This window comes from Cupressus sempervirens, chromosome 7, assembly GCF_028749045.1.
Source record: "Cupressus sempervirens isolate cs-2001-9-10 chromosome 7, ASM2874904v1, whole genome shotgun sequence".
NCBI lineage: Eukaryota > Viridiplantae > Streptophyta > Pinopsida > Cupressales > Cupressaceae > Cupressus > Cupressus sempervirens.
In genome coordinates this window covers 341,238,655-341,310,743 of record NC_143124.1, presented here as the reverse complement: position 1 = coordinate 341,310,743, position 72,089 = coordinate 341,238,655, and the positions used below count along the sequence as shown (strand labels likewise).

Genomic DNA, 72,089 nt, shown 5'->3' with positions numbered 1-72,089 from the left:
TTATTATAGCCATTGGAGCATATTTTTCATCATAGTCTATTCCATTTTTTTGTGAGTAACCTTTACATATTTTAAGAATTTGGTCTAGCTCTAATACCATGTAAGAATTTTCCTAAGGAAATAATTCAATGCCAAGATCAAGAAGCTCAATAGATAGCACAAGAGAGACAAATAGTGATCAAATGAGAATCTTAATAATGATCAAAATGATAATGGATATTAGATGATCTTGGATATTAGATAATTGGACGAATAAATTATAGAAGTGCCTTGTATATAAAGCCAACTGATATGTCTAGGATTTAGCAAAGAGATAAGCATACCAACTAAGCACATGTCCACCAAGAGTTGATTATCCTCTATCGTGCATGAATGTACATGCAATAATGAGAGGATAAGAATGCAAAGGTGTATCTCATAAAGAGATGAGTAGACAACATATGCTCAATTGGAGTGCAAACTATTTTGTTGTCTACATGAAAACTCATATCAATATGCGTTATCCTAAGTAAACTTAAGTAAGGTGTCAATAGTAAATACTTATTTACAGCAACACCAGCCCTTAAGTGCAACTTAGGGAAATTTACTTAAGCTTACAAAAGATAGATAATAATGCAAGATGGGCTTGGCTACTAGGCCATGTTAGGTACCCATGTATAATATACAAGTGCAAATGATATGCAATTCAATCTCTCATTAATTGGAGGAAGAGAAAAAACCACATGGGAGATACCCTCCCCCAAAAAGATAGAAGAAAAGTAAAGTAAGATGCATGCATGGATGGGGTAATCAAGATCCCCTCAATGTGACATACATCATGCATATACAATAGTGAATCCCCCATAAGAAGGAAATAAGGAGAAATAAAAGTCCCCCATAGCGAATGATCTCCTACAAGAATGATGAGTGCTTGAATCCAAAAGAGAATCCAATGCCTACAAACAACATTTCTACCCTTAGGAAGAAGATACACGAAATATAAATGCAATAAGGCTTCCCATTATGGATAGGAAGATGGAAGGAGAATCGATATGAATTATGTTGTGTCTAAAGTCTGAAGATGTGCCACCATATCCTTGAATACTAAAGATGTCACGAATCAATTGAGATCTAGTCTAATAGAAGAAGGCGATAGACAAGGAACCAATGGTAAATGCTTCATATAGGAATATGGACCAAACTCCAAATACCAAGAGTAAATGCTTCATATAATAATGTGGATCAAACTCCAAAGACCAAGATGCCTTCTCAACAAAGAATCCCTCCTTCAATGTAGAATCTAGACACATAAAATATGCTCCTGTATCAATGTAGAAGTTGTACCATGAAAACTAAATGATATTTCTCCCTTAAGGAAGAAATGGTGGTATGGGTGTACAAAATAATCCTCCCCAATCAATAGGAAGAAATCTCATATAGCAATTTGGGTTAGGAAAATGCATAGGAAACTACAACACATGAGTATGATCAACCATGCAATCTGATATCTCAAGTGAATTTTGAGATTCATGTAAAAAAATGTCCAAGGACCAAAATGTCTTCTCTAAAGTGAAAAGGACCTCCTACAAATGTTGTAAGAAAGTATCCACAATCCTATAAAACTCAAAAGAAAGATCAAGTAGAGAATCATGAGGGTTAGAGTATTCCCTCACAACAACTAAAGAAGGATCATCATTGATAAAGAGAAGATGTATATCATCAATAGTGTCTCTCATATCCTCAATGTAGGACTCAAAAAACAAGGCTACAGTGTCTATCAAGAAGTCATCCCAAGGAACTAAGTTTGGAAGATAATGAATATCTTGCTGCAATGAATCATGTGAATCCATAACTGTGTGAATACAAGCATCATCATGAGAAATAGTAGATGCAATATCAATAGGAGAATTAGTAGTTACGATTACAAGTAAAATATCTTTTCAGAATGGAGGAACATGTGGATCTCCATATATCTCCCAAAGATAGATCCAAATATCATAAAAATTAGTTGACTTCATGTCACAAGTGAATCCGTAACCTCCATATCCATATGTAGTAAGAGTACATAACAAATGATTATAACAGTGTCACCATTGTATGACATATGGCAATACATTATTCTCACTAAGATAAGTGAGAACTAATTCACTCCATTTCATATAGTTTTGTGTTGACAAGGTAATTAAATCTTCCTCATCCATGTTGTACTAATCAATGCAACCCCCCCAAAATAGATTTTTGGAACTTTATACTAATTGTGTGTATAATTGCTACTTGTCAAAATGAACCAATGTGGAATTTTGATTTGATGTTTACAACTGAAAATATAAAGCTATATATTACTCAAAAAGATAATACACGAGACCTCTCAAGTACCTAATTAATTACAAATGCCAAAATATTCCAAAAATGACCAAATTATGAAAGTACTATGTCCACTCAAAAATACTCCAAACTGATATAAAGTATGGAAAGTAGACAAAAAATTATGCACTTTCAAAAAAAATAGCACCTAAATCTGTGTCCATATGAGCCCAAACAAAGCCTCTGAAGTTGTAAAAATTAGGATTTACAAATTTTAGAAAAAAATAGGGATATTGATTACAAACAACCTAAACCAATGTGTAGATCATGAAATTCTACCCCAAAACAAAAAAAAAAAGAAAATTCAAAAAAAGGAGTCTATATGAAGGAGATATCATTGTTTGAAAATTACCTCTATAATTATTTTTCCTGAATTGCTATCATCGCACTTCCAAAAATCAAATGACTCTATATTTCATCTTAGATGTCTGATTTTGATGAACAAAACTTGATTTGAGGGTTTTTTGAACTTCTAAATATGATACCAATATCTAATTTGTAATAGCAAGCTCCAATCTTGACTTGCAAAAAAAAATCTCTCCAATGGCTATGTAATGAAACTCCTATGGCTCTTATACCATGTAAGAATTTGGTATAGCTCTGATAGAATGTAAGAATTTTCCTAAGGAAATAATTCAATTCAAAGATCAAGAAGCTCAGTAGATAGTACAAGAGAGACAAAAAATGATCAAATGAGAACCTCAACAATAATCAAAATGATAATGGATATCAAATAATTGGATGAATACATTATAGAAGTTCCTTGTATATAAAGGCAACTGATATGACTAGGAGTTAGTGAAGAGATAAGTGTACCCACTAAGCACATGTTCAACAAGAGTGGATTATCCTCCATTGTCCATGAATGTATGTGCAACAATGAGAGGATAAAAATACAAAGGTGTATCTCATAAAGAGATGTAGTAGACAACATGTACTCAATTGGAGTGCAAACTACTATGTTGTCTACATGACAACTCATATGAATATGGAAACTCCAAGGTGTCTATATGAAAACTCATATGAATATGCACTATCCTATCTAAACTTATGTAAAGTGTAAATAGTAAATACTTCTAAATACACCAACACATACCAATATTACCTTGTTCCTTACAACTTTTCCTTGTTCATTCATCTTGTTCCTAAATACCCATTTAGTTCTTATCACATTCTTATATGCTAGTCTAGGAACCAATTCCCATGTCTCATTTTTTACTTTTTGATCCAATTCCTCTTCCATAGCTTGTTTATAGTAATCATCTTTACATGCTTCACATGCATTCTTAGGTTCAACTTGACATATCAAACATAGTTATTCATTGACTCTACTTCTTGTCATCATACCTTTGTCTCTATTTTTTCTGATCTATTCAAATCGGTGATTCTTTATCATATTCTTTCCCAAAGTAGGATTTGTTATCTCAATTCTTGGCTCTACTAGAGGTTCTGAGCTTTGTTCCTTCCTTGGCTCTCCTCTAGTTTACAAATCATTGTTAGTCTCAAGAAATACTTCATCATTCATTATCTTAGTAATAACATCATCTTCTAAATTTTATAATCAACTATTCTCCCTTATATCCTAAATTTCTCATAAATTCTCACATTTACGCTTCCCATAATAGTCTTACTTCTTAGATTATAACATATATAACCCTTGATTTTCAATGAATAACCAAGAAACATACCTTCATCACTTCTAGCATCAAACTTACCAATATCATCATCTCTTTTGATATAGCACTTACTACCAAATTTTTTGAAATACTTAACTATAAGTGAGCAACCAAACCATAGTTCATAACGGGTCTTACTTGTGTCATTCTTGACTTGTACTCTATTCATAGTGTAGACTATTGTATTAATTGCTTTTCTCCAAGACATCTTGGATACATCATTCTCAACTAACATAGCTCTTTCTACTTTTGTAATTGACATGTTCCTTCTCTTTGCAATGTCATTCTATTTTGGAATTCTCGAAGTTGATAACTATCTATTGATTCTATTTTCTTCACAAAACATGTTAAACTCATTTAAAGTAAATTCTCCTCTTGTATCTAATCTTAAACATTTAATATTCATACTAGATTCATTCATAGCTCTATTATTGATTATCTTAAACTTATCAAATGCCTTAGATTTATCTTTAAGAAATGCAACCCACGTCATTCTAGAAAGTCATCAACTAGAATCATAAGGTAACTTTAACCATAGAATCCTTTAGTATTTTTAGGCCCACTAAGATCTGTGTGGACAATGTCCAATTTGAGTGTAGTAAACTTCTTCTAGGGAAAAGAAGTTATGTTATGCTTTGCCAAAACACACTCCTTGTAAATTGTGTTAGTAGGCTTTACAATCTTAGAAAAATCTCTAACTAAAAACATACTACTAGTCTTCATAGTATTGTCAAAGTTTATATGAAAAAATCTCTTATGTCATAAACATTTAACATCTACCTTAGCAACCAAACATGTCATTTTAGTAGGATTCAACTAAAATACATTACCTCTAGATTTAGTTCCTATTCCAATTACCTTTCCATCTTTATCTCTAATCATGCATGATTTATTTTTGAACTACATCTGAGAATTTTTTTCTACTAGTTGTCCAAAACTCAAAACATTGTGTTTTAAACCATCCGCAAAATATACATCTTTAGTTTTAGTTTTACCATCAAGAGTTATAGATCCAATACCTTTAACTTGGCATGTTGCATTGTTTCCAACTCTAACAATGCTTCCATCCTAACTTTTAAAGTGAACAAACTTATTTATATCACTAGCCATATGATATAAACAACCACTGTCAATTATCCAATTAGATTTCTTTCCAACCTGTGACACCAAAAATGCCCTCTCTAGAATTTCTTCTTTAATTACCACAAATCCAATTTCATCATTACTAGCACTTATTTCTTGTGCATTAGAATTATTGTCTTCATTTTCATACAAACACTCTCTATCTTTTCTAGGTTTGTAATTTCCTTTATATTTTTTCTCACTTTTAGGATACTTAGATGCATAATGACCATATTCATCACAAGTCAAACATTTAAATATGTTCTTACCTCTTTTTTCTCTTCCTACTAGAAGGGCTACTCCGTCTTCAATTTTTCTATCTTTCTTAGATCTATTGCTGCTAGAAAAATCTCCTCTAGCACCTGTGCTCCTTGATAAACTAGGTTGCATATTCAAGGCATTGAAAGTTGTCTTTGTTTTGGTAAATTCTTTCGACTATCTAAGTTCATTCTTAGCTACTTCAAGTCTTCCAAGCAATGTCTCTATTTTGAAATCTTTGGTACAAGATATCAACAATTATATCATTTCAAGTACTAACTTAAATGGTAGTGTTAAGTTCTTCAATATCTTCCATATAACCTCGTCATCTTTTTTGGTTCCTCCTTGAGATCTAATATTTATCTATAGTAATCTCTAATATTCTAGCTAAAAATGTTCTTATAGATTCATCTTCCATCACTTTAGCATCTTGAAATGCAAAAATCCAACTTTGTATTCTCAACTTCTTAGAATATGCATCGCCTTCAAAACTATTTTCCAAAGCTTTCCAAATCAAATTGGAAGTAGCAAGTGATTCTACTTGATTGTATTCAATTTTAGTAAGTGTAGTCAATAGTGCTTCTCTAGCTCCCAAGTCACACATAAAATATCTCTTTCATCCTTGTTACGATTTTCTAAATCCTTTTCAGCAATGATTTTTTTCATTGATTTTTTTGATATCTAATATCCCAAACCCATACACAATAGATGTCCCTTCATCTGTTCCTTCCAACTATCATAATTTGTTCCATCAAACTTCAAACTATCTTTCCTAAACATGTCACCATGGATCTCTCAAATTTGTTAAACCTTATCTTTAAGGACTTGATTCTTTGATACCAATTGTTAGAAATAGTAGTATACCAAGATAACTCACAAGGGTGGGGAGGGCGGGGGGGGGGGGGGGGGGGGGGGCGCATGGTGAATCAACTATCAAATAGTTAAAACATTTACCTTTTTTAAACACACTTAACCATTCAAAAAAATTAAATAACAACCATAATAGGATGCATATATATCATTACACCATATATGTTAAGTAGGGAAACCCTTGATCAAAGGGAAAACGTCGGTGGGAATGATGCCCACAAGATGATGTACTTATATAAATATTCCTTCTTAGAGGATCAACCCTATTAGGAGTCTATTACAACATTTATTGCATAAAGTCCCTACTAGGAGATTCCAACCTTGTTAGCAGTTGTAGTACAATGTATGCATCCTATTATGCAATTTCAACTACAAGAAGAGTTCACTACTCAAACATGCAATTTACTTTTATGTTCTTTCCTTTGTTCTTTCAATCAAACAAAACACTATCAAACATTGTAGACTAGGTCACGAACCTTGGATCCAAATATCAAACCTTGAATCAGTTAGCGAAACCTTGGCAATGAAGTTTCCTTCACTTTCACTTTGCTCTACTCAACTTCACATTCTGCTCTCTTTATTTGTAACAAATCCATATATTACCATGCAATACCACACTTCATGATAAAACAAAACATCCTTCCTTTATACCAAGTCCATAAAAAAATTCCCAAAGTCAGCTAATAGACCTTCTTAATTAATCATTATAGAACCACATTAAGAACATGTTACACTTAGCAATAACATCAATCTTCTACCTTGCAACTTTAATAACTTTCTATACATGTGTTGGTAAATAGATTTGTTCTTTTTATTTTCTATGAAAATATGACTCTCAATGCCTAGATTATGAACAATATCTATTTACAATAGTTGAAAATTTATTTTATGGTTACTAGCTTTTCTCTAAATTGGTAGGTACAGCTCCTTATATGAATGATACTCAATGAATTATGTCTGTTCCTACTTATCTAATTTGGGGTATGTTCCTATTATACACTAGATTTAACATTATCAAAGATTTCAAAATTTACAATAGAAAATGAAAAGGTGGTATTCTGAATCACTTGGACTTCTTCACCTTTTAAATTTTTGTCCTATATGTTTTGGCAGCCACTATGATGGGAATCAATTATTCATGATTGGGTACTTGCATGTTGGTGAATCTCAAAAGCCACCTTGAATGTTCTAGAGCTAGTTCTTTTACTTTATTCAGCTGACTTGTCACTTCTTCAGCAGCTACATGCACGCATCTGCCAAGTGTTTTTAGTTTTGTCACTTTGTTTTGACCACTTGAAGCTATCCCAGAAAGATTACTCAAATTTGTAGAGAAATTATTCTTCATCACTTCGTTAATAAAGGATTTCCCTTGCCCACTAGTTTGTGACTCAGTATGCAATCCTTGCATGAGCTCAAATGCTCTATCCTGGGTCTTCTTTGCTTTGTCCCCTATTTCTCTGAGTCCCTTCTTAGCTTCTTGAATCATTTCTAGCTTGAATTGCATACTCTGGAGCCATTCATTCAGGGGTTCATTTCCTTTCTTCAAAATCTTTGCTTCAACTACATCCTTTGCTTTCATCTAAATAACCATCTCCGGGTCAGAAATGCAATCTATACACCTTGCCCTTTCTCCAACCAAGATATTACTGTTAGACATAATATTATCCTTTTTAGTTTCTAGTCAAAGGATAATATTTCCAATTTGATTGATTAGGGAAACTCCATCTACATTGAGTTTCTCGATCCATTCCTTTCCAATATGACCAAAATGCCTATCTTCCTAGAGCTGGGATATGAAAGCTTGTACCTCTTCTGCTGAAGGATTTTCAGTAGCAAGCACATTGGTAATAGTTGCCAATGGAACAACTAATTTCCTGATAAACCTTCTTAACTCTTCTATTTCAGCTTTCATTCTGATCTTTGACAACTTGAGGTTCTCCAGTTCCTCTTCTATTACCTCATTACCTAATTTCCATAGGCCTACTTGTGTATCATGTCTAGCCTCTCCAAGATCAATTAAATGCAGAGTGAAGTCCTCTGGAATCATATCTTCAATTCTCCTTGCCTTGTTTGGTTTTTCTACCTCCATAGTTAAGTGCCATGTTTCTGGATCCTATCCCAATATTGACAAGCTCTTCTACTTTTTACCTTTCACTATGGTAGATCCTAAGCGCACCGCTTGAGATACAACATTTTTTAAGGAAACACTTTCATCTTTTCTTTTCATCTTCTTCTTCAAAGTATCCTCGACCCAAGACTTTGTACTAATCACTTTGGAGGTTGTTCCAAGTGATTCAATGCTAAACATTTTCTTCTTTACTAGAGTTGTTGCCACTGTAGTTGCAGAAAAGAGGTTCTTTGGATCTTGAGAAAGAAGTTGAGATGAACCTAGAGCTTTCTCTTCTTCTTGATTTTCCGTTGCAACTTCATCAGATTCAGTGGATTCACTACTACTACTTTTATCATCTCCAATCTCTACTATTTGAATAGGAGAACCAACAGGCTTTAGAAAAGGAGCACTTATAGATGGAGTAGGGCTAGGATGAGGGGATAAGATAGGGGTGACATGAGGAGATGGAGTTGGAGAAGGCTAAGGAGACAAGGGTAGAGTGGCATGTGGAGATGAGACTAGAGAAGGAGCTCCATCTTCCTGCTCTTCCATTCTTTTTTAACTTCAGCTTGAGCTCTAATGACTAGTAGTGATCCAACTTGATAGGTTGGGGTTATTAGAACATTCTCCTCTAGGGGTTGATCACCTCCTCCTTCAGATTGGGCTAGTCCTTGAGCAGTTGTGGTAGTAGCACTAGGTGTGGCACTTTGAGATGAAGCAGGAGTAGCTGTAGGTGGAGAAGCTTGAGTAGTTTTGCTCTTGCTTTGGCCTTTCTTAGCTGTCCACTCAACCCACTTCCTAGTTCTTTTGATAATTCTTTCCATCATGACATCGAAGTCTTCTTCTATTTCAACATATGGTTCAGAACTAATGGGAGTATTCCTCAACTTAGTCAAATATGTATTACTATACATATTTTGACCATCATCTTCCAGCCCTTCCACATCTAAATTTATACCATATGTCTTTACTTGATCAATTGTAAATCTGGCAAAGGCATGATCTCAACTCTCGAGTTCATTCTTACAATCTGCCCAATAATCCTCCATGGTTGTCACATGTTTGATTATGCTTCCAATTGGAAGCATGTCTCTGGCATATCCATTTGGATCAAACATGGGCCTTACTACTTCATACTCTTCCAATTTGTATTTACTCTTGAATGCTTTGAGTATATTCTTTGCATCCAATCTAGTCTCACAACTATATTCTCCAACTTTAATAGGGAATTCATACCCTTTCTTCTTTAGGCTGGATCTCAACACATTCACTTGGATTGCTTGTCTCACGATCTTTGTGAGAGCGATCATATCATCTAGATACCTAGCAGCTTTAGTGGAAATTCATCAAATGCTACAAGATGCAAATAAGAAAATGATGAGAACTAAATGAAATAATTTCCAAATTGGCTGATGGCTACCATCACTTCTAGGCTGAATCTTTGCTCCGAAGACCCTTGGAGCTCCCTACAAATCCTTATGGTGAATGCATAATTTACCTAGATACATTCTACATAACTATTCTATAATTGCAAGCATGGATAAAACTCATAACTTTTTACATTATCAGGAAATTTCTAAATTCTAGGGCTTCTACTGTGTGTCTGAGCAAATAACTTGCACCAAAATAAAATATTGCTCTACAAAATTATAGGCTTCTATCTCACGTTTGAGTTGATGCAATAGAACCAAAATTTCAACAATTTCTAGTTTGAGGTTTGTACCAAAAAGAGCTTTAGGGAATTTACTCTTAGCTCCCCTTAGCCTTTGAAACCAAGATTGCATGATCTCCTTCTTCCAGACCATCTCCTTTAGAGAGAATTTGGACATAGCTCCTCCCATTATTAAATTAGAGAACTCCTCCCATTCTGGAATCTGCAAGCAATTCACTATTGCTTGGCGATCAATTGAAATCAACACTGTTTAGTTGGGTAATAGAATCTTCTTTGTATCCAGGTTGTAATGATTGATACATTCCAAAATCAACTTTGAGGCTTGTACCGCTATAGGAAACCCAGCTGCTTCAACTAACCTGCTTCCCCATAGTTTCTTCATTATGGGATGAACTGGCTCTACTCTTAATCTACTTTGAAAAAATTGCATATCATAGAAACAGAGTGAAGTATCCATGATAGTCGACCACGCTGACTTAATTCCACCGAATCCATCAAAACACATAAATCTTGTTGCCATCTTGTTTAATGTATGATAATAGAAATTAAAACAATTGCAAATGATATAAGAAGCAAACTCTATAACTTTGAAAATTACTAAAGGCACTATCCAATACAATAGTATAACAGTAAAATGGTAGTTTGAAAATCTATTACATCCCTCTTATAGAATAACCCTAGATTTTCCTGTTGAATTTCATCAACTATGCCACACGAGTGAATTTAAGGGTGAATCCGTTGGATTGATGAATGTAAGGGTTCTAATAGATTTTTCTTTTCATTTTACTATTTTTGTTGGCTCAATGGTAACTTTCATTAATTACTAGTTTACTTTTTCATTTTCACCCATCTTTTAGAAAAAACATGAATGGAGTACTTCCTAGGACAAAATCCACTTAACTCAATTCTACTTGCAAAAACCCTATAAATTCACTAATTTTCTTCTATTTCCTTACCGAAAACAATCTACAATCAATTCACGTACTTACCATGCTTGTAGGAATGATTTTTCCTCAAATGCAGAAAATGGCCCTCAAGGGTATAAAACCCATAGTGGGGAAGCTGATTTTCAATTTTTCGCTTCTGCCTTTCTTTCATTTTCTTTGCTTTAACCACTTTTATATAAAGCCTTCAGAAAACATAAAAGTAGATTCACTGATGAAGAGTGGGACCCACTACATCATTTTACCCTTTTATAAAAGCCTTTGCAAAAAATTGACTTCTGACTTTGGAACCCACCACGGAGAAGCTCTTTTTAGATTTTTCGCCGATCACTATTCTGGTCATTTTTCAGACTTCAAAATGATTCTCGTTGTGAAATCATGACATCATTTGAATGATTCTTCCATAACATGATTCACTTTACTTCAGTAAAGCTTACAAATAGCATTTTCCAGTCTTTGCAAAAATTCACCTTTGAGGTGCGAAAACCCGTCGAGGAGAAGCCAGTACTTGATTTTTTGCCAATTCAATTTTCTCTATCTCCAGATCAAATGAGTTGCAAGAAAATCAAATGATATAGAAAAATTCAAGAATCTCCATTAAGTATGGCTCTAAACTACCCCTAAGACTCATGACAATCATGAAATATCCACCCAGGTTATATGTGACATGGGAGAAGGGAAAAGATGAAAACCCGATGGAGAAACTCAGAATCTAAAGAGGAAAGACCTATTGACTCGACTTTGACAAAACATGACATTAGTTTAATTTCCACTTTGTAAAAATTGTATATGGTGTAAAGTGGGGCAACATCATGCAATTCAAAGATGAGTGTACTTAGCCACTTCATCACCAATATGTCTTCTACACATCCTCCACCTTAATTCTTAGAATAAAAACTCTGCTAAGAGATATAACAAGTTTATCATAACATGCCTCTGTAACTCTATCTCCAAATACACATCACCAAAACATACATAACTTATTCTAGACTTATCATTTCTTCATGTAACATTAAATACATATAATATATACTCAGATATATGTCTTATAACATTAAATAGTTAGTATACTCAACTAGTCATCTGTACCAATGTGATCTTTCCGCTAAACTTTTGTTAGATACCATAGAAAACTACTATGTTGACATCAATAAGAAACTTAGTCATGAATGTAACATTTCATCATTGTAATTATATATCTATAATTCTCCTCAATAGGAATATCATTAGCATTCATCTCTTAACAATGTAGTGTTGACCAAGTTGTATTGTTAACTGAGTCCTTCAGTGTCTATCGAGTTCTCCAGTGTTCACCAAGTTATCTAGTGTTAACTGCATTTGTACCTACTCCCAAATGATCAATATGGACCAAGCACTAGTGTTAATTGAGTGCTAGAGCTTTTCAAGTTGATAATATTATCAAGTTTTAGAATATCCCATGAGTGGTCTTTAGAACCCAAGTATTTGCAATGAGTAGACTTAGTGAAGATTATTGAATTTGGTATTGTAGCCATCTCCAAAAGGTAATTAATTGGATTTCTATTTATGTAATATAACTTTTTTAATTTAAATGAGAATGTATAAAAAGTATAACAATTATGAGTGCAAATTAGAAGACAAAGGATACAAGTACTATAACTAAAATCAGAGTCTTATCTATCACAACAAGGTGGTCATTTTACATTAAAAAAATATTTTCATCAAACTAAGTTGTAGATCAAAGATCTACTACTAGTTCATCCTAACAGGTACATCAATCAAAGGTTCCATATTCACTCCTCACCCTCCCGCCCCCCCCCTCTCAATCACCTAGTCTATACTACATTTCCAACAATTGGTATCAAAGTATTGATTCTCACATCAAAAGTTTAACAACTTGAATAAAGATCAAAGGAAATGGAAGTGTAGGGAGTGGAGAAAGCTATTTAAAATGAGAAGTAGGATCTATAATTGGCCATGGATCAATTCAAGAAAATTTAGGAGCAACTCTCTCAATCCTCGTATGGAAGAAAAGACATAGTAGTACAAATGAATGACAATCTGTACACAGAATAAAGAATTGAAGACATTTTTCAAGATAGAAGTTCAGATGAAGTTGATGCAAAAATCAAAGACCTACTTGAAAATAATCTCACACTAAATTGCAAAAAAAAGAATGGATTTAGAAAGGAAATAAAATGAACTAACTATCCATACTACAAAAACCACTAGTTCAATCCATAGGAGTCTAGAGGAGTACTTTCCAACCATACCATGGTAAGATTGCTTTAAAAATTGCTTGAAACATACTATGCCTCTATACAATATCAATGTCAAACCTTACATTGGGCAATGAATGGCCTTATATAAGCCTCTTGCATGTGTGACACTTGTAAAAACTACCTAGTAATGCCTATGTGCAAAATTGCACAAAAGTTATCAAAGTTGTCGTGAGCAATTTTTTTTTTCCCTTCTCAACTCTTCCTTCAACCTAAAATGTGTCTAGTTTGATCTCTTAGCACTAAATAAGTAATTATTACTCTATTTCATCTATTTGAAGTCATGGTTAGCCCATTCGAGTAGTTTTTCATCCCTATGCAACTTTTTCTCAACTGTGTCCTATTTAAGTTCAAATGGTTAAAACAACTCTTGTCAACTCCTCCTACCCTATTTAGGCTAACCTTATTGACATGCGTAAGTCTTTATTCTTAAATGGTTTGGCTAAGACCATTTACAAGAAATTTTTTTGAATAGGTAGAAACCAAATTCGTGGGTGCTCCTGCACCATTTACATATCAAAGCATGCTTAGTCTAGTACTCAATGTCCTCCATCACTACCTCTAGAGGAATAACCAAAATAGGGTGATCATGGCTTTGTGGGAGACAACCATTGATTTTTTAAAGCCAAGAGCTCTCCTCCATATAAAATGAGTTAGATCCTATTGCATGCATGTTTAGAATATAACCATAGATGTGTAGAAAAGAGCCATGCATGCTCAATATAGAACCATCTATTAGGTACACCACCACAAAAGAAATTCTAGAGCCATGATTATGATTGGACTTCTTATCCATATTTTTTGGTAGATTCACAACTTTCGTGGTAGTATTGGGACCATTAGATTCCATAGTTTTCCCAAATGATTGTGGTTGATCTGTCAACACTCCCTACTTGGCTAAGTCTAGCTCAACACTACCTCATTCTCTAGCTTGTTTCTTCAAGTTATTCGAACATGCAACCATTCTTTCATTCTCTATTCTTGCTGACTCAATATAGAAAATGAAAATGATAGTTGAATCCAATCAAGACGCAAACTACACATAATTGGTATAGAATGGGTCACATATTTCTTCTTATGTATTCTCACATTTTAATATAAATTGGTGGAATCCATTCAATTTAATAAGGAAACTTTTTGAATATTATTCTAAAGGAACAAAAAATGGATACAAAAGTGCTTTACATTAGTACTTAAATTGCAAGAACACTCTAGTTGCTTCATCAAAATTGTTTGATTTTTTTAAAACACTGAGTTGTAAAATGCATCGAGATTAAGATGTATTACAAACTAAATATCTAAATTTATTAATTCAAGGTTTAAAATATGTGGGCTTAGCAAGTGAAAAAAATTGATATTGATTCCTTCTATAAATAACATAATAGGAACTGGGAAGTAATTAATTGGTCTTTCTAGTAGGCATGTAATATTGAAAAGATAATCAATTGAAAATATTGACTTTTATGAAAATTCATTAAGTAATCTATTTAAGAATTAGCTGATGAATTTGAGTTATCTACAAACAATAAAAAAATGTTTTGTATCTATATGACTACATCTTTAAGGATCAATTTACATGTATCTTGTTACCCATGTATTAGCCTTGACACATCTATTTGTCACATGTCAAAATAAAACCATCCCTTTGTAAACAAGTCTCCAACATGAACCTAGAAGTCAAGTTTTTCATTGGATCAAATTCTTCAGACCCCTTTCTTACAAAATATTTCATCACTAGCATGAACATTAGGTTGAAAATTAACTCTGAGCACAATGTCTTTAGAGGTTCATAGTTCATTGGTTCATGGGCACAAAGTTAAATTTTTTAAATCATTAGAAATTGTCACTCATTATTGAAGTTGAACTTTGAACACTTTATGTTCAAGATCAATAGTTCATACAATAGAGTTATATCATTTTATGAGTGTTAGTTCCAGCATTTTAAGCCCCACAAACTTGAACATTAAACTATTACTAAGTAGTTCAGTTGTTCAATAGTTCATTGACCAAGAGGTTCTTCATGGAAGAGAGACATATTAAAGCAAGTGGCAATAGGGAGGATTTTTCTTTTCTTTCTAAAGAACATGAGAAAGATACACATTAATTGATAATTATTCATAATGATGATGATGTACTCTTTGGTATGTGTGAAATTAAAGGAATGATTAATGATGAAAAGTGCCCTAACTTTGCAATTATGCTCTTTACATTCTCACACTTTTACCTCAAGGTTTCATGCCTTTAAAGACTATTTTCTTTTCTTTTTTTCTTAGTTTTTTAAGGTAAAATACATTATTTTATTTTATCTTGAGATATAAGGAGATAGCAGTAGGCCATGTTATCAGCAATTCTTATACAGCCAACATGACGAGTCCTCCATTTTCTTTTTTGTTGGTTATTGTTTCTTAACTATAGATTGATTATTTGTCTAAGTATTTTCTTTTGGTTTTTTCTATTCTTTCTATTAGTCAATCCCAAATCCTTCATGGCTTCCTTTTGCACCAAATTACTTGAGAAAGAAAAACCATTTTCCATAAGTATTTTTTTAACCGAGATTAAAGACACATTACTAGCTAATGAGGACATTGGAAAGTTAGTGGCTAGATTATCCAATACAAAACCTATGTCAATATTTGAAAATGTCTCAAGTAGTGGGTTGTTGCAAGCCTCTAGCTTTCCTTATGTTATTCCTTGCCCATAACTAGTTCTAGCATGTTGCAATAGGTATGATGTTGCTAAAAGGTGTATCCAAACATACAGTGGTGAAGTTTGGGTATATGTGAATATAACTACTATTATGAGTGCATTAAGAATTCCCCTGCATGAGGGTTATGAATATTGGACTATCAATACTTCTTATGCCCAATTCACTACCAATGCAAATGAATACAATAATGTAATTTCCAAGGGTTGGTTACTCAAGCTTGAAAAAGGCAATTCTCATCTTCCACATCCTTTGACCAGAGAGTACATGATCCCAGAAATTAAAGATATCATAAGCATGTTGAACAAAGTGAAAGGAAACTCCCATGCCTTCCATTGGAAAAAATTGATGTACTTTTTCATCCAAACTATTCTAGGAAATGATAATTTTATTGATTGGATTTACATTATGGCAACAAGATTGCAAGAGGAGCTTTCTCAAGTATCTACAACCTTTGGTCTTTTATATGTCATCATATTTGTTTTACATTCTAGCCTGTGGAAGAGAATGGAAAGGCCTACCTCACTAAGTCTGGAACTAGGACATGCCCATTTATGAATACTATAGAAGGATAAAAACCCAAAAGGTTTTAAGAAAGTTCAAGACACCCTATTGGCCAAACTAGTGTTTGAACTCTAGGGGAAGGAAAACATGAGGCTATCAAAACAAGAAACTCAACTGGTCAACATTCATGGTAGTTCCATTATCTAGATTCAAAATTTTACTTACTTAAGGATTGGAGGATATGAAGGGAAACCTTAAAGATTATCCTGACATTATCTTGACTGTTATCAGTTAATTGAAGTATTCAAGCAACCAATAGAGGTTGACAAAAATTGTAAAGCCTAGAAAGGCTTTGGTTATACCCTTCTAGTACAAGTTGGAAATTATAAATAAAGTCTTTTCAATACGCTAAAAGCCTAAAGGTGGACATTCAAACTATGAAGTTATCATTTTATGCCCCTCATTCTAATTTGGATAGCTAGGAATTTTCATCAAAATATTTTGAGATGTGTACATCTTTCTCCCATGTTCCTGAAATTGAGGACTACTAGGAATATTGCCAAGATGATTACAAAGTTATGAAAATATTATGGTCAAGGCTTACTTTGAAGGAAATCAAGGACTTCAATCTAAAACTTGAAATCTTAGGAGTCTTTGAAGAAGTTGATGAAGAGGTAGTTTATTCAGTGTATATTGAGTAAATTGAAGCATACCCCTTGCCTATTGTTGTTTTCTCAAATTCAAAAGGAGATGACTTACATGATATAATCCTGTCTATGATAACCAAAACTAAATAATGGATCACAAAAAAAAGATGACCCTCACTTGGTCCCCTTAATGTTTAAGGCACACCTGCTAGCCCTAGTTCAACTCATCTTATTGAAGATACTAATGAAATTGTTCACTCTCACACTGTATGTTTTCTGATGCAAAACATTGATCCTAAACTAATTGATCAAGGTTTGATTCAAATCCCTCCCTCATTCAAGTCGACCCATTCACGTGATAGGAAGAAGTTGAGTCAGCAAAGCTTTGTCAATGAAACTTGTATGAAGATAGTTGAAATAGATCTAAAGAAGAGTTATGTGGCTGAGAGATCAACTAACAAAATGGATCAAGGAATTAAGAAAGTGGTTGAAGGGGCTAATACTTTGAGTTCAATGGTTCTCAATACTTCTTCTGCATTTCAAACACCTCCTGCAAATGATAGATCTTTGGGTCGTAATTGGTTTTATTTATTAGTAGGGATATAAAGATGTCTAGTTCCTACAACTCTGTTGGTTGAAGACATGACGAGAAAATGCCTAGGAAAAAACCTTAAAACTAAGGAGCCAAAGGTTGCAACTATACTAGACATTGATGAAAATAATGGAAATTGGGTAGCAGATGTTCTAAAGCTAGTAGCTAATAAGAGTTTAGATGAGGTACTTCCTCAAGATTATGTCATGAAAAAGACCACCCTTGCTCATGCATCTAGTTCTATCGATATGAAGATATAGAGCTTTTGCAATTCCAGGATCTCTCATTGTATATGAAAAGACAAAAGGGATAAGCAAGAACTGAAGCAATCCTTGTGCAAAATGGTAAAATAAATTCATGAACTTCAACATCCAAATATAGAAACCCAACCAAACATAATTTCTATAATTGATGTGACTTCTTCCATCAATGAGGGCTTGATTGAAGAGAGAAAAAGGGAAAGGTCAATCACTCATTCCTTTTATGAATGGTTAAACATAGTAAATTCTTAAGAAACTTGTTAGTTCTCTTATTTCACCAACACCAATGCGAAAGAAGAAAATTTGATGATCTATATAGAATATGAGATGAATGGGTGGGAGTTTGAAATTGTAAAATGGGATGAATACATCATTGTCCTTTCAAAACACTAGGACTATGTAGTGAATAGATTTCTAGCTGAAAAACCTTAAGCCAATGCTAGTGCATAGCTTGAGCTAACCTTGAATGGAGGAACATCATGATTGAATAGTCTCTGGATGAATGTGCTAAGTTATAGAAAGAAATGAACCATTTGAAAAAAAATCTTACATGCCAACATCAAATGTATCGATGTGAAGATTAAGGAAAACACTAACTAGAAATGTGAGACTTCTAAAGAAGTTGAGTCAACTTTCCTTTCCAAAATAGGGGCATTGAAAGAGTTGAAAGAAATAACTATCAAGGATCTCACCATTGTAACCAAGGTCAATCCAATGATGATCTTTTGTAATGATCACCTAGAGATGTAGGATAAGAAGTTGGAACATGTCAATAGAATTATGATGATGTGGAAGCTGCGCTCGGAGCAACTCAGAGTTCCTTAGCAAAATGAACTGATTAACTTTCAAGCCATCCACAATGCATGGAACAAAGCTAGCAAAAATTGTTCTATAACCTAGGAACAAAATTTTAACGGTGGAAATCTTGCTGGATATTACTTAGGGATCTAAGTGACATGAGCCATAGGTGTTTTATTTCATTTTAATTAATTTTTTCTTAAGACTAAGTTTACTTAATAGTTGGTAACTCTTTAAGGAGTTAGTTTCGAAAACTAATTTGGAAGCCCTAATATCTATTTAATTTTCTTTTGATTAGATCCCTAAGGTTGACTCTCTGAATGCAAAAGTACTTAAATTAGTTCCTTTTTGATACAATAGTAATCATTTTTTGTGGCTTTTTGATAGTGAACTAATGACAAATAGTGATTAATTGTATGGTTGTTGGAATTGGTTTTTTTTTTCATGTGGAATTCAATCTCACTATGATGGCTTAATTTAATTAATTTGCTAAAGTAGTACATTTATTTCTCTTTATAGTTTAGTAAGTCTAATCAAGAATCAGAATAGTATTTTCATTTATGTCATCTAGCATAAGTTGTGGAATTATTATCCTTTGAATTTTTAACATTCTTTTGCGTTTATAATAAGAGTTTTTACTTCCTAATGTTCTTTATAGTTAAAACAACCATTATTCAGATTTTTTTTTTATAATAAATGCTTTTCATGATGAATCTTTCAAAAAGGGAGTTGTGCATTTAATTAGAGAGAGTCTTTTTCTCTTTTTTCTTTTTTACGTAATAATAAGACTCAATTGTAGCAAGTTCATTTTCCATTTCTTATTAAGAGATAACAACTCTCAAGAGGGGAAAACTATTTGCTAACATATTTGATAGCACCAAATGAAAATATTCCTCCTAGGAGACATTTTTGCTACTCGAATCTATTAAATTGTTGTTCCAAAATGAAACAAGTGACATTTTTTTCTATCATGTTTTTCTTTATTTTGTTTAGTTACTTTTTACTATAACTTTATATGTTTCACCTATATTCATACATTTCTATGTCAACAAAAAAATCTATTTTAGAATAAGGTTTGTATAACACATTAGGAATTTTATTTTTCCTTTACTACATGCCTGGACTATGAATTTGTATTTAAACTAGAGGCAAGTACTTAGCCATTCACCGGCACTTGTCTATAATGATTTTATTTATGAAACCATTCATTTTACTTCAAATCTAAAATACAAAGCACAAAATTATAAAGCCCTACATGGCTTATCATTATCCCAAAACATTTTCAAATGGCATGAAGAGTTAGAATAGATTTATTGCATATATTGTATTTATAAATTAATAAAAATAGTAAAAACTTAAATGTATGTTTGCTATAGAGATGAAAAGATTTGATAAAATAACAACAAGATTTGTAAAAAAAGATTTTACACTCATAAAATAGTAATTGTGCAAACCTTTCTCTAATGAAAATTTTTGTAAAAGAAGTTATGTTGGAAACAATATATAGCAAATAGTTACCATAAGATCTTATTATGGAAAATTCAAATTTGGTTACATTTTAGTTACAAGTGGTTAGTTAAACCATCAAGTTAAAATGGAGATTTAAATGTAATTATCATATTAGTTAATGAAATTATAAACTATGGCATCTCCATTATTGGCTAATCTTGCATCAAAATCTCCTCAGATATAAATATTTAATCAAATGTAATATCTACTACATACTAAGCTTGAAAATGATTAGAGTATATAGGATATAACTTTTACAAATATAATTCATTTTGTTGAAAATAAATCCCTCTAACTTATTTGTTTCCTTTTTAATCACTTCATTGTTCTATTTTATTTTATTTTATAGTTACCATTATTGCTAGTATAGTTAGGATAGTGAACGAAAAAATATTTTATTTTATTTTACTTAAGAGATTATAAATGATAACTTATTGGTAAAGAAATATCATGGCTATTGTTTAATTATGCTTAATAAATTCTATTCATGTAAATATAGTTATGTGAGATAATTGATAGTAATAGTATTATTAGTTTATGTATTTATTTGAATTTCACAATTAACAGTTAAGTAGGTAGAAATATTTGGAATGACATTTCAATTGTGTGCATTGTGAATGTGCATTCTAGAATACTATTCATTACTATTACAAAGTTAATATCACATTATCAAAATTTTAGATAATTTATAATGTGAAGTCCTAAAAATTTTCACCAATAAAGTACAAACAATGGTGTCCAATAAAACAAACCATCTCATGTAATCATATTCTAGATAAGTATTTTGTATAATAAATGAATATCACTACTAAGTATTTTGTAGCACATTAATGTAAGTATTGTGTTTTAAACCATTTAAAATAGTTAGATTTTAGTACAACATTCAGAATAGAAGTAGAATAGATTTAAGATAGAAATAGAATAGATTTAAGAATATGAATTTATAAAGAAAAAAAGTCATTAAATAAAACAACATACTTATCATTTGAAAATTAAAAAATATGAATCCAGGATAGATGTGAAGAGTAACTGAAAAATTCATTTGCAACATCTACAGCTTATAGCTAATCATTCTAAGAAGATTACATTGTCTGGCATCACAAAAAGCTAAAATTTTGTGTAAGCAATACTTAAAGAATAAATAAAATGTAAAAGACACATCAAGTTATCATTTACATGTGGTGAAATGACATTATAATTCATCTTGATAACAATATAAAATTCACCTAATTACTTTTTTTTTTTTATTAACTGGAAACAAAATATCCCTACAATTGAAGTAAATGAATTGAGGACCACATGTCCATTTTATTTGTGATTATGTATCAAGAAATACTAGAAACTATTCAGTTTGAATGGGACTGCGGTAAAAGGCAGAGGGTTTGTGCGACAACATTTCAGTTGCTGAAAATCCTTCACATCGCCTGTCCATGTTTGCAACACAAACCGCTACCATGTCCTTGAGAATTTTTCTTTGCTATACTTTTAGTTTGTTACAAACAGTCAAAAAAAAAATCACACCTATGATGAAGCAGTCAATTTCTGTTATAACCGCACTATAGGTGTGCAACCATATTTCCTTTAACTTTGGCAATAGATATGGATGTTTTCCTCTAGAATAGGTCATACAGCTTTATCTCCTTATCCTTTAGAAACATCTTTTATTAATGCCCTCATTTCATAGGCTCTCTATATATAGAGGCCATTGCATAGGTTGTAAGCAATCCATTTTATGAATGAAATATGTTCTTAGTTCAGTGTTTATTTCTGATTTTCATTGCCTAGTATATTAGATCTCTTATTTTTATCATGGTATCAGAGCAAGGTTTAGCCAAGTTCATCTGGAGATTTATTTAGAAATTCAGCTAGAAATATTGCTAGAGGTTTTTGCTACAGGCAAATAGTTTGCTGAAAATGGTTTGTTTGCAGGGCTGATTTTTTTTTTTGGAGTGATATTTGGTTGCAGGGCTGTTATGCTACTGGAGTATTGCTAGATTTGTTTGAACTTGATCTTTTTGCTAACATGGGTTCTTCAAATGAAGTTTTTCCTATCTTTCATGGAAGTGGTTTTGCAGATTGGAAGATTGTAGTCAAGAATGCTCTAAGAGAGAAGGCTTTATGGAGGATAGTAAATAAAGAAATTGGGGAACCTCAACAAACTGATAAAGAAAAGGAGTTGTGGAAATGTAAGTTGGAGCAAGCTAGAGGTATTATTGGTAAAGCTTTGAGCCCCAATCTAAATAGAAGATTTGTTGATATTGATAACCCAATAGAGATTTGGGAGACCTTAGAAAAAGATTATAAACATGGAGACATGGCTAGCACATTTAGTATAGAAGAAAAATTGATGAATTTAGATCCATCTTATTTTGAAAAAATGTCTGATTACTTCAATGAAGTTACTTTTTTAAATACTTAGCTAAAAAAAATAGGTGTTGAATATGCAAAAAAGGATTTTCAATTGATTGCAATGGTTGAAAGTAAGCTTCCCCATCCATATAAATTTTTTAAGGAATCAAGGAAAAGGGTTCTTCAAGTAAATCCCAATACCCCACAACAAACTTTTGATCAATTTTGCAAATCTATTTTAGATGAAGAAGTTCAGCTTATTAAAGAAGGGCATATTAAGAAGAATCATACATATACAGCCAAAAGTAAATTTTTAGAAATGATAGAAAAAAGAATTGGAAAGGAAACAATAAATTTTGAAATCATGAAGGTTCTAATCATTTTCTAGAAATGATGGTGCAGAAAAGCAAGTTGGAAGAAAGCCTTTTATTTGCAGGTATTGTGGAGGTGAGAATCACATGGAGAAGTTTTGTTTGAAGAAGAGGGACAATGAAAGGCAGAAATATAAGCCCAAGCAAGAAAGGTTTAAGGATGGAAAGAAGGATAATCATAGTTTCGTAGCTATCTCTTTAAAAAGGCAAGAGAAATCAAATGAGGAGGTAATTGCTACACCCAAAAGTAAATCTAGTGTTAAAGGGGGATACTTTGCTTCAGATTCTAATAAAGAATGGATTTTAGATTTGGGGGAATCATCTCACATGATTGGGGATAGATCTTTGTTTATTGATTTTTATGAAGGGAAGAATTCAGATCAAGAAATTTCTATTGGCAATAAAATGAAACTTCCAGTTTTAGGAACATGAACTGTTAATGTAACACATGGGTCTTTGAAAAATGTTTTATTGGTTAAAGGATTGGGGGTGAATCTTATTTCAGTATACAAAATAGTTCAAGCTAGATATGAGTTTGTTGTCAATGCTGATCAAGTTATTGCTAGAGATAGAAAAGACCCAAGCAATATAATTGCTATTGGTAGAGTTGATCATGAAGAGAATCTATTTAAATTTGTGGGGTTTCTTGATGATAAATATACACTCTCTCAGGCTTTTATTGCTCAGACTGATTATATTTCACAACTTTGGCATGCTAGACTTGGACATTTAAATTATAGAAAATTACAAGATATGGTTAGAATGGATATGGTTAGAGGATTAACAAAAATTTCAGCTTGTGAAGGTGTGTGTGAAGGATGTGTGTTAGGAAAACATCATCGAGATCCTTTTGATTCAGGTAAAGCATGGAGAGCTAATCATCCATTGCAACTTATTCATAGTGATTTATGTGAACCAGGATATCCTTCACTTTCAGGTGCTAGGTACCTTCTCACTTTTATTGATGATTATAGCAAGAGAGTATGGGTTTATTTTCTTGAAAGGAAAAAAGAAGTGTTTGAAGTATTTCAAAAGTTTAAGGCATTAGTTGAAAATCAAAGTGGCAAAACAATTAAATGTTTAAGGACAGATAATGGGGGTGAATATTGCAATTATGCTTTTGAGTCATTTTGTGAAAATTATGGTATTAAGGTGCAAAGAACAGTTCCTTATACTCCTCAACAAAATGGGGTGGCTGAACGAATGAATAGAACTCTTTTAGAAATGGCTCGTTGTATGTTGCATTTTAAAAGTTTGCATAATAAATTTTGGGGTTTGGCTATTTCTTGTGTTCTACATATTATAAATAGAATCCCCACCAAAGCTCTCACAAATATCACCCCTAAAGAAGCATGGAGTGGTAAGAAACCTCACATTGGATATTTTAAAGTATTTGGGTGTATTGCTTGGGCACACATTCCTGATGCACAAAGGGAAAAGTTAGAACCAAAGAGTCATAAGTGTTTTTTTATGGGTTGTAGTGAAGAATCAAAGGCTTATAGGTTATATGATTTGACAACAAACAAGGTCTTTGTTAGTAGAGATGTGAAGTTTGATGACCATTCACAACTTACAGCCACTCCTCACTCTACAACAACAAATGCTTCTCATTTTTTAGATATTATAGGAGGAAATGGAGACTACATTGATGAGGATAAGTTGTGCACTTCTACAAATGATGAAAATACTAGTGAAAACAACACAACTAATGCTTGTAATCAGACATTTTCTGCAGGTAGTAATGATGAAGAAGATAACTTTTCAGCTAGCCAAAAGATAAGGAGTGTTGAAGAAATATATAGGCAAGGCTCAAAGATCCAAGGGAGGAATGGTAGTGCTCTCATGGCCAAAGTATTACAAGTAAATGACCCAAGATCATATGAGGAAGCTAGAGGGAAGAAAGAATGGGAGCAAGCTATGGAAGAAGAATATGATGCTTTGGTGAATAATAAAACTTGGGACCTTGTGCAACTTCCCAAAGGTAAGAATGTCATTGGTTGCAAATGGGTTTATAAAACAAAATTTAAATCAGATGGTGCTATAGAAAACTTTAAAGCTAGATTGGTTGCTAAGGGATTTAAGCAAAAAGAGGGTGTTGATTATGAAGAAACTTTTGCTCCTGTCATTAAAATGAATATAGTTAGAATTATTCTTTCTTTGGCTGCAAGTCTTGGGTGGCATATTCATCAAATGGATGTAAAAAATGCTTTCTTAAATGGAGATTTATATGAAGAAATATATATGAATCAACCACCAGGTTTTGTAGATCAACAACATCCTAATCTTGTTTGTAGATTAAAGAAGTCACTTTATGGGCTTAAACAAGCACCAAGAGCATGGAATGAGAAGATTGATAGGTATTTTCAGCTTCATGGGTTTCAAAAATGCAACTCAGTTTTATGAATAAAATATGTTCTTAGTTTAGTATTTATTTCTGATTTTCATTGCCTAGTATATTAGATCTCTTATTTTTATCATGGATTTAGACTGGGGAGATGACATAGATGATAGGAAATCTACTGGTGGTTATATTTTTCAACTCGGGTAAGGTCCAATTACATGGAGCAGAAAAAATACAACTACTACATCATTGTCCTCATGTGAAGCAGAATATAGAGCAACAAAAGAAGCTAGAAAGGAAGTAGTTTGGATTCGCAATATTTTATTTGAGCTTGGTTTTGCACAAAGTTTAGCTACTCCTTTGTATTGTGATAATCAAAGTGCTATTCAAGTTGTAAATAATCCTGTTTTTCATGCTAAAACAAAACACATTGAGATTGATGTTCACTATATTCGAGATCTTGTTCAAGTAAATTTTGTTAATCTTCTCTTTTATCCAAGTGAAGACCAAGCAGAAGACATATTTACTAAAAGTATGCTTGAGGCCAAATTTTTGAAACTACGGGGCATGCTAGGCATGATTGAGGTCAACATTAAGGGGGTATAGTCATATAATGTTCCCCGCTCTCTTTTTATGTTGTAAATAGGTACCTAACAAGGCTCAAAGCCGGGACCTATCCTATCTAAATTATTTATTGTAATTTCTCCCACACATTATCATTAGTGGTAGAAATTAAGGGAGGATGTTAGAAACAGTCAAAACAAAAATCACACCTACGATGAAGCAGTCAATTTCTGTTATAACCGCACTATAGGTGTGCAACCATATTTCCTTTAACTTTGGTAACAGATATGGATGCTGTCCTCTAGAATAGGTCATACAGCTTTATCTCCTTATCCTCTAGAAACATCTTTTATTAATGCCCTCATCTCATAGGCTCTCTCTATCTAGAGGCCATTGCATAGGTTGTAAGCAATCAGTTTTATGAATAAAATATGTTCTTAGTTTAGTGTTTATTTCTGATTTTCATTGCCTAGTATATTAGATCTCTTATTTTTATCATAGTTGAGCAGAAAATTCATCTACTGCCATCCATTGAACAAAACAAAATTTTAGGTCACTTTAAGTAGAAATTGAAATTATTCATATAAAAAACGTACTGCCTTATGCTCAAATACATACCTTTGCTGCTGAAACTTCGTTATCCTGTATAACAATGTCGAATGAAATTGGTTTCAACATACAAACAAAGAGCATATCCGATTTTCCAAAAGCGGCATTGTGACCATCCCTGCAGTTCATGCAGCGTCAACAGTAAGAAAGCTAAAAATTGATCTATCAAACTAAACACTGAGGCAAGTTTATTATGAATATATTCTCTACCTGAACCCGACCACTTGTATAAATTCGGTATCAATCTGTAAAAAAGTATAAGAAAAACTTTAAAGTATAATGTGAAAGATATCACAATTCGGAGGACAGAGGGAAGGCAAGAGAGGTTTACCCCTGTTTCTTCCCTAACTTCTCTTAGGGCTCCTTCTTTAATGCCTTCGCCCTATGAAGAAGAAATTTGGAGTAAATGCATAGGTCGGTGCCTTGGACTTTCATTTAAAATCTAAAAACGTCACAAATTTATATTCTCCGGTCTTTATACATTCAGATTTATATTTGATACCTGGTGAATCCTTCCCGTGGGCATTTTCCACAGTCCTGAATCTTTGTAGGGTCCGCACTTCTCCTGAAGTACAAGAACCTCCATTGACATTGCCATTTATCAATTCAAAGTAATGTTTGGGAATGAGTACGTTGACAGCAATTGACTGGGTGATTATACGCATCTATATGACAAAGGGATCAGCTTTGATAAAAATTTCCAATTAGGATTTTAAGTTCCGTACAGTTATAGGAAAATAACACAGGATTTAAACATTATACATTAAGGATTTTTCTAAACTAAAATATTAAATAGTCAATAATTGATTTATTTTACACAACAGTGATATTTAAGAGTGATAGAAAAGCAACAGACGTTTTTCTTAAAGAAAAAAACAGAAAACGCTCTTGTTGAAGCAATCAGTATTTTCTAAAGATAAGATACATTAGAACGAACGAAGCATACAAGTTTGTGATACTAAAATTGTGCAGTTACCTCTCTCTTCTCGTTGTACACAAAAGCTGCGATTCCCACTTGGTGGGAAGCATTATCAGGGATAGTACAAGGAGTTGCAGAGATCCAAAGCACTAACATCACGTATGAATGCTCAGCATGGTGATACCAAAATCCCTCCTGCATACAAATTTTATTATAGCACATGCCCACGACCCAGTATGCTTCTGCCCATAAAAAGTAAATGGTAGTAGCGACTTTTCTTGAAAACTAAACTCGATGGCAACTGGAACTAGTTTGGCCTGTTCCTTGGCTACCTTAATCCAAACACCCTTCTTGCCCTTCATAGAAAATGAAGATGAATTAAAGTTATTATCTATTTTCTGTCATATTTAGCGATGAATTCATATATGGAGTTTAGCGATGAATTCCTATATGGAGTAAAGATTAAAGCCCTCACTTGGCGTGCCCATTGAGATAACGATGCCTTGAGTGAAGATGCAAATCGAAGAACATCGTTATCCATATTTTAGATGTCCACTTCCACACAGCCATATCTGTCTTCCCGAGCATTCAACACTTCATGCGTTTCCTCTCCAGACATTTCATTTATGACTACCGCACTATCATTGCTGGAAGATGCTTCGTTAGACGGGAAAGCCATTGTGTCGTGGAAAGCAGTAGTATGTCCAAAAATTAGAAACAAAGCTAAACAGATGGCGATTAGGTTGTCCTCTTCGCGAGCAGAGGGTGGCTATATATATAGCAATAGTCGGGATGAGAAGAATCATGCAACTGAATTCTTGTAAGATATTTCGCTAGGGCTTCGTCGTTTGTAACGAGCAACTACCATGGCCCTTCTCTCCATCTTCGTAAGAGTTGATTCAGATTTTGTCAGGACAAGGAAAGTATCTCGGCCTAAATCTCAAGGAAACATTAATTGTACGTAAGCATTGAACGGCTAGGAAGATTCCTAGTTTCTCTAAATGGAATTGTCCGCAAGTTTTTCCGGACCGAGTTTTATAATGTGTTGATATTAACATTGGGAAGCTCAGTAACTGCGCGGAAGTGTATCAGGAGGCTAATTTCAATCTTCTCAGCATCTAGTATGCTTACGTCGTATATATGTGGGTGTCTGTGTGTTTGAGGTGGCTAGTTCTATCGGTATTAAATATTAGTTGGCAATTTAATTATATCCTATCATATATGGAGAGATATATGATAGTGATGTTTGTAACATATGTTGGACATATCATTCGTAGCGCTAAGCGCCTCTCGAAAAAGAGTATGAGGTAGTCCCATATCACTGTCACCATATGTAAACCCAAAAACTATGGCATCGTGTCGAAGACTATAAAACTACCTTTCTTTTCCTTTTTTATCGATACTTGCTATTAACGACACAATAGCTTCATCGTTGGTCAGAAGTGATAATTTCCTAGAATACGTAAAGCGTTTACCCGTTTATGGGGGAAGCTTATCAACTATGCAGAACTGATATAGAAATTGTTAGCCAGCTTTCCCGCTGCTCTGCAAAGTTTTCATATTTAATAGACGTAAGCATTTGAAAATTTCAAACTTATGAGCTAAATATTTGTGACAACCTTTGAATTGGATATTCAACGGTCAAATTCTGTGTATCTTCCTAAGTAGCAAAATTTTGGTTGCTCTCGCAGATTTTAAATTTAAGCCACCGAATATCTGACACCGAATTGTTTTTATCGATTAACTACAGATCGGTGAGCTGTACTTTACGTAAACGTTTAAATTTCTAAGTAGTTTTCGTCATTTTTCTGGGTTCTTACATTTAAAATAAATAAAATAAAATAAAGAGCTTAATAGGGGAGAGGGACTAGTAGTTGTCATTTTTCTGGGTTCTTACTTTTTCAAAAAAATAAATAAAGAGCTTAATAGGGGAAAGGGACCAGTAGTCATGAGGGCTAATTTCGTCCATATGTAGTTGTAACATGGAACATTTTAAGACGTTCAATTGCTTTTTGGAAATGTAAAATGGACACTTAATGACTAATTGGACAACTCATTAAAATAGCAAAGCAGCAGATGCAAAGCCATAGTGAGTAGATATAGTAAGTGAAGCAGTTGAACCAGAAGCATAACCAAACGCACCGGTAGCATGAATTGATCCATGACCAACATATCCATTAGTAGAGGTCACAACTAATGTTTACCCAGTTGTTGTTAGCTTGAACTTGGGGCCCTGGCTATTAGTATAGTTATAGTAGGGGGGAACTGATAGTCTATCAACATTTAGTGAAATGTGTCAAAAAAAAAATTCCATGATTCAACCAAAACTTAACCTAAAAACCTGTAGTAGTTGAATTTAAAAATCTCATTTGTATTTAATAGAATGTTGTATAACTATATAGAATATAAGATATATGCAACTTAAATCTATAAAATAGTTATTAGTTATTAGAAATATTTATTATATCTATTTTTTTTATATCCAACACAAAAGGACAATTGCTTGAACAGAAAAAACATATCATAGGAAAATACAAGACATTTATTGTGTTCACCTTTTATATATGTGATAAGACAAACTATTAATATCATATACTTAGTGGATATACATTTCTCCTTCATACATATAACAATAGTATGTGTGCACTTAAGATAACAATTTGTGTTAAGTGACCATTCTATTTTATTAAGTGAACATATTAATTTTGAAGTGACACACACATAATAGATAGCTATGATATTATATTTGAGACAAAAAGTTGTCTATTTTACTTTTAATGGACTTATTTATGTGTTTTTACTATAACATTTATAATTTCTCATGTGTTTATGTTGATCATAGATTAGTTTTGAGAAATGAGTGTCAACACACTTAAGCCATTTACTTAGTTCATGGCAAACTAGTACTACATGCCGAACACAACATGTAAATATTAGACCATGTTGAGTTTTAGTGAGTGTCGAGTCACTGAAGTGCTGAGCAGATAGACCATGCCAAGTGATTAAGAGTCAAGTAAACAATGGATGCTGAGAAAAGTAGGTGTCGAGTCATAGTAAAAAGATCTGTGCATGCCAAGCATCAGAGACTTTAGATTGCAAGTAAGACGGTTTTAACATATTTCTTTGTAATGGCACAAACAACTATATAAACTATTTTTGACCTAACTTAAGATTGTATTTTGATATTTTGGAGATAAGGATGAATCTCTAGTTGGATTCCCTATACAATTACATGTAGCCAATAAGAAAATGGGAAGGATTAAGTGGCAAAATGGATGAATCTCAGTTGTAAATTCATACCTAAGACTAAGCCAACAAAGTCTTCTTAAGGAGGATGAAACTCTAAACTCTTCATGAATGATTGAGCATGTAAGGAATTGAAGGAGTGAAGAAAGAAGTTTACATGTGCAAACAGAGCATTCATGGTAAGTTAAAAGTTATGTAGAGAGAGTGAATTGTAGAATCAGTTAGAGCAGAACATAGGATAGAGAAAAGGATACAACATTGAGACATTTGATTGAGAAGGATCAAGAAGACATTTTTTAGAGGTGGTCTATTATTAGGCAAGAAAGTGCCAACCACAAAATCTATGTTGAGATATTCTAATAGGTGACTTTAGTCAAATCTCTTAATAGAGTATTCCTAATAGAATGTATGAAATCTTTTGGCTTACTTAGTTATAAGTTGAAGTCCTCTAACAAGGCACACTTCTAATAGCGTGTTGAAATCCTCTAATAAGTTGAGACCTAATAGTCTTTGTAACCCTTTAATAGGGAAAACTTTTTATACGGTAGATCATGACTCATGATCAAAATATTGTAACCTTCATTGGATACACTTTATTAATGCAATAGTGAAGATTTATGGGCGTCATCCTGACCCCAGTTTTACCTTCTTACTTGGAGGGTTTGTGGGTAATCATATTTGGTGTTATGTGTGAATGCTTACATGTTTCCATGATTTAGATGTATATGCTTTACATGTTATTTTAGTTTACTCATTGAATGCATGAGATGGATGTGTGGTAAAAGTTTTATTTGTTCAAGTTTAAACTACTTATTTACACTCCCCCCTACCCCTCGAAGTTTACCTTTCATATTGTAATTCCAACAATTGGTTTTAGAGCCTTTTTCTCTAAAAGAGAAGCTTTGCAACTTTGAGGAAAGATCTTGAAATAGAAGTCTACAAGTTGGGAAAGATTATTGAGAACCAGAAGATTGAAATACATCTCATACTACATCAACTGAATCAAGCAAGAGAAGACCTACATAATTTCTTGAAGAGAAGGAAAGAAATTGCTATTGTGGAGAATGAAACACAATACAAAGAGATAGACTCTACTAAGCTATTTGCAAATAGAGACTCCAATGAATTTGATGTAGCAATTTCAGATCTAATCGAAAAGAATAGAGTCCAAGCTAAGGAAATCAAAAATTTCAAGTTAGAGCAAGAATCACAAGCTATACTACTATGTGAGGTAGCTGAACAAAAGAAGAAAACTATGGAACACAAAGGCATGGTTGAAGAAGACAAAAGAATTCTTGCAATAGACTGGAAGAGAAGTCAACAAAGCTAACCAATATTTCCAACATGCAATTGTATACTCTAGGTCAAATGATGAATGCAAACTGTGAATTGAATGTCAAGGACATTGAGATAACTACATTGAAGTTTTAGAATGAGAAATTATAGAGTGACCTCGAGAAAGAAAAGGAATTTGCTAAAAGTTCAACAAACTAAATGAATCCATCAAATACTTGGAACAATTATTGAGATCCCCTAGATTCAAGAATGATACATCAAGACTAGGTTACACAGGCACTAAAGAAGGAGAATCATCCAAAAATGCAAAAGAAAGGAACAAAAAAGTTTAGAAATCCAAACCTACTTGTCATAATAGTGGTTAAGAAAGGACATACTGCTAATGTGTGTAGGAGCAAGACCAAAAATCAAAATGTTAAGCCTACGAACATGATTCATTGTCATAAGTGCAACAAGCAAGGTCATTAGGCACATGATTGTAGAACTAGGACCATGCATATACAAAGATTTAAGGGGTATTGCTACAATTGTTAGAAGTATGGACATATAGCTTTTGAAAGTAGATCTAAATCCATTTGGTCATCAAACAAGAAAACAAAGGTAAGGAATAATGCAAATTCTTATAACTGGGATTATAATACAAGATATAATTATCATTATTGTCTAGAATATAGACATGTTTCTGAGAATTGTATGAGGAAACAATTTAGAGGTAACTACCAAAGGTGGTTGAGTCAAACTTAATGTTTCAGCTATTCAAAAACTGGTCACATTAGTAGGTATTGTCCAACTAGGTCAAAGGCACAAAGTTGTGAATTTAATAAAGGCAAAGGCAATGCAGATGTTGAACACATTAGCAATGAGATGAAAAAGACATGGAAAAAGAAAGATATTTGTAGTAAATGAAATTGAGAAGGGATAACTTCACCCAATGGGTCAAGTGATCACACCTCATTGAACTAGGCAATCAAGAGGTATGAAGGACTTATATTTAAAGGCTATATCATACATCAGTTCTAAAAGGAGATAGTACTAAAAAGACTACATTAGCATGAATAAAGATGCAATATGTTAGAAATTCAAGACAAATCTTTAAGTTTTTTTTCGAGCATGAAAAGTTTCCTATATGTGTCGAGTGGAATGTAAGAAGATGCCAAGCTATCATACTAGGTAGTTGATGTCGAGCTTGTAATAGTTTCCAAGTGATGGAAATGTCAACGGATGCTGAGTGAACCTAAAATTGGTTGATGTCCAGCTTACAGTTGTGTAAACACTCAACATTAAATGCAAGGTTTCCAAAGGGTATTTAATCAATTTTAACTCATTTTTCAGCATTTAAAATTTGAGAAAGAGTGAGTAGAGAAGAAGGTGATCTGGAAATCTGTTCAAAGTAGTTGCAAGAGATTTTAGTAGTGAGCTCATGCTAGTTCATCAGATTTTACAAGGTATTTATCAAGAGTTGACTATGCAATTTTAATTTTCATAAACCCTAGTTTTGAATTATGGTATTGAGTTTGAAAAATGTTGAACAAAAGGAAGTTTTAAATGTTTAGTTAGTGAGTAATGAAGTTAAGTAGCTAGTTTTCAAAGCCATTTGTAACATTGCATATAAGCAAGACCCTTCTAGTGCATTGTCAATGATTTTGCCAAATGTAATAATGGTACAATACGTAAGAAAATACTACAACTGCAAGATAGGAAGCATTGGTGACATGGAAATCAAGGGCCCATACAACAAGTTATGTGAAAATGGTGTTTTCAAAGAAGAATTCAAAATTGTTGAGAGAAAGGGATTAACATGAGCCCTAGATTTTTCAAATGTGTTTAAGACAGAACCGATCAAAATAGTGCTTAGCCAAATCCACGATGGTTCCTTATGGTTGGAGAGTGGACCTATTCATAGGGTTACTAGTTACTCAACCCTAGATCATCCTAGGACACTAAGAAGTGATTCCAAGGAAACGATTGAAAAGAATATTGGAGCTATTAGAAACAAAAGAGGTATTACAATAGACACAATCACTAATCCTCTTATTAACTTTGTTGTAAGGGTAATATCACACCAGTTCTATCAATCCAATAGATTGAATAGTGTACCCTATATAGCTATGGATGTTGGATGCAAGATTGTTAAGAAAGATCATACATATGATCTAGCAAAACTACAATTGCAACAACTAATGGAGAACTTTGGAGCAATCAGGAAAACTAAGAGTGCACAATACAAATTTGGTTCAATTTTAATTTGTATATTCGTTTATGTACAAAACACATTCCCCTCATTTTGTACTATGGGATGCAAGACCAAAAAATCACTTGTAGTATAGATTGATGAGTACATTGAGTAGCTAGGAGAGAATTTTGAATCCTTAATAACTAGTTACTTTGAATATTTCAAAAGGTCAATGAAGGATAGACTAAGAATACTAGTATCCTTAGTTGAGAAACATTATAATGATGTATGTTTCCTTGTGGATGATGACTATACATTTGTACAAGCTACCACACCTAAGGTAGCATGGTTGAGACCCTTAGGGTACAAGATAAATGTAGATGAAGCCTCTGTAACTATAACAACTCTACTAGCAGAAGAAGTAGATAAAACAAAAAAAAAAATTTGGAAATTATGAAGTGGCAAAGTCCAAGGTTACCATGGAAATAAGAACTACTTCAGCTATCAAGAAGATGGATAAGCTAGTAAAGAAGCTAAAAGCCAAATTTGGAGAGGGTGCCAAGGAGGAAGAAGAAGAAGAAGAACAAGAACAAGAGGATGATGATGATGATGATGAAGATGAAGAGGAAGAAAGAACTCAAGCAGAAGATCCTCTAGCACTGACATGGGACATGGGAGAAGATAAAGAAGAGGAGGAGACTAAAGGTGTCGAGTGAGAAGAAGTCGAGGAAGCACCTACTCATACCAAGCAAAAGAAGAGGAAGACCAAGGCACATCTTGTGGAAAGGACTAAGAAAATTACCAAATCAAGTCAGCCAAAGCCCACTACACCTATAACTATAGCCAGCGCATGTGCTACAACACAAAAAGCTAAGGAAAAGACAAAGCAAATAGAATAAGGAGGTCAAGAGAAAAAGAGACCAAGAAGAAAGTATGTTGTACAACTAGATTCTGATGAAGAGAAAATAGAGTTAGATAACAACAACCAATTTAAGGTTGTGAGTCACAATCCTCTCTTACATCTTGAAAACTTATGTGAAAATGTCAAGAACAATGCAGATGTATCAAGATTTAGTCATGTTGATTTTGACAAATTGGGTAAAGAGGAGAAAAACCAAGTGGAAGAGGCCCTATATGCCATGATGTCAAAATTCAAGAGAACACAACTAGAATTTTCCAACTCTATACCTAAGAAAGTATATGACATAGTTGAGCAAAAATGACATTATTTTCTAAATTTGGAAAGAAAAATAAGGGAGACCACCCTAGCCCAAGTGATACCCAAATTGGCTAAGGCAAAAAATTTGAAGACTATAAAGAAATATGCATTTAGGTTCACACCTAAATACAGATCCTTTAGCATTCTACAAAATAATATTGAGGATTTTGTCAAGAAGTAAACATAGATATGGAAACTCATTTATGGGTTAACCACAATAAAGAAAGGAGAAACTAAACCTTTTGAGGTTAAAGATGATGATAAAAAAGATGATGACAAAGATAATACTATTGGAGGAGAAATAGAAATGAAAGAATATGACAAGGCAATAACTAAGCCTGAGTAGCAAGAAGAACAAAGTTTACATGACACATAATTGCCAAGTGTTATTCCTCCTCATTAAAAAATTAAGACAACTGAAACTATAACTGTTAAGGATTTTTATGATTTATCAGTATCAAATGTTAATCCTCTTAGTGAAGAAAATTCGAAGAAGATATTGGATTAGTCTACATTTCAGGCCAAACTTAGTGGCAATCCTATTTTGGTTAGTGTAGATGAACTACAAAAGTCAGTAACTGATGTTACAAGGGAAAAGGTGAATCCACAAGAACCACCTTCTATCATCCCTTGAGTTACTAATGTACAACCTTTGGTCCAAATTTTAGATGTTACATCTACTAAGGTTGATACAATTGTCAAGGTTGATACTATTGAGATGAAGACAATAGAAGAGCAAGACACTACTGCAAGAATGTAGGAAATAGGTCAAGTAGACTTATTTGCACCTACAATACAAGGACAAGGCGCAAGCCAAGTCATAGAGGTAGAACAGGGCAAGTGTGAAGAGATAGAACTAACACCAAAGGTCAAAGAACAAGTTGCCATTCAAGTTCTGGTAGCCTTACTAGCATCTAACACCATTATAGATCTCAGTGTTGAGCCCAAGTTCATTAAAGGTTGAAAAGGTAATTCATTATGGAGATATAACTCTTTATGAAGAAATTATTATACCAAAATTTGATTATGATACTATGATATTAGAACAAATAGGCATATTACAATAGGCCTTAGAAAGGAAAAAGCATCAAGAAATGCTTAGGACAAAACATAGGCAGAAGCAGACATTTGAAGACATTAAGGACATCTTTCTAGATGCATTTAGTCTGCCAACTCCTAAAGAGACCAAGCCACTAATTTAAAAACACTAACAAATATACTAGACAGGGTCAGTAATGAAGACCTTGGTACAAATGCCAAACTATTAAAATGGTCAAAAAAGAAATTCCAAAATAAAGTGAATGAGAAAATATCTGGTGACATAGCACTTGCACAAGTTGCATTGGAAACTTAGGTTGAGGATATGAAGAAGGTACTTGAGAATTTTATTCACATTGTATACAAAATTATGCAATCCAAAAATCTACACCCAAGAGGCTAGAAGTCACATTTTGAGTCTGGAGAGTCAAACTTATGTATTAGGTGCAAGACTACCAACAAATCCAGCTCAAAGTGAGAAGCATTTTAGGGTTTTAGTTCAAACATAGAGTCAAACAACTATATTGACAGAAGATGAGGCTAACATAAGAGATATTGCACAAGTAACCCTCACCCCACATGGAAATATTGCACAAGGAGCTAGACTATGCTAAAACTCTATTAAAGAAAGACCCCAATCTTTCTACTTTAGATGGTCTAGTTCACCTTGTTGTTGAGCTTGCAATCCAAATCAAGTCATTGGATGTTGCATGTGATAACTAGGATGTAACCCTTAAGGTAATAATCAATTTCCATAAATCCTTTCTAGACAAACACAAACTAAGTGTATAGCCCATTTGACATAAGTCTCAAAAAGTGGGAGAATGAGAAAGAGAGAGAATAGCTGAAGGGAGAATAAAAAAAGGAAGAATAAGAACAAAGGGAGATATATAAATGGGGGAGATATTAGATAAGGGAAAGCATGAAATAAAAAATTTACATAGAAAGAGCAAAAAAATTTGGTTACAAAACAGACTTATCAACTCAAGGGGGAGTTATCAAATTTTGAAGTATCTAAGTTATTGCAAAATCTTGAAATTTTGAGGTTTTGTATATAAGCTGAGAGATGGATATGTTATGCTCAAGAGATTAAGGATGATAATGTATACTCAAGTTCTTTTGACACTCATGTCAAAGGGGGAGATTGTTGATCTCAGATTGGCTTTGATGAGTGAGTATCAACACACTTAAGCCATTTACTTAGTTCATGTCGAATTAGTAATACATGTCAATTAGAATATGCAAATATTAGACCATGCCAAGTTGTAATGAGTGACAAGTCACTCAAGTGCCAAGCATATAGACCATGTCGAGTGATTCAAGAGTTGAGTAAATAGTGGATGCCGAGCAAAGAAGGTGCCAAGTCATATTAGAAAAATTAGTACATGTTGAGCATCGGAGACATCAAATGACGAGTAAGATAATTTAGACTTTCTTTTTTGTAATGGCACAAACAACTATGTAAACCATTTTTTAGTAGACTTAAGGTTGTATTTTGATATTTTGGAGATAAGAATGAATCTCTAGTTGGATTCCCTATGCAATTAGATGGAGCTAATCAAAAAATGAGAAGGATTAAGCAGAAAAATGGATGAATTTTAGCCATAGATTGATACCTAACCCTAAGCCACCAAAGTCTTCTTAAGGAGGATGAAACCCTAAACTCTTCATCAATGATTGAGTGTGTAAGTAATTGAAGGAGTGAAGAAAGAATTTTGCATGAGAAAATAGAGCATTCATGGTGACTTAGAAGTTATGAAGAGAGAGTGAATTGCAAAATCAGTTAGATTAGAATAGAGGGTAGAGAAAAGGATACGACATTAAGACACCTAATCGAGAAGGATTAAGAAGACATTGTTTAGAGGTGATCTATTATCAAGCAAGCAAGTGCCAACCATAGGATCTATGCTAAGACATTATAACAAGTGATTTTAATCAAATCTCTTAATAGAGTAGTCCTACTAGACTATATGAAATCGTTTAATAGGGTGCTTGCTTAGTTGTAAGTTGAAGTCCTCTAACAAGGCACACTTCTAATAGGGTGTTGAAATCCTCTAACAAGGTGAGACCTAAGAGTATTTGTAAGCCTTTAACAAGGTAGACCTTTCATAGGGTAGATCATGACTCATGATCAAAACATTGTAACCTTCATTGGATACACTTTATTGCTGCAGTTGTCAAGATTTGTGGATATCATCCCCACCCCAATTTTACCTTCTCACTTGGAGGGTTTCTAGGTAATCATATCTGCTGTTATGTGTGAATCCTTACATATTTACATAATTTAGATGTATATGCTTTACATATTATTTTAGTTTATCAATGAATGCATGAGATGGATGTGTGGTGAAAGTTCGATGGGTACAAGTTTAATCTACTGATTCACCCCCCCTAGAATTTTTTCTTTCCTATTGCAGCAGTTTAGTCATTAGTCTTCTTCTCATCAACATCTAGATTTCTTTTGATTTAGTTGTGAATTCTTTAATTCTATAATAAAAATATATGGTAACATTGGAAAATAAGTTCACTAGTTGGTGAACAACAATTAGACCCTACATGACTACTAGTTTGTCTCCCTTAATTAATGTCGTAGATTTTAGAAGCTTGCCACTAATCATCTTATATTTTAGAAGAAATTGGATTCTACAAAGAGATATTGAACTATTCTCAAGTTTTATAATGTGTGTGTGTGTGTGTGTGTGTGTGTGTGTGTGTGTGTGTGTGTGTGTGTGTGTGTGTGCGCGCGCGTGCGCGTGCGTGCGTGCGTGTGTGCATGTGTGCGTGCGTGCGTGTGATACTAAGGGAGAACTCATAACACCATATTTTGTTAAATAGGTAAAACCTAGCCATGGTAAAACCCCAATGGGGTTGGTGCCCACGAAATAATCCACTAAACAAAAGTATCTTGTGAAGGATGTTGACCTTGTTAGGATTCTATAAAGTACATATAGTCTCTCAGTCCTTTTTAGAGGACTAGGCCATATTAAAAGCCTCAACCCTCTTAGCAATTTTTATCACAATTACAATTTTGCAAGATGAGCCCACTGTCCAAACATGCAATTATATAATACAATTCTTTTATGCACAAGAGATATACAAAAACCTCTTACTACTGGTATCTTCAATATCTAATCATTTCTTTCACTTCTCTTTGCATATTTCTTGTCTTAACTTGGAATACACATCATATAGTTTGCAAAATACTTCACATACCATATATCACTAATAGACTACATCACATAATGCAATCTTTGATTTATAGGTCTTTAAATTTATGAAACTTTCCCAGGTTGTCTTCAAGCTTTCACACAATTGGTAAAATACAAAACTAATTTAATGGTAACTTAGTGTTAACATCTAGGATAACATTCATGGGTAATAGAAATCACATTAAACTAGTGGGTGTGGAAGATAGAATTTGTAGTAGTGAGGCAACGATGGTTTACTTGTAGGAAGAAAACCTATCATAATATATGGAGGGAATGGTGAAGCATGTTAAGATTATATCATTGTATTTCTTCTAGACTTGGAAGGATGGGAAGGTGACTATCAATGGAATGAGTTTTTATATTTTAGAGGAAATCATTGCGAGGGCTGGTGAATTTTCTATGGAAGGAAAGAACTAGTAGAGGCAGACCAAGATTAATGAGGGAGCTAGCCTATGAAAAATCTTCAAAGTCAAGGAGGAACTAATAAGAATGCATGGAGGGCTTTCATGGGAAGCCCTTCCTAAGCCATGGGATGTCATCTGCTATGCTATCATGTAATACATCACCTTCAAGGATCATTTTTAGGTACTATATTAGTACCATTTCCTCATCCTAAATCATTTCAGGAATCTAAAGTACATTTGCTTCTCATTTCTATTATTGCATTCACTAGAGGATTATATTTTTAAGGCTAGGAGGAAACATGAGGAGGGGGAAAATTTCTACCTCATCCACTAGGGGCTGATGAATAAAATTTATATTTGCATATTGCCCTAAATCCACAACTTTTGGTTCACTGTCTTGCCTCTATCACCCACCAATCCTCCCTTGATCCTGGCCCTATCCCTACCCATAGGAATTTAAAGAAAACCCCTACCCCAAATGTCAAAATTAACCCTAAGGTTACTAGTAGAGTCGTATTCAAACACTAGGAAGGGTAAGAAAAGTGTTAGGAGGACTGGAAAATGTCACCAAATGGAAAAAAATTAAGTCCCCCTTATGCAGGATTCTAGATCCAACTCCTCCAAAAGTGATGCCAAACCTACTAAAAAGAGGAGAATGCATCAAGACAAACCATCACATGCCTTTGAAACCCTCAAGGTTATCCTAGCTAGAAGTGGGAAGGAGAGGAAAATATATCACTTCCCCATGGAATGCAACCCCCAAAGGTGTTGGGAAGAAAGGCAAGCATAGCCATAGCAAGGTGAGACTAGGAAGGCTAGAGAAATCCATGAGGGACCTGACTCACAACCAAACTACTATATGCTAGAGGTTCAAAACTTGGGTGGAGTTCCCCATCAAGGTCATGCAATTTGCAGCCAACGCCCTCTATTTTTTGAAGGCAAAGAAAGAGGAGAAGTACTTGTCCAAAATCATTGAGATACTTGATCCATCTATGGGTTCCTAGTTGATGATTGGTTAAAGACCATGGGTGAACCCACAATACTAGGTACCAATTTTGGGGGATGAAGGAAATTGTGAAATGATGAAAAAATTGCATATAGAATTTTACATATGTTTTCTCGAATGTGCTAACTGTGTTTGCATGAACATAAAATAAATATATGTTCACATGAACATATTGAGTTTAAATAAGGTGTGTTTGTGCGAACATACCTTGTTAATATATTCACACGAAGATATTTGTTGTATTCTAGAAAAATAGATTTAAGTAGAGGGGGAGGATGTGGACAAGGATGTGTTTGAGAAGGATGGCAACCATGGGTTGGAAGAGGGTAGCTACCTCAGTGTCTTTTGTTTGTTTTTTCTATTATTATGATTACACCTATGAACATGGTACCCCACAAGGCTTTTATGTTTATGTCAATTAAGGGGACTTATAGAAAAGATTTTTATAAGGTTCATTGTTTTATTGTATAGTCTATTATGTGTATTAATTTAAATATTGATACTACTATTAAGCTAACTATGGACATATTATTTTTTGAAGTTTAAAGTTGGTATTGGTTAGTTGACTAGGAGGTTACCTTTGACTAATTTATCGGCCTTTTTGTACTTCAGGGTTAGATCCCCATCATTTTGGCTGCTATCAATTACTTCAAACACATCTAGGATGTCATCCCTAATTGGTTAAATAATTATCTCATGAATATATTAAATCTTTAGCTTGTAATCGTTATTTCTCTATCATGCTCTTTTCGTTCCTGCACACTACCTATTTGGTAAATTGATCATAACTATTGTTGTATTGTACATGCACTTAACCACATCATCATAATACTTTGTACTATATTTCTTGAACTATACACCTACTAAATATTACTCTATCATCTTTACATAGAAAAATGGTTCCTTCTCTGCTAGATAATTATCGAACACTTAGGCAGTTTACCAAGTATAACTACCTTGACTTTCTTTTCATGATCTGCTCTATTCATATTGAAATCATTTTGTCATAAAGGAAAATATTAGATGATAACCTCAACCAAATTTGCAACAATCTCCACCTTTTTCATTGATGGCAACATGAATAAAATTGGCTAAGTTCAAAAAGAAACTTATCACTTAAAAATTGTTTATAAAATTGGCCTCGACAAAAATTTCAAAACTTCAAAATTGGTGGATCATTATATCAACCAAATTCCTTATAAATTCTAGCATCTAAATATTTCACCCCACCCGGAGTTACAAACATTTATTGCACATCTATACAAGTTTTTATACTTTTGTCTCCCCTTTGATATCAATGAAAAAATTGTCAAAACTTTATTTACAAGTCAAAATTTTGAACAATACCTTTTTATTAGGTTGATAGTGATGTCATAGATTTGTCAAAGATGTTCTTTGTACTTATAGAGATCTTCTTCCATGAATCATTGACGCCTTTGGATATTCTTAGAAGGGTGCAAAGTCCATAAGATGCAATTTCTACTATGTTTAAGTCTAAATAGACAAACTTTTCAAATGATGTCTTAGCTTTAAGATATTCTTCTATATGTTGTTCCGATGTTCCAATTTTTAGATATAGATTTTCTCAAAAAAGTGAAAATCTCTTTGCAATCTTTTAGTTATCCATCTCTATTATTCTTATCTCTCCATAATTTTTCTCAATCTATGTCTCAACATCCTCAATTGGCTTGTTTAGTAGCTATAGTTGACTTACCAGTTCTTCAAGTTCTTCATTTTTCTTCTTGAGCTCATCACCTTTGTCTTTTGTGAACCCTGATGTCAGTGCACACTTAGGATACACTACTTTTCTTTCTTGTTTAGATCTTCTGCATTCTTTGATACACACATCAAGATTTCCTAAATCATATCTGATGTTTGGACAAAAGACTTGAACTTGAACTACTAGAATGTTTGATAGCCTTTTGAATTTTGTATCAAATGTTTTTATTATTGCATTTACTTTTTCCTGAAGATCAAATTATGTCAAATTTGTAGGAAAATTTTTCTCAAGTCTTAATATAGCTTCCATCAAAGTGGCCTAAACACTAGTTTTCAATTCTTCTCTATAATTTTGTTGAGAGATAATATCATTTTAGTCTAATCATTATCATCTATCCCTATCAATTCTTCTAATGAGATTGGTGTCCTAGAAGAACTAAGGAGACTTACTCTTTTCACATCTCCTTCATGTTTCTTCTTATCCTCTTCCTCTTTCTTCTTTCTTTCTTCCTCCTTCTTCTCTTCTTCTTCCTTTTTCTTCAATGGTTTCATCGATCTTTTATTTTATTACGTCATAGTTACTTCCCATTAATAAAATTGTTATCCTCTTATTCTTCAGCAAGGACTCAATACCATTCATTATTCTTCTCATATCTTCATCATCATTCAATTAACATAGATTTCTAACCTTCTTTTCCCTAATCCCTGTATCTTCATCAATAACTCTTCTTTTCCTATTTATAAGTCTAACCTACAGATCTTGTGGGATGCAATTTTGAATGTCCTCAAATGTTTTATTTCTCAAATCATGTTTCTAACTACTGCATTTTCTAATTGTAATATATCCATGTTAGTCTACAAGCTATAATGCTTATTTAATTGCACAAAATTATCATTTTCAATTATCTAAATATTGATATTCTCTATTTTGGGTTTCCATGGCTTCTTTCTGGACACTTTTTGTGTCTCTATAACAATTTCCTCTATGAGTCTATCCTCTATTTCTTCTTCATCTTCATCTGATTCTAACTCAATCACTCTTAGTGACTTTCTTATCACTTCTGGTCCACTGGATTGTTGTTTCACTCTTTTCTTTGATAGGAACTCACTAGGTTTTGTCTCAACTTTAGAGATTCTTTTAGACTTCCTTGTAATAGACTTCTCTTCAATCATTGTTAGCTCTTCTTAATCTTTCATTTTTTGGATAGTTTTTGCAATAGTGGCTTGCACTTCTAGAACTATTGCATAAGGTGCACTAGGATTTGTGAGGATGATCCAACAACTATAACTCTTATTGCTACTCCTACAACTACTAAAGATGTAGCCATAACAACTTTAGTTTTTCCACGTGCCTTCATTTCCAAGCCAATCCCCTTTTCTTCCTCAAATTTTTTTCTAGTCACACCAGTCACTTTTAGGATTGCTTCAAATTTCTTTTCTACACTCTTCTTAATATATTTTTTGTATAATCAATTGTGAACTTCTCTAATTTTCTCATCATAGGTTCATAATCTAGGAGAATATATGTCTCTATCAGATTCAAGTATGATCTTCACATTTCCTTCAATTATTTCTTTACTCATTTCATAATCGATGAGGTCTATTAACTTTACTATTGTTGCCACTGCCTCTATGCATGTGACATCTATTTAAGCCATGAAATCTATGTCATTTTATACTTATCAACTAATACAACTGAAATTCAAAATATTTGTTTCATCACACACTAGAAAACCTTCATCATCCTTGAAATATCCGGTGTGATGTTTTTCTCAAGTTGTGCTATGAAATATTAAGTTATTAACCTCATAGTGCATGATTTATTTTCCCATTCCTAGTTATATACCACAAGGAATTGTTTAACCACTACAAAACACAAGTGTATCAATAATGATTAAACATTGTGCTCTTTCTATTCTTAGAGCTATCAATGTTATCTAACAATTACTACTTCACAATCTCACATATATTAATGTTATCCTTATTTGGCACTGAAAGATAGCCTTCATGTGTAGACCTAGTAGATCTTGATCGGTAATTAAACTTATAACAAATTATCTTGCAAACTAATTTGATATTAGTTTGCATAATTAGATCTATCCTCATTTTCCTTCCATCTCATTTAGTTCCAAGGTTTACCTCAATTTTTTTCTTCACATTCTTCTTATTCATGCAATTTTATCATTCATTGATAAGGGCATAGAGTTTATGGATAAGATTTCTATCAATCATAACTAGAGTGTCTCCTATCGAGAAGATGTTTTCATGAATTCTACGTAGTATTGTTCTTGTCCACTCATGGTTGTCAAACTTAGTGTAAAACATTTGTTTGATAATGTTCATGTCCTTAAGGCATTCATACCCTTGTTTTATTGACAGTTCATTTTTTATTACTATAGTCAGTTCATTATAGACATCACTATCACAAATACTCTCAAATTTACTTTAAATATTGACCCTAATATCTTTAACATGTAAGACGTTAGTCAAAAATTTAGAAAATAAACCTAAAGTGTCATCTTCTAATGAAATATATGAATGTTTCTTGAACTTATACCTAGGCATCTCACTTATATCATATAGTATGGGATTTTCCATTGTAGCTAATTCAAAAATTTCAAAAAAATGACTAAAACTTCAAAAAAAATTGGATTTTTCATAACTAGGGCTTTCCTCAATTCATGCATAAAGCTATTTCAATATTTTTTCTCTTCTCTCTTTACTTGTCTTAAGTTTTTCATACGATCAAATGGTACAACCAATCTTTTTCCCATTCCTTAAATACTTTCAATTTGAACTTTTCATTGATTGTGCAACTTGTTAATTTGTAAAAAGTTGTTCCTTATTACCAGTGAACTTTATGTTTTTTATATGACTCCCTATGATCTCTAAATTGATTATGACACTTAACCATACCTTCTACATGATCTTTTCTTCCTTCTGCTAACATTACAACTCTTAACTTGATCTCTATCTTTTGTTTCATCTCTCTAGTACTCTATTATCAATAGAAATGTGCTTAATTTAAGTAGAATGAATCACACACAATGATTGACTTCAATCTTTTATTAGATGCATCAAAGTACTATACTTCTAATACCACATGTGATATTAATGGATCTTTGGCCTTCACAAATACCTCTTTGAATTCTTCAACATGTTGTTTGATTGCATCTTTTTTACTACTTTTGTTGTTGCCATTCCTTCTATCATTTTTGTTGTCATTATTTCTAAAATTGATATAGGGTGCTCCCCTTAATACCATAAACTCATTAAAAAACATAGAAACAATAGCAAATGCAAGAACAAAATATGGACTTCTTATTTGTACTGCAAATGCAGAATTATAGAATTCATAAGTACAATATGCTAACCTACATGGGTGCCTTCAATACAATTATTGGCAAGACAAGCTATGAACTATCACCCAAAGCTATCCTAGACAATGTTTGGGCCTTTCTTAAATAGGTAGTTTTATGCTATGCAAAAAGGTTGTAGATGCTCAAACTAAATACCTAGGGTTGATAGACCCTAACAATATACATAGAGGCAAACAGATATATCTTTGACAAATTATTTTACAAATTCGTTAGCCCAACTTCTGAAGGCCATAACTCATGAACGGTTGCTTTGATTGGCTATTATAGCCACTTTTTGAAAATGCTAACTCCTAATATATAGGCTCGAAACTGCACTAGCACCCTTTTTTCAAGTTTGTGGACCTCATTCGGGCACTCTAAGGCCTCCAATGGTGAGTGTGAAGATTTTTCTACAAATTTTTCCACCAAAAATTTGTAATAACTTCTTTGATACTAATGCTTGAGAAATGAGATTTTTATGGTAGGCTTAAAACTCTAAAATGAATCTTCTTGTAAAAAATGAGAACATTCTAAGCTCATATGAAAAACTTACTAAAAATAGCAAGTTCCCATAAATAGTAACCACCCTATCTACTAGTCCTTATTAAAATAGAAAAAGACTAAAAATAAAATATTTTTTGGGTGATGCAAGATTACCCTTATAGCCAGGATGCTCCTGCATCAGACACCCAGGGTAATTTGAGAAGTGATCCTATCACATCACAAGTGTTTAGAGGAAAACCAAGACGGTTAACCTCCTTCTTTGCTAGCCATGATGAACCCTCAACTAGCCTCCCTTTCCATTTCACCAAATATTGCTCATACATTCTATTTTTGGTACTTTTGCCAATACGATTGCATAGTATCTCCTAAATCTCTTGTGTAGCTGAACTAGCTGCTGGAATACTCCACTGTGCTCTTTCAACTTCATTTCCATCACCTCCTTCATAATACTCTGTCAAATCTGAAATCTATTAAAGGTTGACTTTTTTCCTAGGGCTCAATGTGTCAAGTATAGGTTGGATTATCCATGCTAGGTTAAAAGAGATTATTCCATTATTATAAAGATTTTATGTAGATTTTTGTTGTTCACTATTGATTCAAAATATTTTTATTAACTATATTTGAATGTTGGGAACTATGAGAGTATTTCATTGCTAAAATTTTGAAGTAATGATATATTTTGAGGGGAAACATTGGTGTCGCTTGACTAGGTACTCTTCTTGCAAGGTTTTATTTCTACTTTTCTCTCAACTACTTATCTTCATAGTATTGGATTATATTAGTTCTTTCTTATAATTATCCATTATTCTCAACATCATAGCAATTTTCTAGTCTATTTTGGAAACTTAACTGACCATTGTTCTTCGATCAATTTGGTTTGTAACTATCTAAATTTAATTAAATCTTTAGTGTTCCCTACTTTTAGTATTCTTGTTTCGTGCACCTGTAAGAACCCCAAATAGGCTCTACACTGATCACTGCTTGTTTTCCTGGGTGTAATAATTGTTTTTGGTTTGTTTTTGAATGTTTTAAGCTGTTTTTGGGTTTTTGAGTTGATGAAAAGAAAATACAAATATTGAAAACTAATCTACATCAAATTATAACTCAAATTTGATTATAATGCTAATGAAATTCATTTATTTAGATGGCTCCTAATGTTTATACAATACTTATTGCTGGAAGCATACATTAAAAAACATCATCATTAATAGTTGAAAAAACTTGATTTTTGTCTCCGATATGCAACCACGCTGCTGGTTGCTTCCTCCTTGGGTAACGCCTATCAAAAACCACAATATTAAATCTCTGATTTTTAATTCACTGTAGTGTTGTACTGTTCACAGCACTGTAGCTGCTGTTATAACCCCTTCCAACCTGTAAACAAATTCATCCACTTTTTCCCTACTGAAACACAATATTGACTCCAGAATGAAGTCAACTCACAGGCAAAATTCAAGTGATATTTCACACCCTCAAATTGCATCAACTCTGAAGATACTACGTTCTCCACAGTCTAAATTCTTCTTAAACTTGTAGAAACCCTTGTTGCCACAACTTCAAGAAATTTCACAAGGCAAAGTTTTTAAGCAATTCTCATAACCTGCTCTTGAAGGAAGACAAGGTTTGTTTATAAGGACTCCTCAACTCCACAATGAGCCTCCATGCTCAATGTGGGATAAAAGATATAATAATAACATAAAAAATGTTATTACATTAAAACTTAGAAAACCCCTTTTAATTTTTCCATAAGCTTGGACCCACAATTAATTGAAACGATGGCCCCTTTTATGATATCATGACCCTCACTTAAGTTATATATTATAACTTAACAATATAGGCTCAAAACCAATAATGTTAATTTTAACTAAATAAACATTAATATCTCCATTATTACTCAACATTTTTGAATGTCGTTTGGACTAGGAGCTAACATGATAGAACTGCATATGACCATACCCCTTTTCTAAAAATAGCAGGGGTCTATCTTTATAACTCCAAAACTGCTAAAAATAGCCTGACCAAGCCAAACTCAAAGGAAAACTCATCATAAACAAACTCTGGCAACCCGAAAGAGTACTCTGCTCTGGTCCTTGGAGGATCTCCACACCAAGGTGACCCTTTGTCCAATCTTATTAGCCTACGAGGGTCTTTGATAGGCTAATCACCAGCTAAAGTGATGTCTCTAGCTAGAAGGGGACATCACAGTCCGCCCTCCTTGAAATTGCTTGTCCTCAAGCAATCTCAACTCTGGATGCTGTAAAATCTCCTCGCTCTCCCAAGTAGCATCCTATATCGGCAAATCCTTCCACTTCACCAAATATTCTTGGATGGTACGTTTCCTCAAGTTCCTCTCTCTAAAATCAATGATAGCCTCCGGTATCAAAACAAGTTTTCCGTCATCATCCAGGGGTGGTAGTACTATAGAAGGCACAATATGATGCCCTAGTGCCTTCTTGAGGCGTGACACATGAAAAACATTGTGCACCTTGCTCTCCGCTAGCAAGTCTAACTCATAAGCTACCTCTCCCACTTTCCTGATAATCCTAAATGGACCATAGTATCGTGGCTTGAGTTTCTCGGCACCACTCTTCTTGAGAGTGGATTGACAGTAAGGCTGCAACATAAGATACACCATGTCTCCAACCTCAAAAGTCTGCTCAGTCCTCTTCTGATCTGCATACTGCTTTTGCTGATTTTGTGCCTTAGTTAGATTATCCTTGAGAGTCTTAACAAGGTCTTGACTCTCCTATAACAAATCACCTGCACTGGGCACTCTACTGTCACTCAAAAGCAAATCCATAAAATTGGGTGCCTCATACCCATACAGGGCCATAAAGGGTGACATCTGAATAGACATGTGATAAGTGGTATTGTAGCAATACTCACAAAGATGAATCCACTTAACCCATGCCCTCTGTTGCCCTGCTATATAATTTCTAAGATATCCCTCCACCCATTTGTTTACTATCTCTATTTGACCATCTGTCTGAGGGTGGTAGCTAGTACTCGGAGTGAGCTCTGTCGCACACAACCTGAATAGCTCCTGCCAAAAGTGACTCATAAACCTACTGTCTCTGTCACTTACAATGCTCCGAGGTAAGCCATGTAATCTGAATATCTCTTTGAAGAACAACTTTGCCACCTGTGTAGCAGTGTATGTAGCAGTGATCGGAAAGAAGTGTGCAAACTTCGTAAGGCGATCCACAACCACATATATGCAGTCTCTGCCTTGGGCTCTAGGCAGTCCTGTGATGAAGTCCATAGAAAAACACTCCGACTTCCTATCAGGAATCGGAAGTGGTTGAAGTAAACCGGCTGGATAGGAGTGTTCTTGCTTATTTTGCTGGCAAGTGGGACACTCCCTAACATATTGAAGTACCTCTGCTTTGAGCCCTTTCCATGTGAATCGCTCTCTAATCTGTCGGTATGTCTTGTAGAAACTAGGATGTCCTGCCATAGGTGAATCATGAAAAGATTTCAAAACCACCCTCCTCACTACTGATCCTGGGACCAAAAATATTCATCCTTTGTAAATGATGAGCTCATTCACAAGGGTGTATCTTCTGTCTTGAATAGTCCCATCTATGAATCCAGCTGCCCAAGTGTCCTTTGCATACTCTGCAAGGATCAAGTGTCTCCAATCCTTCGATATGTCTGTCAGCAAGCCCAAATGGGGCCTACGTGATAAGGCATCAGCAACTACATTCTGTGTCCCCTTAAAATATGTAATGTCAAAGTCATAGGACTGTAACTTGCTCACCCACTTTTGCTGCCTATCATTGAGATCTCGCTGCCCCAAAAAGTGTCTTAGGCTATTATGGTCGGTTTTGATACAAAATTTGCTACCTACCAAATATTGCCTGAATTTGGCCAAAGCATGCATAATGGCTAACATCTCCTTATCATATATGCTGAAGCTCCACTCTGGCCCTCTCAATTTCTTGCTCTCATAAGCAATAGGGTGCTTCTCCTGCATAAGCACCGCTCCAATGCCCTCTCCGGAAGCATCACAATGTAGCTCAAAAGGTTTGCTAAAATCTGGTAATGCTAACACTAGACAAGAAGTCATCAACCCCTTAAATTTCTCAAAACACTCCTGTGCTTCAAGAGTCCACAAGAAAGCTCCCTTTCTCATCAAATCTGTCAAGGGTGCCGCATGCTTGGAATATCCATCCACAAACCTTCTGTAGAAACCACATAGTCCTAGAAAGCCCCTCAATTGTGTAAGGTTCACCGGTGAAGGCCACTCCAAAATGGCATGAATCTTTTTAGGATCCATGCACACGCCCTCTGCACTGATGATGTGACCCAAGTACAACAACTTTGTCATGCCCAAATCACACTTCGACTCCTTTGCATACAAGGATTCTCTGTCCAATATACCCAGCACCATGTCCCGGTGAACCAAGTGCTCCTCCCAAGATCTACTATATACCAAGATATCATCAAAGAAGACAAGTACAAATCTCCTCAACTGAGGATGGAAAACCCTATTCATTGTTGCCTGAAAAGTAGCAGGTGCGTTAGTTAGCCCAAATGGCATAACTACAAACTCAAAATGGCCACAATGACATCTAAAGGCTGTCTTCTCGATATCCTGCTCTCTAACTCTGATCTGGTGATAACCTGATCTCAAATCTATCTTTGAGAAGAAGCAAGCTCCACGAAGCTCATCTATCAACTCATCGATCCTGGGAATGGGGTATCTGTTTTTAATTGTCTTCCTATTAAGCACTCTGTAATCAATGCACATCCTCAATGTCCCATCCTTCTTCTTTACTAACACCACTGAAGAAGCAAAAGGAGACTTACTTGGTCTAATGTAGCCCATAGCAAGTAACTCCTTTATGGTTTTCTCAATTTCATCCTTCAACCTCTTCGGATGCCTATAAGGTGTAATCATGATGGGCTTTGCCCCCTCCTCTAACTCAATGATGTGCTCAATACATCTGTCTGGTGGTCTACCTAGTGGAATGTCACTGAACACCTTAGAGTGTTTAACTCTAAGCTCCTGAATATCAAGAGGATATTCAATCTTATGCTGTCCCTCCTGTGATGGCATCAACATGCACTCTGCTGCCCACTCTACCTGATCATGTCGAATCAATCTAGCCATTCTACGAAAAGAGACCATCCTGAGATCACTGTCCCTGATTGCCTTAAGAATATGTGTCTTCCCATTCACCTTAAACCTCATCTCCATCTCCTTGAGGTTAAGAGTGAACTCACCAATATCGTGCAACCAACTCATCCCAAGAACTATATCTGTATCTCCCATAGGTACAACATAAAAATCTGCCTTAAAGTCATAATTATTAACTTTCAATGGGAGTCCAGTGATCCTACGATCACATTTGAGGACATAGCCATCTGCTACCCTCACTCTAATTCCCCCAAACTCCTCTGTTTGTATGCCACGCTTCTCCACCATCCTAGCATCAATGAAATTATGAGTGGCACCTATATCAACCAAGGTTATGACTCGCTGTCCAGCAAGTACTCCTCTCATCCGGAATGACCCTTCTTGCTTAATACTAGTGAGACGAGCTTCCCTAAGTTGCCTATCTCCTTCCCCATCCTTGGACTCCATTTTAGACAAGTTTTCAGCCTTGTCTTCCTCTTTTTCACCATCTATTTCCTCTATATCAGACTGCTGATCTGAATTATCTGATTCTGATTCCTCATAGTATGCCCACATAACTCTATTAGCTTTTCCCTTTGGCCTAAGAGGACAATCATGGTTTGCATCATAGGGTCCCTTACAGTAGAAACATAATTTTTTCTTCCTCAAATCGTTTAATGTTTCCCTGTCAAAAGGTGCTGGAGTTTTATCTTTAGAATCAATTTTAAAATCAGTCCTCTCTGATTTTTTATAAAATGGTTTGTTATCCTTACTAGAAGATGCTCCTTTGGACTAAAATTTGTTTGTTGGGACTGCATGTTCCATACTTCTTGCCTTTCTCATCGCTTCCTGTAAAGAAATAGGATCAAATGCCTTTATCCAACCTCTCAGTGGTTCGGATAGGCCCTCAATGAAAAGAACTATCAATCTATGCTCTGAAATGTTTGGCACCATGACTGCCAACCGCTGAAATTCACCAATGAAATACTCCAAGCTGCCTGTTTGTTTCAGCTGTGCTAAGTCCTAGAAGTAAATCTCTGGATCTTTCTTGTCAAATCTTTCAACCAACCTATCCACGAAGTCCTGGTATTCTGTCACTTGGTTATGCTGAAGTGTTACCATACCATGGTACCACCAATCATGTGCTATTCCCTCCAAATGCAAGGTGGCATATTTGATAGCTTCAATCTCTTTCATTGGCCTCAGTGCCAAAAATGTGTCAAGCTTATGAATCCAAGCTTAAGCTGTCATCTTACCACTCCCATCAAATGTAGGCATAGTAAGCTTGCCTGTAGCCCTCTTCAGCTCACTATTTTGACCTCTAGGCCTCCTATCTTGTCTGAGTGACCTGTAATGCTCTCTCCTCTGATTTACAAAGCGTTCAAAGGTCATCCTCTCCCGAACCTATGGAGCTAATAATTCCCATTCATCATTTGCAGCCATGAGTGCATCTGCGAATATGGGGTCTCCTGTCGCCTCCTCTACCGGAGCTTCTTTTGGCTCCTCCGGAACAAATGTAGGGCATGTAGGCCTATTAGCTATTCTAGAATGGGTCTGTTGTGGTCTCTGATTACCTGTAGCACTCCTATTATCTCCCTGTTCTCCCGGCTCCCCATTTTGTCTAACAGGTGGGTTCATCCTTTCTACCATAGTAGTGAGTGCCTGTAATGCCTGTGCCATCTGCTGCTGCCCTGTAACCATAGCATGGTAGAATTCTCTGGTATCCTAATCATCATTATTCCTCCTGTTTCTAGGTGGACTACCATCATGCCTCTCTTCCATATTTCCTGTTTCCTGTAACTGTTCTCTTTCAATCAGAGCTCTCCTACGAGTATGGTACCTGTGTGGTCCAATTTCCAGTGGCTGCATATGACTCCCCAAACCCTCAGGATGGCAAGAACTAGGCTCTGATACCAATGTAAGAACCCCAAATAGGCTCTACGCTGATCACTGCTTGTTTTCCTGGGTGTAATAATTATATTTGGTTTGTTTTTGAATGTTTTAAGTTGTTTTTGGGATTTTGAGTTGATGAAAAGAAAATACAAATATTGAAAACTAATCTACCTCAAATTATAACTCAAATTTGATTATAATGCTAATCAAATTCATTTATTCAGATGGCTCCTAATGTTTGTACAATACTTATTGCTGGAAGCATACATTAAAAAACATCATCATTAATAGTTGAAAAAACTTGATTTTTGTCTCCGATACGCAACCACACTACTGGTTGCTTCCTCCTTGGGCAGTACCTATCAAAAACCGCAATATTAAATCTCTGATTTTTAATTCACTGTAGTGCTGTACTGTTTGCAGCACTGTAGCTGCTGTTATAACCCCTTCCAACCTGAAAACAAATTCATCCACTTTTTTCCTACTAAAACACAATATTGACTCCAAAATGAAGTCAACTCATAGGCAAAATTCAAGTGATATTTCACACCCTCAAATTGCATCAACTCTGAAGATACTACGTTTTCCACAATCTGAATTCTTCTTAAACTTGTAGAAACCCTTGTTGCCACAACTTTAAGAAATTTCACAAGGCAAAGTTTTTAAGCAATTCTCATAACCTGCTCTTGAAGGAAGACAAGGTTTGTTTATAAGGACTCCTCAACTCCAGAATGAGTCTCCACGCTCAATGTGGGATAAAAGATATAATAATAACATAAAAAATGTTATTACATTAAAACTTAGAAAACCCCTTTTAATTTTTCCATAAGCTTGGACCCACAATTAATTGAAACGATGGCCCCTTTTATGATATCATGACCCTCACTTAAGTTATATATTATAACTTAACAATATAGGCTCAAAACCAATAATGTTAATTTTAACTAAATAAACATTAATATCTCCATTATTACTCAACATTTTTGAATGTCATTTGGACTGGGAGCTAACATGATAGAACTACATATGACCATACCCCTTTTCTAAAAATAGCAGGGGTCTATCTTTATAACTCCAAAACTGCTAAAAATAGCCTGACCAAGCCAAACTCAAAGGAAAACTCATCATAAACAAACTCTGGCAACCCAGAAGAGTACTCTGCTCTAGTCCTTGGAGGATCTCCACACCAAGGTGACCCTCTGTCCAATCTTATTAGCCTACGAGGGTCTTTGATAGGCTAATCACCAGCTAAAGTGATGTCTCTAGCTAGAAGGGGACATCACAGCACCATATTTGAAGCCTACTATGTCTTGGTGATCAATTGTAGGGACTCTATTTCATATGTTCTTTAAAAATGTCCTTTATCTAGATAGATTCCTCTCCCAAAAATGATGTGATATTTCTTGCAATCTGGGTTTGTTTTTTTATCTCCTTTTCCCTTTCTCCATCTTCCTCTTTTCTTATTGAGGTGGGTGAATCTTATATGGAGGTGGATAGTCTATTGATAAGATAAAATATAAGGTTCTCTTTGATATTTATTCTCTTATATAGGTTCTCCATGATGGGTTTCCCCTTGAACCCCATCTTTTATTTTGTTCTTATGCACGATGATTTCTTTTATTTTGAGGGGGACATAGTTTTCTCTAAAGAGAGTTGAAATTGATAAAGGAGAAAATGTGATGATGATTGTAATTTATATTTGGGTGCAATTTCAAGATCCACTTTAAATATTTTGGGACGCTTTCCAAAATTCCTAATGTTTCACTTTGTTGGGGAATGTCAATATTATCTAGTATGTACATAGTGTTATATCATACTATCATTTTGAAGGAAAGTAATTAGCTGGATAGAACCCATCACAAATTTATGACAAGGTTAAGCCAGTTTAAATTTATCCCATTTTTATTAATCTATTTACAATATTATCTAGGAACTTCTAAAAGAAAAGCTTATGGGACCCTTGTTAAAACCCATTTAGTGTCAAATTTAAGGTACCTATTCATACCCACAAGATCTCTTATTTATAATGTTTCAAGGATCCTTATCAAGCCTTGTGGTGTCTTTTGTGAGATGCATGCGTTTTACATTCATTAATTAAATTATTATTTCATTATTAATGGTTATTCATTATTATGCTTCTTTTTAATAAAATGAGAAGAAACAGGGTGTTGACCCATGGTACAATCAACCCAAAGGGTAATACCTAGATATAGTTTATGTAGTACATTAACAAAACTTGGTGACAAACATCAAGTAACTACACTCTAGACCTATGTTTATTGTAATTTTTTTTTGAAAGCTACTAAAACCATAGTCATCATTGAAAAAGATCAACTTGGGACAAGCATTCACAAAATACATTATAATGAAAAATAATAACAAATGACCTGGTTGAGCACTTTAAAACTTGTATAAAGAAACCAATCATAGGAAGAGAATAAAAAAAAAGAGAGAGACACTTTCATCGCCATAAGATCCAATAAAAAAAATCAAGTGCCAAAAAATTTATGTCAATTGTCATCTATTAGTAAAAAAAATCCATAGACATCTAGGCCCCTAGTTTAGCTAGCACTCTCAAAGATATTCCAACCCACTACTGTCTTCTTTCTCACCTCAATTAGGAAGGAGTCCACCTAAATAGAAACATAGGAAGAAACAACATAATACTAAGGCTGGGGTAGTGATGCCTCCATCCTTGAGCACAACAACAATTAGTATCCTAGAAAAAATTCACCTCAATAGGTGTCTCCTCTACTTTTGAAAATCCCACACTTGATCTCCAACTAGATAGGAGATAGATGGACATCCATAGAATCCTTGATAAAAGAATTGAACACATAAATCCAAACCAAATTCCTTTATAAAAAAACTTTTCTTATAAACAAGGGATGTTGGAGAGCCCTCCCAATAACGAACAAAACCCCCACAAAAATGGAGAAACAAAGCTTTCATGGAAGACACAGAGGCACATAAATATCAAAGAAGAAAAATAATACCCAAACAAAAAATAAGGTTGGGAAACATAACATAGCCTATCACTAGGGAAACATACAATAGAGAGAATATACAACAGGATATGTAGGAAGAAAGAGCCCGATCAAAGACCTCACCCACCAAACATGCAATAGGAGTAATTAACCCTAGAAATGGAAGCTATAGAGCACATGAGAACCAAGAAATATGTTCCTCCAAAATAAAGGTTATCCAAATTATGTTAATCTAATGAAACATCCAACACATGGAGAGTAGAAGGAACAACCCTAGCCAAGATATTTCTCACAGTGAACTAAAAGAAACTACAAAAACTAACCAACCTCTCAATAGGAGTAGAGGTGAATATAGGATCCTTTAGGTTTGATAAAAATAATGTAGTGCAAAGATAAGCTAGGCTAGGTAAATGAAGATCCACAAACTAAGAACATGCAAATGTTAGGAAAACTTCATTTTCCTATTTTATTAGAATAAACAACTGTAGATTTGGAAGAAAATCTCTATTAACATATGAACACAAGGGTAGATCCCTCCACTAGAGAAACCAATTGGTAACCCATAATAGATAGACCCCTTTGGCATAGAGAGACATCTCAGATGAATTGCAACAATAATGTAATTATCTAATTTACAAAGGGAGTTAATATGAACCCTCCACTACAAATCCCTCCACCACTAGGCTTATCATAGAAAAAATGACACTAGCACAAATGGAAAGAACTCCACGCCAAGATGTACCTCACTAGAATAGGAAAATGCCACCCAGATAAACCAAGTATCCAAATTAGAAGACAAAGAGAAAGGTGATCCAAAAATTTCCTAGGCCAAATGGGATAGATGCTGCAAAATTCCAACAAGGAGCTCAAGTACCTCACTCAAAAGCGAAATCAATGTCCAAGCAAAGTAAAATAGGACATGGGAAATAGAGATCCCACACACTACAAATAAAAGCTCCGATATAGACTATTGTAAATTTTCATCCTCATCATCTTCATGATCCTCCTATTCAACATTTTCTAACACCCTTGCAACACTCGTATAGCTACAAAAAACCTAAGCTACAAACCATCACCAGCTCTCCCTCTCTTGCCCATCACACCCATACATTGGAACAAATTAAACTACCTTTGTTATGGGGAACTAAATAAAATATTGTTAACTATTATTGAAAATTTAGCATTTCTTTCTTATGTGGTTCCTTGACACCCTCAAAATCCATCTACAATAGATTTTTGGTCCTTTCAATACCTATCTCAATTAATAAAAAAATATTAATATAAACCTTTGATGAAAAATCATCATATTTCATATACTAAAAACTACAACCTAGAGTTCCTTTCAAGTACCCTAATATTCTACTAACACATTTTCTTGAGTGTTTAATTAGGATTGTCATGATGTCTTATAGAAAATATATTTCATACATTATATTTTTCTAGATGAAGTCAATACAATACTCCTCCAATTATTGAGCATTAAAGAGCATGATTAATTGGAAGAGACTCATCATATTTTCTCAAATTACAAGGAGTATTTATAGTAGTACTTATTGGTTTTGAATACTAAATGCCAATGTTTTTTAATATTTCATTTAGATGCATGGTGTCGTAAATAATGACATTATCATATATCTAAATAAATTTGAATTTTAAAGATAAAAATAGCTTAGCAATCATAGACATCTCATTTTTTATTCATCACTTTTTTCTCAAAACCTGTTGCATCAATCATTTTTCTTCCTCAATGTTAATATGGAGATAGGTATATATAATACGTTCACAAACATCATCTACTAATGTAATTTTGTAACTTAAATAACATGCCCCAACAAATTTTACATTGAAAATCATAACTAGAAACTTTAAGCCACTCCCACAAAAATATAATCTTAGACAAAAAAATCCCAAAATTGTATAAATAAAATCCCATTACTATAATTTAAAAAAGAATTCATTTTCTTGTGAATCATAAGTTGCATCTATTTAACATATATATATTACAAATATATCTAGCAAACTCAATTATAGCTCCTTAGCAATGATTTCATATGAGTTCAAACCATTACAAATCCCGAATGCTTTGTTATCGTGGTTTTGTCCATGTGTGACCAATTAATTTATTAGCTCTCTATTAATAGTAGGCGCAAAAGAATCTCTTTCAAAAGTGTCATCAGAAATCAATTATAATTTTTTTTTAATACAATTATGATTACTCTCAACAATTTTGCTGGGAATTCCATCTAGAACAAGGATTTCTTTAGATGCAATTTTTTTATTGTTCTAATAACATATTTCTTTGAAATGCCATTATTCAGCTTTTTTTTTTTAAATGCCTCCTCAAATTTCTCTAGGATAATTATCTTTGAATAACATCTTTAAATTTTTTTTAAAGATAGGGTAGACACAAATTTTCATTTGACACATTCCTATTAATATTTTTTTGAAGGGGATAACAAAATTTGATTATGTTACTACTTTTAAATATAATTTCATATAATTTATAAATAATGATTGTTCATTTATAACTTTTCTCAAAAAGTTAAAAAGTATTTTTATAACAAAAATCAAAGATATATTTTAAATTTCAACAAAAATTATATTGAAATCTTAAAAAATATACAATAGATAAAACAACCATATTAAATTAATCATTATTAAAAGAACATATTTTAAAAGTTTGAATTATATAATAAGAAAATCATACTATTTTATTTTTTTTAATACATTTTTTCTTAGTCTCACAAATTGAATTTTTTATTATTATAGGTAATCAATAGAAGCCAAGAACCTTTCCGATGAGAGGCTCACAATTTACCGATGCATTATAGGCTCTTGCCTCACAAATTGAAATTTTATTTTAATAGTAAACTATTTCATTTTGACAATAATTGAAGTATAGTATAAGTTATAAAAATGAAAATGAGAATTAGTCCATTTTATAAACTCACATGAGCTTCGATCTCAGTCGTAACATTCATACTCGTTCCCTTGAGAAGCAACTGAACAAACTTTAGATTTTATTATAATTATTCATAACCCGAATAACTGTAACGGTTCTGCAGTGTAACGGTTCTACAGAGATTCTTTGTGAAGCCCAATCACCGTTGATTGTAATTGCTCCTCCTTGATTCTCGGAGATGCTTGAATGCATTTATATATGCTATGAGTTGAGAGCTGTTGTATCATTGCATCAAGATTTATTTCTAATAGAGATATTGGCCCTGCTTGTAATGTGGATGTAATCCAGAATATCTGGATGAACCACTATAATTTTTGTGTCTCTGTTTCTATTCTTTTTTCTCTGGTCTTGTTATTGTTCTACTTTGTTTCTGTTGTTAACTAGTTTTTGGGTTTGCAACTTACTTTCAACAAATGGTATCAGAGCTTGGTTAAGCTCGTTCAATTTTTTTTGGAAATCGGTGAATTTTTTTTTTGCAGGCACCATGAATGAAGCAAAAAAATGGAAGATTGAAAAGTTTTCTGGGCATAACTTTGGGCTATGGAAAGTGCAGATAGAGTCTTTGCTCATCAAGCAAGATTTACAACCTGCGTTGCTTGGTAAGACAAAGGGAAAAGGATCATTGTCAGACAAAGACTGGGAGAAACTGGATTTGAAAGCAAGGGCAACAATTTTCTTGGCACACTCAAGTAACGTGTTGTTTAACATTTCAGCTGAGAAGAAAACTAAAGAGTTAGTTGAGAAATTATCTTCATTGTATGAGATACCTTCTGCTTCGAATAAAGTTTTTATAATGAAGAATCTATATAATCTGAAAATGAAAGAAGGGGGAGTAATGTTGAATCATCTGAATGAGTTTAATAAATTGGCCAGTCAACTCATTTCAGTTGGTATACCATTAGATGATGAAATCAAAGCTATTCTTTTACTATGTTCACTTCTGAATAGCTAGGAAGGTGTAGTAATGGCTGTGAGTACTTCAGTTGCAGCCAAGACCAAATTGAAATTCGATGAAGTTGCAGCCACACTTCTTAGTGAAGACATGCGGAGGAAGCATCAAGAACACTCTTCCGATGATGCTCTTTCAGTTGTGAGCATGAGCAATAGAGGTAGAAGTCGAGAGAGAGGAAGAAATAATAATAATAATAATAGTAACGCAAGAGGAAGATCGAGCCATCACTCCAAATCGAGAGGAAGAAATGGATCTTGCTGGTTTTGTGGAAAACCAGGGCACTCAAAGAAGCAATGTTGGCATTACAAGAAGGCTCAAAATAAAGTCATAAATGATGGAGTTAATGCTACAACTGATGAAGCTTTGGTACTTGCAGTTGGTGACACAAATTCAAATTCGTGGGTCCTTGATTCTGGTGCCTCATTTCATGCAACTCCATGTCAGAGTGTTTTCATGAATTACCAAGAAGGTATGTTTGGTAAAGTTTTTCTTGGGGATAATAAAGAATGTGACATAGTGGGAAAAGGGGACATTTTATTGTCATTGAAAAATGGGAGCAAATGGATTTTAAAAGATGTTAGGCATGTACCTACACTTAAGCGTAATTTGATTTTTGTTAGTCAGTTATATATACAAGGCTGCAATGCTAGTTTTGATTTAGCTTTATAGAAAGTGTCAAAAGGTCAATTACTTTTAGCAAAAGGGTAGAAAACTAGAAGTTTGTACACATTAGAGTGTCATGGTGAAGTGGGAGCATCCATGGCGGTTGCGGATAGTAATGCTGAACTTTGGCATAAGAGGCTTGGTCATATGAGCAAAATAGGTCTTGAAGTTATGCTTCGTAGAGACCAACTTCCGGGTCTAAAATCAGTTGATTTACAGTTATGTGAGCATTGCCTTTATGGCAAACAAAATCGCACCAGCTTTATAAGGACAGGTCATGAGAAGAAATCTTCTCAATTCGAACTTGTGCATTCTAATGTTTTTGGTCCTACAGAGGTAACATCTCTTGGTGGTGCTAAATATTTTGTCACATTTCTTGATGATTTCACTCAAAAAGTTTGGATTTATATGCTGAATAAAAAATCTGAAGTTTTTTCAAAATTTAAAGTTTTTAAGGCTATGGTGGAAAATTAGATTGGAAGAAAAATAAAATGCTTATTAATAGACAATGGTGGTGAGTTTTGTTCTACAGAGTTTGCCAATTTTTGTGCAGATAATGGTATTCAGAGGATTAAAACAGTCCCGTATACACCTCAAGAAAATGGTGTAGCTGAGAGGTTGAATCGGACTATTTTAGAAAGAGCTAGATGCATGTTATTAAATGCTGGTTTAGGGAAAGAATTATGGGCAGAGGCCTGTAATACAGTGGTCTATTTAATAAACAGAGCTCCTTCATCATGTTTAGATTTTGACATTCCAGAAGAACAATGGACTGGTAAGAGGATTTCCTATTCTCATTTACAAGTTTTTGGTGTGATGCGTATGTTCATGTTCCTAAAGAATAGCGAAGGAAATTGGATTTTAAATCTAAACATTATATATTTTTGGGGTATGGTGAAGATCAATTTGGTTACCGGTTATGGGATTCAATCACTCAAAAAGTAATACGGAGCAGGGATGTTGTATTTAATGAGAAAGTATTCTCAGGTTTGAGTAATCAGAGGTCTAATTCTGATGATTTTATTAACTTTGATTTATCAGATAATGGCAATACTGTTCCACATTCTCCTCATGTTACATTCCATCCCTCCACTATTGGTATGCCTTCAGGAAATGTAAGTTCATCTCTTACTACTCCATTGCCATGTTCCCTATTTCAACAAACTCCTCCCCTCACCTCCACACACACAGGTCAACCCACATTTGAAAAAGAGGCTTCTCTATTCCCACCGCAACCCCTACCAGTTCCCCACACCATGCCATTAGTCGTTACCCATGTTACTGCGAAGGATGTAGACCATGCGGTTTATATACAGTTGCCCCCACCACATGCACTACACACTACTTCTCCTCACCTGCTGGTAGAGTCACCTCTGCATCCCCAATCTAGTGTCGAAGTCATTTTAAATCCCTTGCCAAATATGCTGCCTCACCAGCCTCCTGTGCCAACTATGACATCTACTACCCTACCGTTACCAATTACTGCAAACACAGAGGCTGAAAAACAAAAATTTTCAAATATAGAGGCTGCAAATCCAGAGGTTCCCACACCGCACAATATTAATTTAAGGTGGTCTACAAGAGATATCTCTAAGCAGCTCATCTTGTAGCGCTGATGGGACTTCAAGTGGGAGATTGTAACGGTTCTGCAGTGTAACGATTCTGCAGAGATTCTTTGTGAAGCCCAATCACCATTGATTGTAACTGCTCCTCCTTGATTCTTGGAGATGCTTGAATGCATTTATATATGCTATGAGCTGAGAGCTGCTGTATCATTGTATCAAGATTTATTTCTAATAGAGATATTGGCCCTGCTTGTAATGTGGATGTAATCCAGAATATCTGGATGAACCACTATAATTTTGGTGTCTCTGTTTCTGTTCTTTTTTCTCTGATCTTGTTATTGTTCTGTTCTATTTCTGTTGTTAATTAATTTTTGGGTCTGCAACTTACTTTCAACAATAACTACGCAACTCCTGACTACGTATGTGCTGGCTAGAATTACCCTAATCTTTTGGGCTTTTTAACAATCGTATGAAGTAAACTTTATTGCAGGAAAGAAGAAACAAGGATAATATAGAATATAAGTAATGTAAAGGACCCTCGTAAAAAATTACTTTAAATTATACAGTGTGGAGAGCACCGCAGTAAAAAGCAGAGGGTTTCCGCGAATTAGATGGCATCTCAATGCATGAAAATCCTTCGCATCGTCTCCCCATTGTCGCAATACACGAGTCAATCATGTCTTTTAGAAGTTTGCTCTGCTGATTTTTGGGTTGAGCTGCGAATTCTTCAAATGCCATCCACTGAACAAATAAAATTCGAATATCACTTAACGATAGTGCAAACTTTCAGGATTAATGGATCATACCAAAGGTTTTAACACGTACCTTAGCTGCTGAAATTTCGATATCTTGTACAACAATGTTACAAGAAACGGACTTCAATATACACACAAAGAGCATATCGGATTTTCCGAAAGGAGCATTATGACCATCTCTGCAAGTGTAGTCCAAAGCATTAGAAGACTAGAAAGCAATATTTAAAAAACCTGTTAATCCACGTAGCCAACGTATAAAAGATGACGAATATAATTAGTCAGAATATAAGTTTACCTGAACCCAACCACACGTACAAATTCAGCATAAATCTGTAGAAAATCAAATATTTATGTAAGTTAGGAAAATTTAGTAATGTATAATGTGAATAGGTAGAAATCCTAAATTGGAAGGAAAAAGTGAAGCAGGGAATGTTTACCCCCGTTTCTTCCTGAACTTCTCTTATGGCCCCTTCCTTAATGCCCTCTCCCTGTTGGAAATCTCCAATAAATACATTAGTGGCTCTCTAGTCATCTCATATGAAAACTAAAATACCTTGATTATACAGGTGTTCAATAAGAAAACTAAAAAGCTGATACCTGATTAATCCTTCCCGTTGGCATCTTCCACAACCCGGAATCCTTGTAAGGTCCACACTTTTCCTGTACTACTAGCAACTATAATGATAATTTATGTATCCGAGTAATTAGTCTAATAAACTTGTTAATATTTATTTTATTTAAACGCATTTCTCCATAATATTATTATCTGTCAACTAGTGCTATTGCTAACCATATGTATTCGTAGTGCTCCAAGGAATAAAACTCCGCTTAAATGCAAAAGAAAGAGGTCATTAAGTCATATATTTTCCCATGTACGTTCGCTTGGACAGATGCTGAAAATTTAACGTCCGACCGATACAATATATAGCAATACATGTGCTAGATTTTGTCATTCCTCATTTTTACCTCCTCCTTGTCGTTGAATACGAAAGCTGCGATTCCCACTTGATGCGAAGCATTATCAGGGATGGTACAAGGAATTTGAGGGATCCAATACACTAACATCACATATGAAGCCTCCGCATGGTGGTACCAAAATCCTTGCTGCAATTTATCACATGACATGCAATTACTGAAACGGAAACCCATGTTTCTGAATTCACTCAAGACATTGTTTCCACCCAAACAAAGGTAAGATGTAGCAGTGAATTTTACAAAAAATTACCTCAATCGCAACAGGAATTAGAATTGTCTGTTCCCTTGCTACCTTAATCCACACCACCTTCTTTCCCTGGACATCTATGAATTGATGACATTTATTGTCATTTGTATTCAAGTGAAGCATTAATATTCAGAGTAATAAAGCTCTCACCTTTCCTGCCCATTGAGAAACTGAGGCTTTGAGTAAATTGGCAAAACGAGAAGTATCGTTGTGCATGTTCTCAATGTCAACAACTAAACCATCGTATCTGTCTTCCTGGGCATTGAGCAATTCGTATTTTTCGAGTGCAGAGGACTCATTCAAAACAGTCTTCGCTGCGTTGATGGCTTCATCATTGGTACCCAACATCTCGCTATGGGTGAATGCCATTATAAACTGATCACTAAGACAAGAAAACTGTTAAATGCATAACAAAGTAAGACCGAAACAACCATATTAGTGCAGGAACTAATGCTAACCTATTCAATAAACGATTGGATGTGAGTGGGATTGAAACTCGCTTTTTCTCGAGAGTTTGCAAAAGCAAATTAGATTAATACAACAATGGAATGGTAATATGTATTAAGAGGATGTGCAAATATATAGTAGTGCTCGATGTAATAAAATGGGATTGATAGAAGCTTCTGGGATTTGAGACGGATGCTTCGACGGTGTTTAAAGGTAACTTCTACTACTATTTCCATTAAGTTGATCGACAAACTTAAAGGACACGCAAACCATTAATTGGCAGAAATATAAAGTCGTAGCAGGTTATCTGTAAGATGATCCAGAGGAAATTTCTTGGCTCGTGTGGCACTGCGATATGCATTCCATATTTGACTAAACCTTCGTTGATCTTAACCTTCCCGAAAACTGATATATAATAAGAGCTTCGAGGCAATTTCCTCAGATATGTATCATAGGAGCTTCCGGAGCTTTTCCTCCCGTTGGCAATGTTTACGGGACATTGAAATTACCTTTGACATGAACTAATTTCATAATTAAATTTTAAAATTGTTAATATATTTGTAGATATAGGTAATCATTTTGTCATATATATATTTTTTAAGCCTAGATGAACAATTTTTTTCTGGATTCTATTAAAAAATATGTTTTATCAAATATGTACAATTAGGTTTTAAGAAAATACAATTAGTAATCATCAATTACATGTTTATTTACCAATAATAGGCTTTTTTTTAAAGAAATTATTAAAGAAATATTTATATTTATTGAGGATAAAATATTATTTTTGGAAAGTCAATTATTACCTTAATCTTTTTGGACTCTTAACATTTTTTTAATTATAAAAGAAGGAAAAGTATTCATATGCAATTAAAAATATGTATTAGGAAACATCAACTACTTTAGCTCAACCAATAATAGGAAATCTCTAACCTTCTAAATATTAACATAGGATATAATGAACATCATCATAGCTATAATAGAAATATAGAATATAACTATCACTAAAAGTAACAAAAACTTAGTTGAATATGAGTAAAATAAAATAAATAAGAATAGCTAAATTGACCTAAAATATCATAAAATCTATAGTTTGGGGCAAATAAGTTTCCCAACTCTTGGGTTGGATTCTAAAGATGATTATTTTACTCATCATGTTTTTAGTCTTGATCTATATTATTTCTCATTTTCAAATTTTCTTTCCCCATATGCTTTTTGTTTTTCTTCTTTGGTTTCATTTTACCACACACAAACCCCATGGATGATATATATTATGCTAACAACCTTTCCTAGTTTAGTTTTGATCCCTCTAAATTAATCATCTCTTTTCTCTAAATCACTCACCCCAAATTAAATATAAATAATTCAAATATTAATATCAATAATTCTATTATTATCAACATCACAACAATAATCTTGAATTCAAATTTTTTTTTGCAATATCAACATAGTTCTAAAAGACTATAACCATTGTTCCATTGGCTTGAGTTCCTTGTCATACCAATTATTTAAAAAAATAGTTACATCATTGCATCTTTAGTTTCTTCTTCTTAGGAATTGGACTTTTTACCCTTAAAATCTCCATATATTATTTATTATATTAGATTCAAGTGGTGCTCAAGGTTCTTTAGGAGAAATGACTATCATTTGGGATCCTAGTAAGATGTTATGTACTATACTACACTTTTCTATTAATATCATTATTATTCCATGTCATGATCTGACTATGAGCTAGTCTTGGAATATGGTAAATGTATATGGCCGAAATAATTAACGTTAGAGGAAACAACTTTGGGAGTCCTTAGCTAACACCATCAGAAACAATATGAATATAAAGTGGATGGTAGTAGAAGACTTTAATACCCTCCTACACCCCTTAGAGAAGTTGGGTGGTGTTAAAGACTTTTTATGTAGCATGAAAGACTTGGGAGAGTTTTTTATGAATAGTAGTCTTATGGATCTCAAACTAAGAGGGGCCAACTTGACTTGGATGATTAAGAGATAGGGTAAGAGGCTCAATCAAGTTGGGCTAGATATGTTTTGTCTCTCCTTTAACTTGATTATTTAAGATGATTTCCAACTGGAAGCTAAGCCATGTACTAGTTCAGAGCACAATGCTATTCTCTTAGAATGGAGAGCTTGCAAATGTATTACCAGTTTCTACAGGTTTGAAAAAGTCGCTGTCTAGTCACAAGCTTAAGGATCTAATTGAAACTTAGTAGAATAAGCCTATTGTTTCTTCTTCTTTGATAAACCTAAGATTGAAACTATATTTGGTCAAGGAAATAGTTAAAATATGCAATACAATCTCCTTTAGTAATATTTTAAAAAAAAAAAACAATAGGAAAGCAAGCTAGGAGAAGCCCAAAATAACCAAGAATTAAATTAGGAGGACATGAATTTGAGTTTGTAGAAACACACTTCAAGAGATTAGTGGATTTCTTTGTTAGCATTGAAATAAACTTTCTCAAACAAAAATTGAGAGTTTAGTGGCTAAAGGAAGGTGAAAAAAATACCAGTTTCTTTTATCAAAACACTTTAAAACATAGAAGTACAAAAAAAATCAAATCCCTTAGCTCAACTAATGGGGAATTTTTTAACTAAAGAAGTGGATATCAACACAAAATTTATGAATTACTTCCTTTAGAGGAGAGTCTAGGATTTAGTTGCAGGTAATCCTCACTATCTATTACTTGGTTGTATTCCTTTATTAGTGTTAGTGGAGGATAATAAAGCTCTAATGAAAGGGGTCAAGAAGGGAGAAATTAAAAGAGTGACATTTTTCTTTTAAAGGATTCCAATCTCCTAGTCTAGATGGGTTCCCCCTAGCATTTTTCTATGAATAGAAGGAGATAGTGGGGGAAGATGTTTTTAAGGTGGCCTTTCATTTCATTAGGAGTGGTTCTATGAAAAAATACTAATCAAAAGTATATTATTCTCATTCCTAAAAATGAAGACCCAACTTACATGAATGACTTTGGGTGGATAAGTTTTTTTAATACTATCAATAAGATTATTTCTAAAGTAAAGGTAAATAGAATGAAACAAAACCTAGTTAAACTTGTTCCAAAAAAATAAAAGATGTTTTGTGGAAGGGAGAAATATAATGGATTGGGTCATAACTACATGTGAATTAAAACACTCAATGAGTTGTAATAACAAAGCTACTATGGGCCTCAAGTTGGATATATCTAAAGCTTACAATAGGGTGAAATGGGCCTTTTTGGTTCAATTTCTAACCAAATTTGAATTTCAGGGAAGATTTCATTAAATGACAATGAATTATGTCATAAATACTATGTATGAGCTATTGATCAATGGAAATCCATTAGAATTCTTCTCTACTAGTATAGGGCTAAGACAAGGGCACCCCTCATATTTATATCCTTTTATCATTGTGGTGGAAGTTTCGAGAAGAAACTTAAACAAGCTAAGTCTGATTTTTTTTATAAATGGTGTTAAGGCCACCTCGAGTCTCCCTTCTTCATTCCTACGAATAATTTGTAGATAACATAGTGTCTTTTGGTGTTTCTCTAGTTGAATAGACAATGTCATGCGAAACCCTTCTCTCTTCTTATACCTCTTTGTCAGGTCTAAATATTAGTTTTTAGAAGAATAAGATATTTTTCTTGAATGCTAGCCTTAAAATTTAGAATAGAATATCAACATTGTTGGAATGTAACATTTCAAATATGCCTCATGTGTAGTTGGGGCTCCTGTTCTCTCCCCTTAAATATTTTCCTGAAATTTTGAATAGGATCCTAGAAAAATTCCAAAAAATTTGACAATATAGAAAGGTAAATTCCTTAGCCATAGAGGTAAATTTCTTCTACTCAAATCATGCCTATAAAGTATTATGGTGTCTTTATGTATTTTTTGCCCATGCTAGCTAAAGTTGTTGATGAACTTGAGAGTTCCCAAAATAATTTTTTTTATCTGGCATAGTAAATAAGAGAGAAATAATATTACTTATCTAGAACCAAATTTGTAAACATGAATAGGGTCTAAGAATTAGAAATATTAGGGTTGCAAATAAAGCATTGATTTCCAAGATAAGGTGGTTGGCATTAGAAGGAACTAAGGAGTGGACTAAATTTATTACAGCTAAATATATGTCACATGATCCACATAGTTTCTTTCTAAACATGAATAATACTATTTTCTACTCTTCTCTATAGAAGAAAATTTTAAAAGTAATAAGAACTGTTAGATAAGGTAGTAGGATATTGATTGGTAATGACATATAATTTCTCTTCTAGGAATAAATATGCAAAGAGGAATTGAAATTAAAAGAAGGCCAGTTTGAATCAAGGCTTAGTTGATTGGATTTTCTCTAATCTTGGAAAAATGGTGCACAATTTTTTAGAATAGACTAATTCTAAAGCTTAATGGTTAGACTAGCTTGATATCTTGCAAAGGGAAATGGAGGACTATAAGATTTCTCATATTACAAGGTTGGATTTTTACACTCTAAGGGGCATGTTACCAAACCTGAGTTTAAATAACTTACTAGATGAGGATAATTGGATTTGGACACATAACATCAATGGTCTCTTTTATGTTAGCTCAACATACTCTTATATAGATAACCATGGAGGTAAAAAATAATTCTTGATTGATGTCTAGACCCCAAATCCCCCACCACCTCCCCCCCACAAGATCAATTTATTTTGGTGGGTAGTGGCTAATGAGAAAATTCTTACATTAGATAACCTTTCAAAATGAGGATTGTAGTTTTGTAATATATTTGTGGTATGTGAAAAAAGGTGTTCAATCAATTGAACATTTGTTGATTTATTATTATTATACTTATGATTTGTGGAGACTAATCCTCCATGAAGTTTAGTTTAATTTAGTGATGATCCATCAAAGACTTCACCTCTCAATGGAAATCTGCCCCTTTTTGTCATGTGGTTTCAAGGAACATTTGGAGGCTAGTCCTTCCTAGTGTTTCTTGGTGTGTCTACAAAGGAAAAAATGATATAATTTTAAGAGAAGAGAGGAAATGTGTTATATCAACTTTTTATTTTCTCACAAGAATCATAAGAGAACATATAAATAATATAACTGTTCCAAAAGCTCTATCTTTCGTTGGATTGCTGGACTACAGATCTAAAAAAATTTGGAATTTCAACTAAAGCCATATTTAGATTAACTAGCAAAGCAAAGTGAATAGGAAATAATGTACTTGGAAAATCCTAGAAGTAGGTTGATTTAGGTGTAATGTGGATCGGTGTTATGAGCGATACTAAGGAATAATAGGACATAGGGGCCCGATCACAGACTATAGAGGCCCTAAACTTTTGGGATTCTCAAAGATTCTAGAAAGTTATCCTTGGTTTCTAGTTTTGATTTTGGTAAAAAAAAGATCATTTTTTTTAATTAATGAAAGTCTCCTCCTAGAATATAAGAGGCTTGAAAAGAATTACCAATCAATACATTCTAAAATAAGCACTTCAAGAAATCAAAGTAGAGATGATTTTAATCCAAGAAACCAAGATGTAATAGGAATTTTTTGATAGAATAGTTGGTCATTTTTTTCCTATGGAAAACTAGACCTCTATGGATTCTCAAGGGGCATCTAGAGGTTTACCTATAATATCCAAAAAAAAAAGGATGTTAGGTACTTTAAACTTCTATTCTCCTAAATCCATAATTTTAAGTTGTTGGGATATTTTGTATAGGTGGTTGTGCAATCTAGTTACTAATAATGCTCCTAATAATAAAAACCAAAGGAAATAGTTTTGTTCCTCTCTAGTGAATCAAATGAGAAACCAAAATAACAATAAATGGATGATTATAGGAGATTTTAACTCTCCACTCTACACTTTGTAGAAGTTAGGGAGGAACAAAGACTACTCAGATAGTATGATTGACCTAGGGCAGTTTCTGCTAGATTGTGGCCTTATTGAACTTGATTTGTTAGATTATAAATTTGATTGGACTAATAGGAGGCAATGTAATAGGTTTATAAATATTATATTAGAGATATTTATCCTCTCCTCTAACTAGAACAATCTATATAATTTTCTTCTCACATCTCAAACTAGAACAAGGTCAAATCACAATTCCCTAGTGCTATAGTGGAAAATGTGAAAAAGACTTGTCACCCCCTTTAGATTTGAAAATATGTGGTTATCCACCATAATCTAAAAAATAAATTTACAATGGGTTTAACTCTAAACTGACTACCTCGCCAATGATCTACCTATGATCTAAACTTGGCAAGATAAAAGTCCAAGTTAAAAGTTGGAATAAGAACTCTTTTGTAAATTTATTTGAAAGAAAAAGGGCCTATTAGGGAAAATGCAAAAAAAAAAAAAAATCAAATGGAAACTTGCAAACAAGATGATGAAAAGGCTAGAACAAAAAAAAAATCAAAGAGAATGATGGTTAAGAATATCAAAATAAGAAGAGGTGTTCTAGAAGTAGAATTCAAGGATTCTATAGCTAACAAAAGGACATAGTAGTTATATGTTTTTCAACCAATCCACTCTTAAGTTTAGATGCAAAATAAGAATAAAATCCTTGAAAAAATAAGATTGTACTACAATTATTAACAAAGAGAACTAAAACATGGAGGCAATAAATCACTTTATAAATAGAGGATTGTATAATGCCCTTCACAATCCTAGTAACCTATTGAGCTATATCCTAGAGATCATTTCAGATCAAGATAACGAAAGTCTTATGAGAAGAGTAACTTTAGAGGAAGTTAAAATGGATATTTTCTCTTTCTAAGCCTTCAATCTACTAGTCTTGATGTGTTTCCTTTGAAATTCTACCTAGTATACTGGGATATAGTGATAGAGGTGGTCTTCAAGGCTATTTTCATTTCTTTAGAATTGGTCAGGTAGCTAATGCCCTTAATAACACATATATTTCACTTATCCCTAAAATAGAGAACCCTTCCCCTCTCTCTAACTTTAGC

General features: G+C 33.8%; 1 protein-coding gene and 1 pseudogene across 2 annotated transcripts; both read right to left on the bottom strand.

Moving 5' to 3' along the window:
- Positions 1-21,609: 21,609 nt before the first annotated feature.
- LOC149546823 (nudix hydrolase 8-like) lies at positions 21,610-28,144 on the bottom strand (annotated as a pseudogene). The gene is made up of 8 exons (XR_016354257.1): positions 27,896-28,144; positions 27,713-27,776; positions 27,478-27,617; positions 27,004-27,081; positions 26,833-26,883; positions 26,712-26,746; positions 26,511-26,619; positions 21,610-21,744 (listed from the first exon to the last, which is right to left on the bottom strand). The product of XR_016354257.1 is annotated as a nudix hydrolase 8-like (transcript).
- Positions 28,145-63,205: 35,061 nt separating this feature from the next.
- LOC149546822 (nudix hydrolase 2-like) lies at positions 63,206-65,245 on the bottom strand. Its single transcript, XM_089794673.1, has 8 exons — positions 64,865-65,245; positions 64,718-64,783; positions 64,459-64,596; positions 64,090-64,167; positions 63,930-63,980; positions 63,788-63,822; positions 63,563-63,671; positions 63,206-63,478 (listed from the first exon to the last, which is right to left on the bottom strand). The coding sequence occupies exons 1-8, from the start codon at positions 65,081-65,083 to the stop codon at positions 63,296-63,298; spliced, it is 879 nt and encodes a 292-aa protein (XP_089650799.1). The 5' UTR covers positions 65,084-65,245; the 3' UTR covers positions 63,206-63,295.
- Between the last annotated feature and the right edge of the window lie 6,844 nt (positions 65,246-72,089).

Bases quoted from the DNA above. Each gene is read 5' to 3' on its own strand.
- LOC149546822 (XM_089794673.1), bottom strand. From the start codon at position 65,083: ATGGCATTCACCCATAGCGAGATGTTGGGTACCAATGATGAAGCCATC. The intron at 64,784-64,864 runs GTGAGAGCTTTA...ATAGATGTCCAG, and splicing joins TTTCTCAATGGGCAGGAAAG to GGAAAGAAGGTGGTGTGGAT. The intron at 64,597-64,717 runs GTAATTTTTTGT...GATAAATTGCAG, and splicing joins TAATTCCTGTTGCGATTGAG to CAAGGATTTTGGTACCACCA.